We start from the raw sequence: 72,089 nt of genomic DNA on the forward strand, positions 1-72,089 counted from the left end.
AGGGGGGGTTGAATTTATACGGAGTTCGCGGGCGGTAGCCCCTGTTCTTTTTTTTTGGATATTTTGTATATTTTTAGTCATTTTTTATTAAAAGACAAGCATAATAGTAATAATAACGAATAATATTTTCATAAATTAATAGTTTCAATACACAACAAATTTTTTGGGTGGCATTCCGTACATTTTAGGCATTTCTTATTAAAAGAAAAACATAATAGTAATTTAATTAAATGGGATTTTATTAAAAAAGAGAAGAAAAGAAAACAGACCTAAAACCCTTGAGAACACAGAGGAGTTAACTAAGGGCCGAGCCTCATTAAAACCCTTTTAAGGCAAACCCAAACGGGAAAATCCTTAAAAGGGAAAAAGAGTGCTCGTCTAAAAAAGACTGCGAGGGAGCGGAGAAGAGACAGCTTCAGAAGTTCCGGCCTTGTAACACCCGGGCTTTTAATGACGTGTTTAATTGCTTAAGTTTGAGTAATTAGGGTATAGATCCCTTGTTTGATTTACTTTGTAAAGAGATGAGGAATTATATGAAGTTTTCTTGTTATTTTTTTTAAGATGTTGAGATGTTCTTTCGATGATGTGAGAATGATGTGAGATTTTATATCCGTATTTGAGTTTGAGTATTTGAATAATTCGAGATAATTATTTGAATGAGAATGATGAACTCGGAAGTGAGATCTGAGTCCGTTAAGACGTTTTTGAAAATTTTGACTTTTTGACGATGAATAGTAAAGTACGGCTATTTCGTCTTTTTGTCGACTTTCAAAATCTTACGTGCACGTCGTCGAGAAATATTCTTAGTTTTTCGATACGAGTCCAATAATGAAAGTTTTTATTTTTGGACGACGAGTGAATAGTAAATCGGGATTTCTCGATAAACGTGTAAATCTCGTTTATCAGAATTTCGAGAACGAGCTTGTATTTTCTATATTTATATAGAATTACGAGTGTAATAAAAGTGAGTAGGAGTTGAGAGGGCGAGTAACGAAGAGTATGGGTAGTTAGTCGTTAAAACGAGACGAGACGAAACGAGATATTTAACGACTAACGGGTTAATATCCTAAATATCTAACCTACCCTACCCCTAACCACCCCCCCAACCGCCCAAACTCACTCACTCACACATATTACACGTTTGTTTCAGCCAAACACTTTTAACTCACACACACAACACCTAAAACACACACTAAACTCACGCATAACACCATTGTTGAGGAGTTGGAGCTTTTGACCTCCGATTTGAGCACCGAGACGAGCGCCGATCATCTTTTCGATCACGTATCTAAGTAGGTAAGATCTCTACCTACGTTTTGATGGTTTTCTTTTCGATTTTCGTCGACGTCGAAAAACGTCGATTCTCGACTTTATTTTGGAACGACGTCGGATCGTCGTGAAATTTTAGTATGTTGTTCTTGGGTAGATGTTGAGCATGTTTAATGAAGGGAGTAAGAACGGAACGAACCGTAGCTATGAAACCCATGAGGGCAGCCCCGTTTTTCACATATTAGCTTGTCTTTCGATTTTTGTTTGATCGTTTTGACTTGATATTTGTGCTTAGGGGTATGCTAGAATCGATATATATTAAATTCGTATTTTTCCAAGCATGAAAATTGTATAAGTTTTTAGAGTATGATTATTTAAATTCGTGAAGTTTGGGACGTTGCATAATGAATATTATTGCGTATATGTGTTCTACGATATCACATGAGCATGCTAATTGATTTACAATTTATGGATGATAATTGTTGAACGAAATTAAAATTGGAATTCTGTCAAAATTTTACAGCAGTTTCAAGCTTATGTTTCAATGAGTTTTCATTGCTTGATGGCTCTGAAATTTTAGTATGTTTATCTATGATATGTGTATTTCGTCGCTGCAAAATTTCATGTCTTTTGGATGAGGTTTGCTATTTTAAAGATATTTTGAAAAATCCTTGACAGAATCTGTCAACTGTTGGTAGACTTCACAAAAACGTTTATATCTATTAATCCATGAAGGATTTTGCATCACCGTTTTTTTTAAACGAAACTAGACTTCAATACTTTTCTAAAAACATAAGATTTCGATTTTTATGACCTCTGAAACAGAGCAGTTTATTATTTCAAAAATGCCCTGTTCTGCTGTCATATTTGTCCAACAGTAAAAGTGTATGAGTTTCATTGTTTATTTGGCAGATCATATGAACGTTTTCTCTTGTGAAATTTTAACCAAATCTTCAAGGATACCTTTAGTTTTGGATGATTAAATTTGATGGAATTTTATTAAGGTTTGCCTTGGTTTCTAATGGCCTAAACAAAATTGGCAGAAACTGTCAATCTTTGACAGCCTGCACTAAAAGAGCAATATCTCCAAAAACCTTTAACCTTTTTGGTTAACTACTATTTTTAGAGTGAACTACACTTCATGAAGTTTTTGAGATCAATTGGTATGAGAGTTTATGATGATTGAGTTGGTTGTTATGAAGTTTTAAAGATGACACAAAAACAGCAAAACTTTCTAGAAAATAACTTGATTATATTTGTTTTGATGGATGATACGATATGACTAAATGGTGTGAGTTGTGAGAGTTATGATTAACGCACATAAATGTTGGTATCTGACACTCGAACAATTGGTGTCGAGTATAAATGATAGTTTACTGATAAAGAGTTTTGATGATTTTGAATTGTTTGGTTTGCGTTGAAAAGAAGTCAAGATGTTAAGTTTTGAGTCGAGAGACGAGTTCACGTAGTGAGATTCACGCGTTGAAATCTCGTGGCTGACATTATATATGAATAGGTCATGTCGAAATTTTTAGTGAAATTAGAATTTGAGCATAGTCAATTCTTGTTGACCTGTGACTCAAATACATACCTAATGGAAAGTTTAACTTTCTAATTGGTTAATTAGACGAGATGAGAGCGAATAGATCTGCTAAGAAAGTGGACTTTTCGATGTGTTAAATATTTCTTTTAATTGAAGCGCTGCTAATTATAACATAAGGATGTTATAATTAATGAGTAATGACGAGAGATAATAATTGTTATATTGATTAACAATCAAGAGAGATGAACATTAGAGATACTAATGTTTCATAAAAGAGATTAGATTATTAATCGAGGTTTCTTTTATAACTTCTCACCAATTCTTCATAACGATGAAGGTCCTTTTGGGAAGTAACGACTTGAGGGAGAGAGTGACGTTACTCATTGATACAGAGACACAACGAGGTGGGCATTACTTTTACTATACGTATATAGAGATCCCCTGCGTGTCGTAGGCCTCTTATACGAATGAATGCATGAGATGATTTAACTGTTAATTTCAGTTTTATATATCTATCAAATGAGTTTAATGTTACATTTGAGCAAGTTATTTCGTTACAAAATCTTTGAGTTAAAGTTATTTCAAGTATTGTCTTGCCATAAAATGTTTAAATTTTAGTATGATATCTATCTGCTTTGGCTTTGCCAATGATGCAATCGAATTCGGGTCCTGAGCAGTTGATAGCTATCCTGCCAGGGCTAGTGTACACCAGTGACCGTGAGTCATCTAGCGGGTTGGCCGGTCAAGTGACCGTGAGAGGTGGCCACCTCTCCGGCACACAGTTTCAGATATGATAGATTACAAAAGAACTTAGTCTGATCAGACGAACTTTAAGAATCACAAATGAACTTAGTAAGCTTGGGCATTTTTAGCGAAAAACTCCCTTGCTGTACTGATTATGATGGCATGACAATTTACAGTTTTGAAGCATGTATTTTTATACCTAGGCATACGTGCCCACTGAGTGCTTTTGTACTCAGCCCTGCATATGTTTTCTAAATGTGCAGGTTGAGCTGATGTGATGATGGTGCTGCAATGAGCGGAGTCTCCAGGGTTGTTAATAAATAGTTAACCTGTCTAGAATATGTCTTCATACATATGTCTAGCTACTTTCCGCTGCAAGATGTTGTTGATGTTATAGTATGTTATGTCATACTTTGAGTCTTAAGAGAATGGTTTCATACGATGTATAACTTGATTAATGATATTAATTAAGTTTTATGCTGTCTTTCATAGACTGTTTTCAATTGAGTATTAATGAATAAAAATGACGAGTTTTATTAAGATGAGTAAGTTTTACGGCTATAAATGACGCCCCTTTTCTTCCCCTTCTTCTTTAACCCCATCCCTAGTCGTGGATCACTCGGCCTAACTATCCATAGTTAGGGCGGGCTGTGACAGAGTGGTATCAGAGCGAAGGTTAAGCTCTGAATTAGAAGTCTTGAGTTTAGTCTAGAATGAGTCACTAGACTAATAGTTATTAACAACCGTGAGCTCAGCGCACCATCACACCAGGCTCAACGAGGTATGTAAAATTTCAAAGTTTATTTGACGTTAAATTTTGAAGAGCATGATGTTGAGGTTATATGATGAGTTATGATGTTACACTTTAAAGGTGCATAGTTTGAGTTTGAGGATGACAACATGATTAATAATGAGTTATTATGTTGTAAGAGCATATGTTGATGTTACATGATGAATCATGAGAGCGTTTATATCATATGATGTTATATGATTGATGATGCATAATTATGAGTTATGATGTGATGTATTTGAGATGTTTTGTGATGAGAATTGTTTGAGCAGTTGTGATAAGTCACGATGATTTAGATGAAGGAATCTAATGTCATTGTTAAGAGAGATTTTTTTTTACTAAGTAGAAGGATGAAATGAGAACTTAGAGCTAAAACTTGAGAGAATTAGCAATTGCTTTAAGTACTTGTTGGTTTGAGTTATGAGTTTGAGTTATGAGCTTGAGTATAATAGCATGATTGATGAGTTATTAGCATGCTGCAATGAGATATTGTACGATATGTTGAGTTATTTTGTGACGCGAGTTTTGCTCACGCAACCTTAATGGTACTTGAGGAGGTATCATGAGCCATAGTCTTTGGAGATGGCTTTGAGAGAGAATTGTTGAGTTGTCTTACTGAGTCACGATGATTTAGATTAAGGGATCTAATATCATTGTTTAGAGAGATTCCCTACTAAGTAAAGACGGGACGAGATGAGAATTTAGATGTTTTGAGCTTGAGTTTTAAGATAACAGTACTACTTAATAGGAGTTTTGCTAAGTTATGTTTTGTTTATTTCTGTTGCTGGAGCCAAGTAGAGTTAGTTCCTAGAGTCACCTTTAAGTTCTCCTTATAGGTTGGCCAGGACTGTTGGCACTGCACGAAAGTGGACTGTTGTGAGATCGAACTCAGGAAAGATCGGATACGAGGACGAGGCGTACAGTATGTGGTACAGAGATACCCTAGCAGATTTTCAAACACATGTTCATAGACTATGAAAGGATGAAAGCCTTATGGTTGTTACTAGACTGGATGACATCGTGCACCTAGTCCCCGTGCTACCAATCGAGTGGTAGGATTGAGCAAGGAAGAAAGCCACTCAATATGATGGGACATGTCGTCTTGAGCATTGGACCCACAGGAGATGGGATTTGTTACAGATACCCAGATTTTCTATGCGGATCTACTGACCGGATGCTTGTTTTCTACCAGGGACTCTAGAAGAGTGTAGTAGATATCGAGTCGATCCTTGAGTATCAGTTACCAAAGATGATAAAATGATAAACGATAATGAGGATGAGAAGTAGCCGAGGAGGGCTAGAGTTGATGAGGATGAGAAAAGAAGTCGATGTAGGCTAGAGCTAAGGATGATCTTGAGAGTATGTGCGGTACACCCTCGTTTTTGATTAGTTGCAATTACATTGCGATGTATATAACTTACTTAGGAGATACTGGTACTTGAGATTTTGACATGATGATAGATAAGCATGCGAATATAGTACCCTACTGATGTTAAATAGATGGATTTTCCTAGTGTGCTAAAGTAGCAACTAGATGAGTTAACTGGTAGCAATTACTGTAAGAGGTCCAGACCGAGACATAGTACTATTAATGGTGTCGGTTTAGAAGGGACATTACGATAGATACTATGGTTTTTGTAGGGTTTAAATAACCCATTTATGTAAGCCCTCTAAAAAGAGGCATTCTACTGATGGATATATTAGGTTGACCAGAGTGGTCTTTTTGTTAGCATTTCGTGAGTGCTTATTGCCTTACAGATGAATGTTAAGGTGACCGTGAGGGTTTCCTTAAAGTTGAGTTAGTAAATTGAACTTGAGTTTTGAGGATGCTTAGAGCGTTGGTCGAGTTGAGTTTTCCTTTTGTGATTTCAAAAATGCCTCAAAGATGTCATCAAGAGTGTGATGTGAAGGATAGGCGGGATAATACTCCGCCACCACCACCGCAACATGAGAGGAGAGTAAAAAAATATTGAACTTTCGAAACAAGAGTCTAGAACATAGGACCCTGAGTTTAAGCTTTTAGCTTGCTGGTGTGAACTTAAGTTTTGTTATGTATAGTATGTTGAGGGTTTAGAAGACACAGAATTTCCAAGTTCGGGATAGTATATCCCGTGTGACTGGGGAGTGATTATGTTGGACCTGGCCAGTCCGCATGATCCAAATCTCAGTAGACGTGTTTTGGGTTTATAAACCCATGTGTTTCAACTTTCGGTTGAAAAGCCAGATGGGTTCTTACTCTAGGTCATTTTGTTCGACCTGGTAGTTACTTCATTCTACCCTCTGGTCATTCATTTGAGTCTCTTGAACAATTTGTTTTGATGTCGTTCTAGTGTTGAACCCTTACAACTTTTGAGTTATCCTAGTAGATTCTTTTGATGTATAAGACTAGTGAGAGGCACGTCAGAAGACTTTAACACCCGAGCAACTGGTAAACTACACCTGAGAACAATTCAAGGCTACTCTTGAGAAATATGTACCAAGGAGTATAGTAAGCAGCAAGAGGCTGACTATCGAAGTTTGATGCAAGGAAAGAAATCGGTTGTAGAGTATAATCGAGAATTCTGTGAGCTAACACGTTCGCTCATCAGAAGATGGATACTGATGAAGAGATGTCTGAGTTTTAAGTGCTGGTTTAAGGCAGGACTTTAAGGTAGTATGGGCAAGTTATTGGATGCACCAATTAGAATCCTGTTTAATACAGGAGCTTCGCATTCTTTAATTGGTTGAAGCATGTTACCTTCAAACTCGAACCAAAACAAGCTAGTCCCAAGTTGAGAGTAATCACTCCTGTAGGAAGAGCTACTACAGTTTCTCACATGATTTCTAAATTAGAGTTTGAGTTAGGATCACTAAAGATGAAAACAAGAACCTTGCACTTAATGCCTATGTGGAACGTAGACATTATTCTAAGGATGGACTGGTTAGAAGAGAACTTTGCCCCGATTGATTGTAAGAAGAGACAGATAACTTTCCAACCACCTGGGAAGGAACAGACATGTTTTCACGACATTGATAGAAAGAAGAGAATTTCAATCATTTCGGCACTTCAGGCATCGAAATTGGTAAAGAAGAAAGGAGCACAAGCTTACCTAGTTTACTTGAATGATGAAGGAGAATCAAGTAAAAACTTTGAGGATGTAGTAGTGGTAAGGGAATATAGAGATGTATTTCCCGAGGTCTTACCAGGATTGCCACCAACAAGACAGTTGGAGTTCACTATCGACCTAGAACCTCGATCAGCACTAGTGTCGAAGACACCCTATAGAATGGCGCCTAAGGAGCTACAAGAGCTGAAGATTCAGCTACAAGAATTGCTCGAGTTAGGTTTTATTAGACGTAGTGTATCCCTGTGGGGAGCACCAGTCCTTTTTGTCAAAAAGAAGGATGGCACGTTGAGAATGTGCATAGATTATCGAGAGCTGAATAAATTGACACTCAAGAACAAATATCCTTTGCCGAGGATAGATGACTTGTTTGATCAATTACGAGGAGCGCATTTTTCTTGAAAGTTGACTTGAGATCATATTACCACCAGTTCAAATTTTGACATAATGATATACCTAAGACAACTTTTCAAATGAGGTATGAGCACTATGAGTTCATAGTTATGCCATTCGGTTTGACGAAGGCACCAGTAGTTTTCATGGATCACATGAATTGAGTTTTCATCAATAACTGGATAAATTTGTCCTAGTTTTCATAGATGATATTCTCATCTATTCGAAGAATGAGCAGGAGCTCCAAAACATTTGAAAACGATGTTGGAAACACTAAGAGTTGAGAAGCTTTTTGCCAAATTCACCAAGTGCGAGTTTTGGTTGAACAAAGTAACTTTACTAGGACATTTTATATCATCTGAAGGAATTAAAGTTGACCCCGTCAAGGTACAAGCTGTACATGAGTGGAGATCACCAACTACGCCTAACAAGATTCTCAACTTTTTAGGCTTAGCAGGATACTATCAGAGGTTTATTGAAGGATTTTCCACGATAGCAAGACCGATGACACAATTACTTAGAAAATAAGCTAAATACAATTGGAAAGAGGAGTGTGAAAAGAGTTTTTAAGAGCTTAAAGGAAATTGACTACAGCACCAGTGCTGATAGTCCTAGAAATGGATAAAGAGTATACCATCTACGCAGATGCGTTAGAGAGTGGGCTAGGATGTGTTTTGATGCAAGAAGAAAGAGTTATAGTCTATGCATCACGATAACTTAGACCCCACGAGATAAATTATCCAACGCATGATTTAGAGCTTGCAGCCGTTGTGCATGCCCTGAAAATTTGGAGACATCATCTCTACGGAGTTAGATGTGAGATTTTCACGAACCACAAAACTTTGAAATACTTTTTCGAGCATAAGGATATTAACATGAGGCAAAGGAGATGGCTCGAATTAGTAAAGGATGTTAACTGCGACATTAATTATCACCCTGGCAAGGCCAATGTAGTAGCCGATGCATTGAGCCGAAAGGTCTCGTCAAAGTTAGGATGTCTTCTCGCGAGAGAGGATGAGCTTATAAAGGACTTTGACAAGATGAGGATAGAGATGATAAAACCACCAGAGACGATAGCGAGTATTGTTGCGACGATGCCTAGTTTGAGGAAAATGGTGATTGAAGCACAAGGAAAGATGAGACAATGAACAAGTTACGAGAAAGGATAAGAGCAGGAGATCTCAAGAGTTACAAAAAAAAACATCAGACAATGCTATCTTATTTGAGGGGAGAATATGCATTCCCCGCGATGATGAACTTAAGAATACGATCATGAGTGAGACTCATGATACGCCTTACACCGCCCACCCAGGAGGCACACAGATGTATCAGGTTGTGGAAAAAAAAAAGAGATTTTTGTGGGACGGAATGAAACGAGACATAGCTTTGTTTGTAGAGCGATGCTTAGCTTGTCAGCAAGTGAAAGCATTACACCAACGACCCTATGGGAAGTTAAAACCGTTGGAGATTCCCGAGTAGAAATGGGATCACATAACGATGGATTTTGTGATAGCTTTACCCAAAAGTCAAAGAGAAAATACAGCAATTTGGGTGATTGTAGATCGACTAACAAAATCTGCACATTTCATACCGATCCTAATCGCGTATGGACCAGATAAGTTAGCACAATTGTACGTTCGTGAGATTATAAGATTGCATTGAGTACCGGTGTAGATCACCTGAGAGAAAAATAATTTTTTTTATTACATCACGTTTTTGGATGAGTTACAAAAAGAGTTGGGTACAAGGATGAATTTTAGCATAGCAGACGATGGAAGATATGATAAGAACTACTATCCTTAATAGAGGAGTACATCAGGAGAATGTGTTGCCACTAATTGAGTTTGCCTATAAGATGTGAGACAAAGTTTCGAGATTGGAGACAAAGTTTTCTTGAAGGTTTCACCCTCAAAAGGGGATGAATAGATTTGGAGTTAAAGGACAGCTTAGACCCAGAGTTATAAGTCCTTACGAGATATTGCAAAAGATAGGTCCAATAGCGTACAGGTTGGCTTTGCCACCTAGCTTTGGAAATGTGCATAACGTGTTTCACGTGTCACAATTGAGAGGATATATATTTTCGACCCAAACCATGTGGTTTACTAAGAAGAAATGATCTTAGAACCAGACTTGAGTTATGAAGAGAGACCTCAGATGATGCTAAATCATAAAATTTGGCAATTGAGTAATAAGTCGATTGCATTGGATAAGGTTCAATGGAGATATGATAGTTAGAAAGAAGTGGAAAGAGAGCTTGAGGATAAGATGTGAGAGAAGTATCCGAAACATTTACAGGAGGTACAAATTTCGGGACGAAATTTATTTTAAGGGGGAGGGTATGTAACACCCGGGCTTTTAATGACGTGTTTAATTGCTTAAGTTTGAGTAATTAGGGTATAGATCCCTTGTTTGATTTACTTTGTAAAGAGATGAGGAATTATATGAAGTTTTCTTGTTATTTTTTTTAAGATGTTGAGATGTTCTTTCGATGATGTGAGAATGATGTGAGATTTTATATCCGTATTTGAGTTTGAGTATTTGAATAATTCGAGATAATTATTTGAATGAGAATGATGAACTCGGAAGTGAGATCTGAGTCCGTTAAGACGTTTTTGAAAATTTTGACTTTTTGACGATGAATAGTAAAGTACGGCTATTTCGTCTTTTTGTCGACTTTCAAAATCTTACGTGCACGTCGTCGAGAAATATTCTTAGTTTTTCGATACGAGTCCAATAATGAAAGTTTTTATTTTTGGACGACGAGTGAATAGTAAATCGGGATTTCTCGATAAACGTATAAATCTCGTTTATCAGAATTTCGAGAACGAGCTTGTATTTTCTATATTTATATAGAATTACGAGTGTAATAAAAGTGAGTAGGAGTTGAGAGGGCGAGTAACGAAGAGTATGGGTAGTTAGTCGTTAAAACGAGACGAGACGAAACGAGATATTTAACGACTAACGGGTTAATATCCTAAATATCTAACCTACCCTACCCCTAACCACCCCCCCAACCGCCCAAACTCACTCACTCACACATATTACACGTTTGTTTCAGCCAAACACTTTTAACTCACACACACAACACCTAAAACACACACTAAACTCACGCATAACACCATTGTTGAGGAGTTGGAGCTTTTGACCTCCGATTTGAGCACCGAGACGAGCGCCGATCATCTTTTCGATCACGTATCTAAGTAGGTAAGATCTCTACCTACGTTTTGATGGTTTTCTTTTCGATTTTCGTCGACGTCGAAAAACGTCGATTCTCGACTTTATTTTGGAACGACGTCGGATCGTCGTGAAATTTTAGTATGTTGTTCTTGGGTAGATGTTGAGCATGTTTAATGAAGGGAGTAAGAACGGAACGAACCGTAGCTATGAAACCCATGAGGGCAGCCCCGTTTTTCACATATTAGCTTGTCTTTCGATTTTTGTTTGATCGTTTTGACTTGATATTTGTGCTTAGGGGTATGCTAGAATCGATATATATTAAATTCGTATTTTTCCAAGCATGAAAATTGTATAAGTTTTTAGAGTATGATTATTTAAATTCGTGAAGTTTGGGACGTTGCATAATGAATATTATTGCGTATATGTGTTCTACGATATCACATGAGCATGCTAATTGATTTACAATTTATGGATGATAATTGTTGAACGAAATTAAAATTGGAATTCTGTCAAAATTTTACAGCAGTTTCAAGCTTATGTTTCGATGAGTTTTCATTGCTTGATGGCTCTGAAATTTTAGTATGTTTATCTATGATATGTGTATTTCGTCGCTGCAAACTTTCATGTCTTTTGGATGAGGTTTGCTATTTTAAAGATATTTTGAAAAATCCTTGACAGAATCTGTCAACTGTTGGTAGACTTCACAAAAACGTTTATATCTATTAATCCATGAAGGATTTTGCATCACCGTTTTTTTTAAACGAAACTAGACTTCAATACTTTTCTAAAAACATAACATTTCGATTTTTATGACCTCTGAAACAGAGCAGTTTATTATTTCAAAAATGCCCTGTTCTGCTGTCATATTTGTCCAACAGTAAAAGTGTATGAGTTTCATTGTTTATTTGGCAGATCATATGAACGTTTTCTCTTGTGAAATTTTAACCAAATCTTCAAGGATACCATTAGTTTTGGATGATTAAATTTGATGGAATTTTATTAAGGTTTGCCTTGGTTTCTAATGGCCTAAACAAAATTGGCAGAAACTGTTAATCTTTGACAGCCTGCACTAAAAGAGCAATATCTCCAAAAACCTTTAACCTTTTTGGTTAACTACTATTTTTAGAGTGAACTACACTTCATGAAGTTTTTGAGATCAATTGGTATGAGAGTTTATGATGATTGAGTTGGTTGTTATGAAGTTTTAAAGATGACACAAAAACAGCAAAACTTTCTAGAAAATAACTTGATTATATTTGTTTTGATGGATGATACGATATGACTAAATGGTGTGAGTTGTGAGAGTTATGATTAACGCACATAAATGTTGGTATCTGACACTCGAACAATTGGTGTCGAGTATAAATGATAGTTTACTGATAAAGAGTTTTGATGATTTTGAATTGTTTGGTTTGCGTTGAAAAGAAGTCAAGATGTTAAGTTTTGAGTCGAGAGACGAGTTCACGTAGTGAGATTCACGCGTTGAAATCTCGTGGCTGACATTATATATGAATAGGTCATGTCGAAATTTTTAGTGAAATTAGAATTTGAGCATAGTCAATTCTTGTTGACCTGTGACTCAAATACATACCTAATGGAAAGTTTAACTTTCTAATTGGTTAATTAGACGAGATGAGAGCGAATAGATCTGCTAAGAAAGTGGACTTTTCGATGTGTTAAATATTTCTTTTAATTGAAGCGCTGCTAATTATAACATAAGGATGTTATAATTAATGAGTAATGACGAGAGATAATAATTGTTATATTGATTAACAATCAAGAGAGATGAACATTAGAGATACTAATGTTTCATAAAAGAGATTAGATTATTAATCGAGGTTTCTTTTATAACTTCTCACCAATTCTTCATAACGATGAAGGTCCTTTTGGGAAGTAACGACTTGAGGGAGAGAGTGACGTTACTCATTGATACAGAGACACAACGAGGTGGGCATTACTTTTACTATACGTATATAGAGATCCCCTGCGTGTCGTAGGCCTCTTATACGAATGAATGCATGAGATGATTTAACTGTTAATTTCAGTTTTATATATCTATCAAATGAGTTTAATGTTACATTTGAGCAAGTTATTTCGTTACAAAATCTTTGAGTTAAAGTTATTTCAAGTATTGTCTTGCCATAAAATGTTTAAATTTTAGTATGATATCTATCTGCTTTGGCTTTGCCAATGATGCAATCGAATTCGGGTCCTGAGCAGTTGATAGCTATCCTGCCAGGGCTAGTGTACACCAGTGACCGTGAGTCATCTAGCGGGTTGGCCGGTCAAGTGACCGTGAGAGGTGGCCACCTCTCCGGCACACAGTTTCAGATATGATAGATTACAAAAGAACTTAGTCTGATCAGACGAACTTTAAGAATCACAAATGAACTTAGTAAGCTTGGGCATTTTTAGCGAAAAACTCCCTTGCTGTACTGATTATGATGGCATGACAATTTACAGTTTTGAAGCATGTATTTTTATACCTAGGCATACGTGCCCACTGAGTGCTTTTGTACTCAGCCCTGCATATGTTTTCTAAATGTGCAGGTTGAGCTGATGTGATGATGGTGCTGCAATGAGCGGAGTCTCCAGGGTTGTTAATAAATAGTTAACCTGTCTAGAATATGTCTTCATACATATGTCTAGCTACTTTCCGCTGCAAGATGTTGTTGATGTTATAGTATGTTATGTCATACTTTGAGTCTTAAGAGAATGGTTTCATACGATGTATAACTTGATTAATGATATTAATTAAGTTTTATGCTGTCTTTCATAGACTGTTTTCAATTGAGTATTAATGAATAAAAATGACGAGTTTTATTAAGATGAGTAAGTTTTACGGCTATAAATGACGCCCCTTTTCTTCCCCTTCTTCTTTAACCCCATCCCTAGTCGTGGATCACTCGGCCTAACTATCCATAGTTAGGGCGGGCTGTGACAGGCCTAACCATCACCCCTAAGCCGCTCGGCTCCCAAACGCAGCGAAAGCAAACAAAAAACCGAAAGAAACAACAAAAAACCCAGCAAAAGAAACAGAAAAAAACCACACCGTTTCTCCAAACGAAAAAACCAACGAAGCTCAAGAGAACCGGCCTGGCGAAACACGAAAACAGAGAGCCACCCAAAACCCAGCAGAACGTTCCAGCCGTTCTTCATGCAACACAAACTCGGACGCAGAGCATGGCGACCCCAGCCGCAAACACATGCTCTCATGCCCATTCTAGAACGCCCCTTGCATCAAGGATGTCCAACGACATACACTGTTAAGAATTTGCTCTAGAAGAAAGAAGGTGATAGAACACCATGACTACCGTTCATCAACGACCCGAACAACGGAGCCATAAAAACTCGACGCCGACGCAACAACAAACAACGCCGCGGAGCTTCCCAGACGAACCAAAATTCACAGCCCCAGTTCCGAGCTCACCCGGAAGCTGAGAAAAGGCCCTGATCTTGGTCCCTAAACAACACCAACGACAATCCAGCAAAAAAACCACACAAAAAAACCAATTTGTAAGAAGAACCCAAAGCACCGACCAGATGTTTGTGAAAAAGCCAAGCTTGTCAAAATAGAAATGATGCGATCCCTCCATACAAAGACGCCATCCAAGGAGGGAATCAGCCTGAATATCAACAGAAAAGGGTGATAGAACACCTGGCTCCCGTTCATCAACGACCCGAACAACAGGACCAAAAACTCAACACCGACGCATCTGCTAGCAACATCGCGGAGCTTCCAAAACGAACCAAAGCTCATAGCCCCAGCTCCGAGCGCACCCGGAAACTGAAAAAAGGCTAAGAGATTAGTCCCTAAACCCCCGCTCCTGTCAAACCAACTCATACCCGCACAGAACCTCCATCTTCTATCAAACACCCAGAACGCATACCAAGTGTTTGTGAAAAAGTCCAGGCAGCCAACAAGCAAGTATAACTCCTGCCACATACAAAGCCCAATCATCCGCGAATGCATATATGACTGTGAGTGGCCATGTCCGTCCTGGCCGCTTTTTTGATGGCCTCGACCTCGTGCGGCCACCACCCCTCCATCATGTTTTGATTGGCCATAATGTCTGTTGGTTTGTTGCCTTCCCGATAGATATGCGTAACCTGAAGATTAAAATTTGGTAACAGACCAAGAGTATACTTCCAAGAAGCAAAAAAACGCCAAGGCACGTTAAAAGATCGAGAATTCAAAACGTGAATCACATAAGCAGAATCAGCTTCAATCCATAAATGGTGCCAACCCCTGCTATGAGCAATTTGAATTGCAATAATGACGGCAAAAAGTTCCGCCTCAAAAGCATATCCAATCCCCGCCCGGTAATGAAAACAGCCTCTGACCCAAGTGAAATGATCTCGAAAGACCCCACCAGCAGTGATATTTCCCGGAGCTCCCATTGCCGAACCGTCCGTATTAACTTTAATCCAGGGTGAAGCCGGCGGCCACCAGTGAACAGAAATGAAAGTCGGAGGAGCAGTCGCTCTAGTCTTAACGCCAATTCTATGAAGGATGAGATAATCAGACCAAGTGTTCTTCATGTAGCCGATCTTCTCGAAAAATTCCATCTCTTTGAAACCAATCTTTACCATTTTGAGAAAATGGATTTTTGAGAAAACAAGATTCTCAAAGATGCAATCATTCCGAAGAGTCCAGATAGCCCAAATAAGAGTAAGAATTCCAGCCTTCCAACAGGAGTTAACTTGGGAACTAAACTTCATATTCCAAGCAATTGACAAGAAGTTATGAATTCCTGGAATATGATCCGACGGACCAAAATTAAACCAATCTAAGAACTCCATCCAAACAGCATTGACAAGATTACAATTCCAAAAAATGTGATCAATAGATTCATCAGCACAAAAACAGAAAGGGCAATGATTCGGCGTGATTAATCCATGTTTAATAAGTCTATCACAAGTCGGCAGACGATTGTGGAGAATACGCCACCCTACAAGAGAGCGTCTCATGGGAATGAAGTTTTCCCAAATCCAAGAGCCCCAACTGACTTGCGGAAAACGATGGCAGTTATGAGCATGAGCAAGCGCAGAAGTAACTTTCCCATGGACGGAATTTTTCCAGAATCTAGTGTCAGAATCCGATCCAATAGGAAGAAGGAGAATATCACAAATGATGTCCGGAAACTTGTTGATAAAGCTTTGAGTAAAATGCCAAATCCCTTCATAGAAATAATCGACCATCGAATAAGTAAGCGACTCGCAAAGAAAGTAAGGAATGCCGCACTTTTCTGCAATTCTATAACCAAGCCAATCATCTCTCCAAAAATTCGTGTTCTCTCCGTTGCCAATGTAGCTATAAGAGTCATGAACCAGATCTGAGACCTCAGGCTGAATTCCGAGCCAAACAGTAGAGCTTACGTTAGTACGAGCTTGACAGAAATCATTCAAGTACCGCTCCTTAAGCAAAGTAAAACCAAACTCCTTTCCATGAATGAGATTCCATGTCAATTTCATAAGAAAACATTTATTGAGCAACGCAAAAGATCGCAAGCCCAACCCACCTTCCTCTTTAAGAGAGCAAACTCTATCCCAGCTAACCGTACAACTGCCACGCTTTCTCGTGTCACCTGACCATAAAAAGTTCCGGCAAAGTTTATCAAGATTATCAATGAGCGATCTTGGCCATCTATATATCATCATGGAATGAGTTGCCGAGCTTTGAATAACCGATTTTATAAGACATAACCTGCCCGCCATCGAAAGTTGAATACCTTTCCATCTAGAGAACTTGGAGACAATACGATCATGAATAGCTCGCAAATAAGAAGCTCTAACTCTGCCAATAAAAATAGGAACTCCCAAATAGGTGAAAGGCATGCTACCAACTGGAAAACCCAAGTGTCGATTAATACATCTTCGTAAACCCGTGCTAACCTTATCCGTGTAAAACACATGCGACTTAGAAGTAGACACCTGCTGCCCCGATATAGATCCATAGTAATTCAAGATTGTTTTTAAAGTTTTAGCATTATGAGTAGTAGCCTTATAGAAGACCAAAATGTCGTCCGTGTAGAATAGATGTGTAGGGAAATTCTGCCTCCGACTGAACTTCATAGGATGAAAATGCCCGGAAGTAACGCAGTTGTGAAACAACGCGCTAAGAACATCTTCTGCAATACCAAATAAAATGGGAGAGAGAGGGTCCCCTTGTCTCACCCCTCTGGAGCAGCCAAAATAACCACAAAGTTGCCCATTGTAGAGGATCGACAGCTTAGCAGAGTGCAAAATAACTTCAATCCAGCGAATGAACTTACTGTCATAGCCTCCAACTTTCAAGACATCCAAGAGAAAATCCCAGCGGAGAGTGTCAAAAGCTTTCGTGACGTCAATCTTACAAGCCATATTCATTCCTCCTCCGGAGCGCTTCATACAATTAACTCCTTCCGAACCCAACATAATACAATCGTGTATAGCTCTACCACTTATAAAACCGAATTGATTTGGCGAGACACAATTTTCAGTCACAACATTCAGTCTCTTGGCTAAGATTTTGGAAATTATTTTGAAGAAAAAATTGGACAAAACAATAGGCCGAAGATCAGTGACCGAGATAACATTCTCTTTCTTTGGAATCAAGATGAGAGTGTTGGAGTTACATCCAATGGGCAAATAAGAATGAATGAAGAAAGCGCGAACACCCTGCCAGATGTCCATCTCGATGATGTTCCAACAAAACTGAAAAAAAAAAAACATAATAGTAATAATAACGAATAACATTTTCATAAATTATATAGTTTTAAATAACATAATTAACATTAAATTAAATATATATGCGGGGATATAACAAGTAAATCAACTTTTATAAGACAAAGTTCTTCATAAAAGATATAAACATATACTTCATCCGTCCCCCAAAATTATGCATGGTTGACTCTGACACTGATTTTAATAAAAACTTGTTTGTAGTAATGATAGTGGAGAAAGAGTCCCACATTGAGGGTATTGTTAAGTAAATTATGAGTAAATAGTGTAAGTTAAAAGGGTAAAATTATAAGAATTATATGTGGAGTAGTGTCCAAAAATAGGGTATGCATAATTTTGGGAAAAGTACAAAAAAGGAAAGGTGTGCATAATTTTGGGGGACGGAGAAAATATATAATTAAAAAATAAAAATAAAAAAAATAGGTGGGGGCGTCAACCACCCCTAGTCCTCATGTGGCTCTGCCACTGCACCCCGTGCCACATTCTCCCCGTAAATCTCCACCGGCAAAAGGTGGGTTTGCCGTAAGAGAATTTGATCATGTGAAGTGACCACATAATTTCCGTACCTCATTTTCGTATAATTTCTTATCATGATTTTCTTAACAATTATGATTAGTTTTATAGTAAATTGAAAGCTTAGATTACTATTTTAGATTAACCATGTGACTCTCGAGATCCCATGAGCTAGATAATGTTAAGGTTTAGAAAATGATTCAAAAAAAAAAAATACTCCTTCCATCCCACCAATTTAGTCCCCTTTCACTTTTCACACATACTAAAAAAATGCATTTAATCTTCTTTTAAAAAAAATACTAATTTTATGTTTTTACTTTTTAAACCCTTATTTATTATTTTCACACATCATTTTCACATCTAAGTGAAACATTAAATAAGGTTAGTTTAGTAAAATAATATTGACTCAACTAGAAACACCTCTAAGTTGACTTGCAATAGAACAAGGACATCCTAACGATGGTAAGTTGACCCAGTGTCATCTCTCAAGGAAGATCTTTAAGGGCAATTAATTATGTCACACGAAAGCAGTAAACTAGGGATTATTAAACTAAAACTTTGAAAATAAATTAACGTGAATTTAAATTTAACTAGAATTTAAACTAAAGAATTAACTAGGCAAATTAAATTATTAAACCCTAGGCAAGATTTAGACGCATAAAAGTAAAGGCAGAATTTAAATACTTAAATTAAAACTTCTAATCTAATCTAACTAGGCCGAAACGAAATTGCATAATTTAAAGAAAAGCATCATAAAAACGTATAAACTAAATTGCATAATTTAAATAGCCGAATTTAAAGAAACGCATGTAAAAGCAAATAAATAAACTTAATTAAAGAAATATCGTAAATCATCTCGAAAAATAATCTGTCACGTAATTACAACTCTAAACGGAAAACTAATCTAAAACATGAATTAAAAGAACTATACTAAACTAACTAAGAACATGAATTCGAAACTAAGACTAAGAAAGCAATAAACCTAAGCTTTGCTGCCTAGCGGAAACTAACGATTAGGGCAAGGGGAATTATATTTTACAATGAAAAGTATGGCCATATTTATAGACTTCAATCTAATCTTGATCACCATCAACTTGCCATGCAAAACTGGACTCTAAAAGGAATAAAATCGTGTAAACATAGGTAAGTCCAACAAAATCGTGCTTTGCAAGTTATCTTCAACTCTGGCGAGAAATTGGCTACTCTGCACGTTCAGCTCTGGAAAGGGAAGTGCAGAGCTGAAAATCAGCTCTGCATTAGCGAGCTCTGAAAAAGTGCAGAGCTGAAAAGTCAGCTCTGCATAAGTTGACTCTGTTGATCTTTAGCTCTGCTCTGTCAAATTTACTTTGGCGATCATGGCAGAGCTGGAAGTCAGCTTTGGCGGTCATGGCAGAGCTGGAAGTCAGCTTTCGCGGTCATGACAGAGCTGAAACTCAGCTCTGGCAGTCATAGCAGAGCTGGAAGTCAGCTCTGGAAATTTAGCTCTGGCGAGAGTAACTCTGCTCTGGAACTTAAGCGGACTCTGGTGCGTCAGCTCTGCTCTGAAGATTTTAGCTATGCATAGGGAAGTTCAGCTCTGGAAATTTCGACTCTGACTCTGCAAGTCAGGTCTGCTCTGGGCGATAGAGCTATCCTCGCAGCTCAGCTCTGGCGACAGAGCTATCCTCGTAGCTCAGCCCTGGCGACAGAGCTATCTTCGCAGCTCAGCTCTGGCGACAGAGCTATCCTCGCAGCTCAGCCCTGGCGACAGAGCTATCCTAAAAACGTCATTCTTAACCCAAAATCTCCAAAATTGCACTTTTCCATCTATAAAACCTAAATCTCCTGCAAAGCATAAAACAAACCATAAAATGCACCAATTTCCAGAAGATTTAACTTAATTATGCATATGCAAACCCCTAAAATTAGAACAATTAAGCATAAATCAAATATTTTTATATAATATTAATTAAACAAGTGGGACATCCCAAAATGAAATAAGGGACTAATTTCATGGAACGGATGGAGTAATTCGCAATTAACTTAAAAGTGATTAATTGAACATTTAATATATATATATATATATATATATATATATATATATATAGGGTTAGCTTCTATAGAAAAACCCTTTAAGAGTAAGAATTGAGAATAAATCACTTTCATTCATTAACTCATTTCAGATTAAGTCAAAAGTCTGATTTATTAATTAGCAGATTATGAAATAATGTGTTTTTCGGTGAGAAGAGGTTAAAACAGTCATTTGGATTTCTGCCAGATTCTTGATTAATATCAAATCCCGTAAATTTCTTCATTTCCATTGAAACAATGATTCAAAAAAAATTCTATGAATTGCATTTAGATATTTTGGCAGCAAACTTTCTTTTTCAGAATTATACAACATTTGAACTTGTTTGAGAAACAAAAATTGGGGCGCCGATCTGAAGAAGGTTTATTTTTCAAAGAACTTTGCTGGTGCATTGATATTGAATTGATGGGCGAACTGTATTCGTAAGTACATTCGATGATTCTTTTTTTTTCTGGATTTTGTCTGGGTTTATGTATAGCTTATGGGTTTCTCTTTGTTTGTTCGGATTTCTTTGGTTATCTAGTTAGCTTGTTCGAATATTATTGGGAGTTTTCTTGTTCTGTTCCTTTTTATTTATTTTAACAGCATTTGAATTTGTATTCATATTTCGAACAACCGATAATTACATTACCACCCAATTAGCCGAACAAAGTATTTTTTGTTGTATTTTTTTTTTTGAATTCGTCCGAACATCTGGGTTTTCGCGGGAGTCTGATTTCCTTTCTCTGGTTTTTGCAACATGACTTTGAAAATGTTTGAAAAACGAATGATTACTGAGTTGTTCAATAGATTAAAACGGAAACAGACTTTTGATTGTGTTCCCAAACAATTGATTAGCTAATTTATCTAATTTTTTAATCATGACTGTTCAACAACATTCTAATACAACTTCATCAATTTGTCGAATAACATACATTTAGGCAAAAGATGTCCAAGATATTTTGGGTGCTGGAATTTGAAAGATAATAGTGTAATACGGACTTATTAAATTGTTATGTATGTTATGTGCATAATATATTATGTGTAAGTTCACTAAAAATATATAATTAGTTTATCAAACTTATTAAATTGTCTAAAAGGGAAAGAATATTTGAAATGATGATGTGAGTGGTGCCACTCTGCCGACACGTGATAATGATGTTACTCTTTCAGATAATACCCATGTATGTAATGCTTAGGAGGTGGATGTGTTCAATATACTTATGATTTTATTTGTAAAAAATTATTTAGCTATTTTTTTTAAATAAAGATTCATTTGGTAAATATATTCAATTATATTCCTTTGGTATATATATAACAATTTTCTTGGCAGGTGGACTCAAATGTGCCGAACGCAGGATCAAAGATCATTTTGAGAAAATCTGATCGAGTATAACTTTTATATATAATTATTGTAATAAGTATATTAGCTTGGAACATATTATTTTAACGGGAGTGTGTCATAGTTTTTTGGATATTTTAATGAAATTTTCAATGTATTTTAATGAACTTATATTTATTTGTGTCGAATTTAGTGTGTGTGGGAGAATGTATAGACGATTGTCAAGTGACAAATTAAATTTACATTAAAAAATTGTTATTAACTAAACAAAAATTAAAACTTTGAAATTTACGAAATTGAAAAAATAAAATTATATTGAAACAATGGAAAACTTTGTTAAATTGAATAATTAAATGTAATGTTATAATGGACTTTATTCAAAAACTCATAAAAATTTGTTTTGAACTTTATGCTGCATATAAGAATATTATACAGTTAGTATAATTTTGCTGAACATGATATTCAAAGAAATATTAAACATATTTCATGTATCTAAATTTATTGAAGTATGAATAATTCATAAAAATGGGTAAAGAATATACATGTAGAAGCCAATGAAGTTTTTGCAAAAAACTTGTATAAATTTACCGTCAACGAATTTTTTTAGTGTAATTAGAACACAAAGTAATAGATTTAGAAGAAGAAACATACTCCCTCCGTCCCAATAATCATGTCCCGTTTCTTTTCGGCACGGGTATTAAGGAGAGTAGTATTAAGAAAAAAGTTGTATGGCCCACATATTTATGGGTTTGTTAATTAAATTTTAAGCATTGTTAACAGTCCTCTTCCATTTGTTGTTGCTGGTGGTGGGCGAGCAGCCGGAATAGTGAATGCCGCCGGTGCGAGTCGTCGGAACAGTGAACAGAGAAGAGAGCTTATGAATATGTCACAGCCCGCCCTAACTAGGGATAGTTAGGCCGAGTGATCCACGACTAGGGATGGGGTTAAAGAAGAAGGGGAAGAAAATGGGCGTTATTTATAGCCGTAAAACTTACTCATCTTAATAAAACTCGTCATTTTTATTCATTAATACTCAATTGAAAACAGTCTATGAAAGACAGCATAAAACTTAATTAATATCATTAATCAAGTTATACATCATATGAAACCATTCTCTTAAGACTCAAAGTATGACATAACATACTATAACATCAACAACATCTTGCAGCGGAAAGTAGCTAGACATATGTATGAAGACATATTCTAGACAGGTTAACTATTTATTAACAACCCTGGAGACTCCGCTCATTGCAGCACCATCATCACATCAGCTCAACCTGCACATTTAGAAAACATATGCAGGGCTGAGTACAAAAGCACTCAGTGGGCACGTATGCCTAGGTATAAAAAATACATGCTTCAAAACTGTAAATTGTCATGCCATCATCATCAGTACAGCAAGGGAGTTTTTCGCTAAAAATGCCCAAGCTTACTAAGTTCATTTGTGATTCTTAAAGTTCGTCTGATCAGACTAAGTTCTTTTGTAATCTATCATATCTGAAACTGTGTGCCGGAGAGGTGGCCACCTCTCACGGTCACTTGACCGGCCAACCCGCTAGATGACTCACGGTCACTGGTGTACACTAGCCCTGGCAGGATAGCTATCAACTGCTCAGGACCCGAATTTGATTGCATCATTGGCAAAGCCAAAGCAGATAGATATCATACTAAAATTGAAACATTTTATGGCAAGACAATACTTGAAATAACTTTAACTCAAAGATTTTATCATGAAATAACTTGCTTGAACGTAACATTTAAACTCATTTGATATATATGAAAGTAATGCCCACCTCGTTGTGTCTCTGTATCAATGAGTAACGTCACTCTCTCCCTCAAGTCGTTACTTCCCAACAGGACCTTCATCGTTATGAAGAATTGGTGAGAAGTTATAAAAGAAACCTCGATTAATAATCTAATTTCTTTTATGAAACATTAGTATCTCTAATGTTCATCTCTCTTGATTGTTAATCAATATAACAATTATTATCTCTCGTCATTACTCATTAATTATAACATCCTTATGTTATAATTAGTAGCGCTTCAATTAAAAGAAATATTTAACACATCGAAAAGTCCACTTTCTTAGCAGATCTATTCGCTCTCATCTCGTCTAATTAACCAATTAGAAAGTTAAACTTTCCATTAGGCATGTATTTGAGTCACGGGTCAACAAGAATCGACTATGCTCAAATTCTAATTTCACTAAAAATTTCGGCATGACCTATTCATATATAATGTCAGCCACGAGATTTCAACGCGTGAATCTCACTACGTGAACTCGTCTCTCGACTCAAAACTTAACATCTTGACATCTTTTCAACGCAACCCAAACAATTCAAAATCATCAAAACTCTTTATCAGTAAACTATCATTTATACTCGACACCAATTGTTCGAGTGTCAGATACCAACATTTATGTGCGTTAATCATAACTCTCACAACTCACACCATTTAGTCATATCGTATCATCCATCAAAACAAATATAATCAAGTTATTTTCTAGAAAGTTTTGCTGTTTTTGTGTCATCTTTAAAACTTCATAACAACCAACTCAATCATCATAAACTCTCATACCAATTGATCTCAAAAACTTCATGAAGTGTAGTTCACTCTAAAAATGGTAGTTAACCAAAAAGGTTAAAGATTTTTGGAGATATTGCTCTTTTAGTGCAGGCTGTCAATGATTGACAGTTTCTGCCAATTTTGTTTAGGCCATTAGAAACCAAGGCGAACCTTAATAAAATTCCATCAAATTTAATCAGCCAAAACTAAAGGTATCCTTGAAGATTTGGTTAAAATTTCACAAGAGAAAACGTTCATATGATCTGCCAAATAAACAATGAAACTCATACACTTTTACTGTTGGACAAATATGACAGCAGAACAGAGCATTTTTGAAATAATAAACTGCTCTGTTTCAGAGATCATAAAAATCGAAATCTTATGTTTTTAGAAAAGTATTGAAGTCTAGTTTCGTTTAAAAAAAACGGTGATGCAAAATCCTTCATGGATTAATAGATATAAACGTTTTTGTGAAGTCTACCAACAGTTAACAGATTCTGTCAAGGATTTTTCAAAATATCTTTAAAATAGCAAACATCATCCAAAAGACATGAAATTTTGCGGCGACGAAATACACATATCATAGATAAACATACTAAAATTTCAGAGCCATCAAGCAATGAAAACTCATCGAAACATAAGCTTGAAACTGCTGTAAAATTTTGACAGAATTCCAGTTTTAATTTCGTTCAACAATTATCATCCATAAATTGTAAATCAATTAGCATGCTCATGTGATATCGTAGAACACATATACACAATAATATTCATTATGCAACGTCCCAAACTTCACGAATTTAAATAATCATACTCTAAAAACTTATACAATTTTCGTGCTTGGAAAAATACGAATTTAATATATATCGATTCTAGCATACCCCTAAGCACAAATATCAAGTCAAAACGATCAAACAAAAATCGAAAGACAAGCTAATATGTGAAAAACGGGGCTGCCCTCATGGGTTTCATAGCTACGGTCCGTTCCGTTCTTACTCCCTTCATTAAACATGCTCAACATCTACCCAAGAACAACATACTAAAATTTCACGACGATCCGACGTCGTTTCAAAATAAAGTCGAGAATCGACGTTTTTCGACGTCGACGAAAATCGAAAAGAAAACCATCAAAACGTAGGTAGAGATCTTACCTACTTAGATACGTGATCGAAAAGATGATCGGCGCTCGTCTCGGTGCTCAAATCGGAAGTCAAAAGCTTGAGCTTAAGCTAAAATGAAAATGGCGTGAAGTGTGTGTGTGTTTTAGGTGTTGTGTGTGTGAATGTGTTTGTTGTTGTGTGAGTTGGCTGATATAGCCGTGTAATAAATGTGAGTGGGTGGGTTTGGTTGGTTGGGGGGTGGTTTGGGGTAGGGTAGGTTTAGATATTTAGGATATTAACCCGTTAGTCGTTAAATATCTCGTTTCGTCTCGTTTTAACGACTAACTACCCATACTCTTCGTTACTCGCCCTCTCAACCTCTACTCACTTTCATTGCACTCGTAATTCTATATAAATAAAGAAAACGCAAGCTCGTTCTCGAAATTCTGATAAACGAGCTCATTTCGTTTATCGAGAAATCCTGATTTACTATTCACTCGTCGTCCAAAAATAAAAACTTTCATTATTGGACTCGTATCGAAAAACTAAGAATATTTCTCGACGACGTGCACATAAGATTTTGAAAGTCGACAAAAAGACGAAATAGCAGTATTTTACTATTCATCGTCAAAAAGTCAAAATTTTGAAAAACGTCTTAACGGACTCAGATCTCACTTCCGAGTTCATCATTCTCATTCAAATAATTATCTCGAATTATTCAAATACTCAAACTCAAATACGGATATAAAATCTCACATCATTCTCACATCATCGAAAGAACATCTCAACATCTTAAAAAAAATAACAAGAAAACTTCATATAACTCCTCATCTCTTTACAAAGTAAATCAAACAAGGGATCTAAACCCTAATTACTCAAACTCAAGAAATTAAACACGTCATCAAAAGCCCGGGTATTACAGAATACCACAACCTAAACACCAAAACACCATAATTTCGATACAGTGAAACAGAGGAGAGAAATCTTTCAATTATAAACACCAAAACACAAATCAAAAAATGGAAATCTTTCAATTTCTGAAATTAAAACAACAAAAATAAAAAACTAACAATTATGAACACCAAAACACCACCATCTCTCGGCCGACGGCGAGAGGTGGTGGGTGAGAGCCGGAGGCGGAGGGCAGCAACAGTTGCGGCGGCGCAAGGGTGGAGGCGAGCCCTAATTTCTGGAAAAAAAAGAGTAGGAGAGAGGAGGCAGCCGAGGGCGAGAGGTGGTGGGCGAGAGCCGGAGGCGGAGGACAGCGGCGGCGCAAGGGTGGAGGCGAGGCTAATTTCCGGCGAGCCCTAATTTCTGGAAAAGAAAAAAAAAAGAGTTGGAGAGAGGAGGCGGTGAGGCGAAGTGAGAAGAGGGGTGATGGGCGCTCTACGCCGCCGCTGCAACGAGCTCGCGAGGGTGGCAGGGGCGGCGCAAGGGTGGAGGCGAGAGGGCGGCAAATGCAGCGGTGGGCGCTCTTCAGATGCAAATGCAGAGGGCGGCGCAAGGGTGGAGGGGAGAGGACGCAAGGGTGGAAGTGGGAGGGCGGCGAGGTGGCGCGATGGTGGAGGTGGGTGGGCGGTGGAGGTGGGAGGTGGGAGATGACGATTTGAGAGAGAAGAGAGAAGTGAGGAGAGAGAGAGAGAGGGGGGGAGGGGGGCAGGTGGGTTGGTATGTGAGAGGAGAGAGAGATAATTAAATCTATTAATTGTATGCTAATTAATGCTAAAAAAGGAAAGGGGACTTGAATATTGGGACGGCCCAAAAAGGAATACGGGACTTGAATATTGGGACGGATGGAGTATCTTTTATTAAATATTCCAAAAATATTTTGATTTGGTTTAGATTTATTATGGTAACTATCGGTTACTCTTAAAAAGTAATTTACAAGGTTATCCTTTCTATTAAAATGGGCGTATGAAATGTGATTAAATTAGTGCCGTTAGATTGCAAGTAATTAAAGGTTAGGATTGCTTCTCACTTCTCAACATATTTGTGCTTCTCAATTGAACCTTTGCCTATATATATATATATATATATATATATATATATATATATATATATATATATATATATATATATGGGAGAGTTCAATGGAGACCACTCCCCTATATAGAGAATGAAGACCAAATCATGTGCGTTGATTCAAGAACATCATACGGTCCTGATTTGACTGATTTAACTAGCTAATTTTCGGCCATTATAATTCATTAAGGTTAAGATTGTAATTTGATAATATGCATATCCATTTTTAGCTCAAAATAGATCTTATCAAATCTCATATTTATGGTTAATTATTATTAATATACGTTTGTTACAACTCAGAAATGCATTACCAGCATTTCGTCTATCTTTTCCATCATTTCCAATCTTCTCGTCAATTCCAATTCACCATTGAAGAAGATTTTGCAAGTCGCAGAATATTTCATGGAAACGCAAGGTTATTTTATATTTCGTTGTTGATGCATCAGTTCGCAAGGGTGAAGATAGTTGTTGTTGATGCATCAGTTTGAAATCTTTTTAAAATCTATAGTTTTTTAGTGTTTTTTAATACATATTTCATGGGTTTGACGAGAATTTTCTGCTCATTTAGAGATTCCATATGGTTTAAGTTCATAATACAAGTTCAATACATTAGACCATGTTCAATTATTCATAAGCAACGTTCATTGAAACAATGAATATGTTCAATATACATGTTCAATAAACCAAACTATATTCGTCAGATTCATAAGCAACGTTCAATATACTACACCAAGTTCAATGCGCATGTTCAATACACTAGACCATGTTCACTTATTCATAAGCAACGTTCATTGAAACAATGAACATGTTCAATATGCATGTTCAAATGTTCGTCAGATTCCTGGTGAGTATCAATTCATTGAATGTTCAATATACTACACCATGTTCATCAGATGCATAAGAAACGTTCATTGAAACAATGAATATGTTCAATATACATGTTCAATATATTACACCAAGTTCGTCAGATTAATAAGCAACGTTCAATGCGCATGTTCAATATACTACACATGTTCAGAAACATTCATCACTAATTTGTCTTCCAAATCTCTTGACCATAGTGACCATTCATTCTGGACCGTGACTTCAATGGGTACACGAGTGTCAATCCTATGAACATAATAGAGATCAATACAGTCAATATCAAGACTCTTCAAGCTCGCCTCGCATGCAGACCTCACATATTCTGGGTCACCACATATTTCCCTTTGCCCATCCTTGTGTACAATCCCAAACTTAGAAGCCATTTGGACTTTCTCCTTCATTCCCCCTTTCAAAGCCTGCAACAATTCCAACAGACTAGTTCATTCAAAACTTGACTTAATCATTGCAAGAAATTGTAACCAGAATATATGCAACGCCTCCATGAGAACCTCATAAACCAAATTATGTCCATAAGCATCGTTCATTGAAACATTGATTTTAGAATCTATGAACTTACAACTGCCAGATCCAGCCGTGGCGAAATTGCATCTATCTCTCTAGGCCACCGAACAGAACTACTGTGCACAACACCGACCGTTGCGCGAATTAGCCGGCCGCACAAGGCGCGGCCTTCACTTCTAGTATCCAGACTTTTCTCCCGACGCCGAGCAGCACGCTGACCCCTTTGTGGTGAGAGAGGGAAGGTGACGCAGCGGACAGAGGCAGACGCTAGGCCATCCGCTGTCGGAGACGCGAGAGAATGATGAGGAAAGGCGGCGGTGGTGGCGCTCCTTCCTTGGTCGTCCGCTGTCGGAAACGCGAGAGACGGATAAGAGGGAGGCGAGCGGTGGCGGTGGCGTTCCCTAATTGACCGTCTGCCATTGGTTACGCGAGAGAGAGACGACGCCGGAGGTGGTTCTCGGCGATGAAGCATTTTGGCAAAATGGAGATTAAAAACTGAGTGCAGACTTTCATAAATTGATTCAGCGATGAAGATATTTCATGAAACCTAGAATATTGCTCCATTATAACAGATTAGATCACACCATAATCGAATTTGCGTAATTTCTGGGATTGGATCAACATACCAAATTCAGTTAGTTCAAGATTACATAATTGTCCTTCTGCGATTAATAAAGGATAACTAAACAATTTTTAATTACATTAAAAATCATATCAGGAAATAATATGGACCCTTGATTGAGATTAGATGAATGGACTAGATGTGGTCTTTGTTCTTTATCTATAGAAGTGGTTGTCATAGAATGCTACCCTATATATATATATATATATATATATATATATATATATAAGAAAAAGGTTCAATAGAGAAAGGTAAATGTTGAAAGAAGATAGAAACAATCTCATCCATTAATTATGATCCATCAACGGTCAATAATTAAGAATAAATCTCGTATTCAAATTTTGATAAACATATATATGTGTGTGTGTACTTTTTTGGTACATCACTAAAATATTAGCAAAAGTGAGACGAGATTAACTTGCGTATTGTGGGCCAGGGTTCATTTGCCAATAGATAAAGTCATTTACGGAGAGCATGACCAATGAACATAAAGAGCCCGTTATAATTGCATTGGAATTTGCAATGATAGCAAAATTCAAAGGTTTCATTTTTATTAATTAGTCTAAGTTGTTAATTTATTTTTATTACCTAATATGAATTTTCAATCTACTAAGACAATTAACATTTTATTAGAGGATTAACAAAAGTTTCCACTATGAAGAAGAGTTAGAGGGTTTTTTAGGACAATAATATAGGTAGATTTGGAAATTAGGACAAATATTTTTAGGCTTGTAAAAATAAGACACTAATTAATAAGCATTGCACCCGCAGGACATTTCTCGGCGCAATATCGAATTTTCGGGCTTACCCGCATGGACCAAGAACATGACATCCTATCTAGAGCCCTAAAAATGACGTGATTGCCACATAATCAATACCTTCGTGCCGGTTGTCACGTGCTTGGTTCGTGCGGGTAAGCCCAAAAATTGAATTATGGGCTAAGAAATGTCCTGCGGTGCAACACTTATTAGTTAGTATCCTATTTTTATAATTTCAAAAATTTTGTCTTAATTTCCAAATAGACTTAAATCATTATCCTAAAAAATCATCTGACTCCTATAAAGATCGCCATTCGATTTTTTTGTTCTTAGGCGAACGCCACTCGATTTTTTATTCGGCTTGATATTGAGGAAGTGAAAGATTTTATTCAAAGGTCAATAAATATATTTACCATTCATAGTTTGTTTTTCTATCCCACTTAAATAATGTCTTACATTTTCTTTTGATGATTTTGACATATTTAAATGGCCTTAAGGCATTAAGTCGACTACTGATATTTTTAGTTGCATGTACTCAAGATTTGGAAAATGACAAGTTGTCCAATACTTCTTTGACGCGAACCATTAAAGATATCATCAATGAGGTAAAATAATATCAATATACATATTAAATTATTAATGTATATTTCAGAATAGTGTTAGTGTGTTACAAATATTTGTCTTACTATTTCTCTATCAATTTATAGGGTAACACCTACACATGCAAAGAGACGATAATCGATTTTCACCCAATAGAATCATAGAATCATAGTATTATGAAGCATGCAAAAATGAAATATGATATAAAGGGGTTTCAAAGAGAAGTAAAGCTGGAGATCATTGCAAAAACATCGTATTATTAATTTATTTATTTTATTTCAAAATCCTTAAAAACTATTTTACATCTATGATAACTTAGAATATATGATGCTACGAATTTTTTATATTATTTGATTTAACTGATGGGCTTTTACTTTGTCAAAAATGTCATTTTTACATTGATGGTCAAACACATCCACATACGATTATCACTCATTCTTGCAAATTCTAATTGAAAAAAACAAATAAAATATAATAAATTACTTGAAATCTAACAAAATTTCGACAGCATAACCCCACTATCATAACTACCAAGTGCTCGACTTTACCAGCAGCTATAGTGACCATAGTGGTCCTAATTTACTAAGCCTATACTAGGTCTACCCGGCCCCCCAATGTCGAAGCAATAATACAATACAAATAAAAGCAATAAAAATCAGGGTAATTAAAATAAAAACAATCATTTGCTGGGAGAAGATCCTTAAGAAATAATCAATTTCTATCCCAAAGGGAGAAGATCCTTAAGAAATTGATTAAATCTATCCCACAATATATATAATAACATAACATTTCATAAACACATAGCACATAACATTTAATTTAACAAAATTATCCAACATATATAAATTATTCTAACAAAACAACTTAAACTAACAACTTAAACTAATTGATTAAAATTAATATAATTTAAAATTAATCAAGCTTCATAATTTAAAATTAAACTAACAACATATATTAATTGATTAATATAATTTAAAATTATTCATGCTTCATATAATTTAGTTTTAAACAAAGCCAATTATAAATTAATTAACTATATATAACAAATAAATCTATTTAATTAACATATAATTAAATAAATAAATAAGAGAAGCGTACGGTGGTGGTTTCCGGCGGGTGTCGTGACGAAGGCGGCGAAACGAGGTCGTCGAACTACAACAAAGAATATAAGTGAAAATTAAATAATTATATATATAATTAAAATGAGATATATATATATATATATATATATAGATCAACAGAGAGAGAGAGAGATACCTGGGCGGCGGCGGTCGGCGGCGGCGGCAGTCGGCAGGTGGAGACCGGAAGCAGCAGCAGTAGGGGGGGGGGGGTTCTGTGTTTGTGCGGCGCAAAACTGAAAAAAGAAGGAAGACGCGTAACCTATATTTTACACATTACCGATGGCAATTGCCGTCGCTAGCGACGGCGAAATCGCCATCGGTAATTGTGTAAAATTAAAGATTTATTGTAAATTTAAAAATCACCGGCGGCGTCGTCGTCGCTAATTACCAGCGGTGATTTGGCCATCGGTAATTGGCCGGTAATTTCGAAAATGCGGGTCGCCTGAAATGCCGCCGCCGGTAATTACCGACGGCAAAATCGCCGCCGGTAATTTCTGTCGTTATTTACACGTTTTTTTGTAGTGTTACATGTTCACATTTCGTGAAAACAAATAAATTTTATTTTTTAATCTCATTATTTGCTTTATATTTTATGTGATAAGCAACATTGACTTTTATGCATATGTCTACCGGACCCTTAACACTAACATCTAAATTTATTTTATTAAAAATAAGCAAGCACTTCCTTGGATAATTTTTTAGTTGTTTATATGTGAAAAAATATTGCTATTAGATATTTTAGAAAATATGTTGTTCATCTTCTTTTCGTTTCTTGCATAAATAATACACCATCTGTCCCAATTTTTAGTATCCGATTTTTTTTTTTTATCATCTCACATTTTGGTATCCATTTCTATTTTTAGTAAAAGTAAGTGGGACTCTTCCTCCACTTTAATTATTTTAACATTCACATAAAAAGTGGGACCCTTATTCCACTCACAACACACCCAACCACTTTATTAAAACTCATGTCACTCTCAAATGGATACTAAAAGTTGAGATTGAGGGAGTATGTAGAAAAAGCAACGAAAAATTTAGTTTATTATCTACTCTTTTTATTATTATTATAGTTTGAAATGAAATGTGAACTTATTTTTCAATAATTATTTCATTTATCATAGCATTTATTGTAGTAGCCCGCTCTTTTATTTATGATTTAGATCAGTAAATGTTATATTTATGTATTGTATCTTTCTATTTTATTAATCCAATTATTAATATTATGTTAATTCGGCTCAGATTCTGAATTAAATGTTATATTTATGTATTGTATCTTTCTATTTTATTAATCCAATTATTAATATTATGTTAATTCGGCTCAGATTCTGAATTAAATGTTTTCGCGTGAGACGCCGCGATTCAATTAGTGGACAATCGTTGATTGATTTTCCAGTTATTATTTTTATATGAAATGGTTACATATATATGTATATATTTTCATTATTTTTCTTGAAGTCGTGATTTATTTCCGATTTATGGAACGAATTAAATTAGATGTTGTAGAGATTTTTATAACGAGGCATCGCTATATAGCAGACCCCAAGTTAGAATTTACAGATACAGATTTACCAAGTTGGAAGGATTTTATTTATCACATCACACTTTACAACTTTCTACTTCTACAACCCACCTATTACACCATCAGCTAGAAATAAGGAAGAAAAAGAAAGCAATGGAAGAAAGAAACGTGTGCCTATGCACTGGGGCAACTGCTGTCCAGCAGCTCCCATCCCTCTCTGCACTCCATACAGTACCAACCATGCCAATCCCTCTCTGCACTCCATACAGTACCAACCATGCCAAAGGTACACCTAGGAGGTCTTTCAGCCACCCTAGCCCTATCTCTTTAGCCAACCACCACCTCCGATATCCTTTACCATTTCAGCCAGCAAACACCCTTCACTCATTTCCTTTAGCCAGCCAGAAATGAGAGAGAGAGAGAGAAAGAGAGTTGATTTGCTGCTGCCTGCACTTCTTCAAGAGGTAAGCCTTGTCTTAATTCCTCCACTACCATTCTTGTTCACCTGCATTTATTAAGGGAACAACACATGACTCGTTTCAGTAAATATCCACTGGATTAAATCCAACAACAACAACGAGCAACGCTAAACCCTCACAAGGTATATACTAAGCTCTCTTATTTCGAATCCAGTTTGTATATCATCCAACAAGTATGTTATTTTCTAAAGAATTCAGAGTAAGCATAAATGACGTAGTCATTTTACCCATATAGAAACAACAGACTTCACTTACACAAGATTATAGAAAAACAAGAGCTCACTAGACTCATGAACAATAGCTTTAGAAATCTCTTTCCCCTCCACGACAATCATGTAATGCATAAGGTGTGAAGATGATTCATATTGCATAATAACCATAGAGTTTGAATTGACTTAGCATTTTTGGGGAGAGGTACTTTGCTGTACCTGTTTCTGTAAACCGGGAGAGGGGTGACTTCTTGTTCTGTCAAACTGAGGGGAAGCAACGATGGTGAAGCTTTTACTGTCTCGCCCGAAGTCGAGTAAGGCAGTGGCGTTTTGCGATGACAGGTCGACGATGACTCTCGCCGAATCACAGAGCAGCGACGCCTTGTGGAAAGAGAAACTAGGGCTCAATTCTTTTGAGTTTGTGTATTCTGAAATTGCGGAATTGAGAGGAGGAACGATGGTGCGTCGGCCTCACCATCGCTCGGAAGAGCAACGGCGGCGGTTCGCGGTGCCTTCACCTAGCACCGACAGCGACGGAAGGAGCCGACCTCGTCGGACCTCAGAACGGCGACAGAAGCGACCCCGCTCGCCGGTTGCCCGGTGACGACGGCGGAGGCGATTTCTGATTTGGGAAATTAGGGCTCACCTCCTTTCTGCCTCGCATCTGTGAAGTGAGAGGAGGGACGCCGATTTTCAGGAGACGGCAAAGCCGAAGAGCGGCGTCGACTCCGCCGGAATTTCTGAAGCGTGATCGAGCCCAGGCAGTGGCGGCGATGTCGCCTGAGCCGAAGAAACCTAGGGCTCGGTTGGGTTGCTTCGTCGAGACTGAGGAAGGTGAATCGTATGAGAGCAGCGGCGCCCTCAATCGGACATGATCTCGTCGGGGTCATTCGCGGCGGAGGCCGCAAGAAGATGATGGCTGCGCGGTCCTGTGTTATGCGTGAGAGAGAGGAGAGTAAGAGTGATTTGAGAAAAAGATAGGCTGATGTTCAGCCGTGTTGAGGAAAATAGGAATGGGAATTGGGCCATCCTTTTATTTTGAAATGGGCTAAGTGTTATGGGCCGACCTTGGGCTGATTGTTTTTTTTAATAGTGGGCTAATTTATTTCCTCAATTGGGCCTAACGGTATTATTTTGTAGATGGACTGCTATATTTATTTATTTTGGGCTTCAGTGTGAGCCCATATTTTCTATTAAATTCTTAATGAGATTGCACTATGTTGGGCTCCTATTAGTAATTGCAGTGTTATTATTTTATTTAGTCCGATTAAGATTATTATGAGATTAATTGGATTTATTTAAAACGAGGTTATGAGATTAGTAAGTTGGTTAGCAAACCCTAAGATGAGTGGATTGATTTAGATTAATAATTTGATCTCATAAGACGAACTTTAATCGTATAGTTGGATTATTATTAACGGAATATGAGTCATGCATAGTTACTTTACGCATTCTCAATATTTGAGGATTTTTACTCGAGCTATATCTTATTTTATGTTCTCGCAATAAAGGTTAAGGCGAGAGTAAGAGCCAGTCAAGAAGTCATTGAGCTATAACAAAGTTTGGTAATCAGGTGGGTTTACTTTCATATATATCAAATGAGTTAAATGTTATGTTTCAACAAGTTATTTCATTTTAAACCTTTGAACTGAAATTATTTTAAGTATTGTCTTGCCATAAATGTTTCAATTTTAGTATGATATCTATCTGCTTTGGCTTTGCCAATGATGCAATCGAATTCGGGTCTTGAGCAGTTGATAGCTATCCTGTCAGGACTAGTGTACACCAATGACCGTGAGTCATCTAGCGGGTTGGCCGGTCAAGTGTCCGTGAGAGGTGGCCACCTCTCACGCACAAAGTTCCAGATATGATAGATTACAAGAGAACTTAGTTTGCAGACGAACTTTAAGAATCACAAATGAATTTAGTAAGCTTGGGCCTTTTAGCTAAAACTCCCTTGTTGTACTGTTTATGATGGCATGACAATTTATATTTTTTACGCAATGATGTGTATATTTAGGCATACGTGCCCACTGAGTACTCCCGTACTCAACCCTACATATATTTCTAAATGTGCAGGTTGAGCAGTAGCTGATGAAGATGAAGTGAAGAGCGGAGCTTTTGTCATAAGTTAAATGAACGAACTCTTGGATGCATGTCTTCATACATGTAATCAGATTATGTTATTCCGCCGCGTACTCTTAGGTATTATGTTCTTTTAGTTAAGTCGGATTCATCCGAACTTACAAGTCTGTTTGAGTCTTTGTGACTAAACATTAGTTATATGGTGAATTTTCCCTTCTTTAGCAATTATTTTAGTTCGATCCTCTAATATTTGATCATTTTCTTTCTATCCCCTCTTCTATCCCCCCTCCTTTAGTCACGATTTCCCGATTTGATTATCTTTAATTAAGTCCGGTCGTGACATTTATACTAATTAAATTCGTTAACATTATCACTTCATAATTATTTAACTTTTTTAAAATATAAATTTTAAAATTATTACACTAAAGGATACCCGTCGAATTCGACAGGTTATCAACTAGTATTATAGTATATAGATATGTTGTTGGGTAGTGTCCATAAATGAAAATAGACTATTTTTTATAAACATATCAAAATAGCAAAAAAATAATTATTTTTGAAGGATGGAGGCAGCACATATTTGTTGGACGCAAGATTTAAACCGTATTATTTGTTGAAACTTATTTTTATACTAACTTATAAGCTGTTTGAAAATTTATTTTGTCAATCACTTAAAAAAAAACTTATAAGCTCTTAATTAAACAGCTTATAAACTATTTTAAATAAACTTTCAAGTTAACGACGTTTTGTCTGGCAAACAACCTTTTACTCACTGTTTGGTAATTTAGTTGGCAAAATCTGGAAGCCCGAGCTTAAAGCCTGGTCCGACCATAATTCACTGTTATACCTTGTAAATGTGAGCGGGAGTTGCCCCTGGTTACCAGGGGCGGATCCAGGAATTTTGTTGGGGGCCGCCCCCGAAAAAATTTTTGGGATATAATATATAGTAATTAATAAATAATTGTTTTTTGTCATTAGATCAACAACAATAATAAAAACCTACAATAGTTTCATTCATTACCATGTCTATTACATTACAAATAATCTATGAATAGACACTTGGCGAACCCGAGCTAGTAATTGTGGAAATAATAAATAATCACCTGGCCCAAAGTTGATCAATGTTGAATTGGGAGAAATTATTTCTCGGATCAAGACACGCCATGCATCTAAGCAAATTAGTGCTAGCTTCGGAAAACCGAGTGTTTAGCTCTTGTATTGTTAGTTCAACAACCTAAAATATTAACAGAGTATTTAGTTTATTATTAGTGCTAGCTTTCAGTCTGTCCCGTTTGTATTTCTTAACAGAGTATTTAGTTTATTACTATTATTTTTAATTTCTATATTAAAAAAAAAAATCAAAATTTGGGGGGGGTGCTCTAGCCCCCCCTAGCCCCCCCATGGATCCGCCACTGCTGGTTACAGTAGCTACTGCTACAATACCTATTTTAAAATTTATTTTTTTGATATTGCCCCGCTACACTGCCTCTATTTTTAGGGTTGTAAACAAACCAAGCCGCTCGCGAATTTTTCGGAGCTCGACTCTAAAAAAGCTCGTTCAAATTCGTTTAGAAAAATTCGATAACTAAACAAACCAAACTTAAGCTTGGTAGTGTTCAACTCGTTAGTTCGTGAACATGTTCGTCAAGTGATTCATCTTGAAAATTATAAATTATTAGTAGATACAACTTATATTTTTCCACTAAAATTAATAATAATTATATTAAATCTTGAATTAACTATGTTTATTATAAGAAAATAATTAATATATTTATTATTTTGAATGAAATAATTTATTTTCAAAAGAAAATAATCATTTTTTTAATAGAACTATAAATTTAGAAAGTTGGTATAAGCTCGTGAGCCTCAAAGTATCCGGTAAATAAAATTCGAGATTCGATTCGATAACAAACAAATCAAACTTGAGCACACCACTATTCAATTCGACTCGATTCGATTACACCCCTATCAATTTTACAATACCGAGGATATAAGCGGAATTTCACCCAATTTTCTATTACGTAGCATTTCATACCAAACAGTGAATTCTCAAATTCATGTTTATCAAACAACTGAATAAGACAGCCACGGCCCATTTCATGTTGTATTTAAATTGGGCTTCTTAATATAGTCAAAACATGACCTTCCAGTCAAACAGGCCCTTAATACTATATTAAGCTCAACTAAATAATCTCTAAATATACTTATTACTGATATAGGCCCAATTTTTTCGTTTGGGCTGCATATTCTTTTTTGAGTCACACATTTGAATGTGATAAGCCCAAGTGATGACCTAAAGAGTTTATTTCATTTGGGCCGTTCATTCAACCGCGACCAACCAAATTTCAATCATCTCCCTTTGGCAGATGCAGGCAAGGATTCAGCTAACCTAGGGTTTAGAGGTATACTTCTCCAGAAGCATTAGATTCGTCTTCTTCCAAATGGATAAATAATGTTTCTTCTTTGTGACAATCAAGGCATGTTCTGTAACACCCCGCTTTTTCCTTGTGTTAAATAATTCATTTTGATGATTTAAAATATGATATTGTTATGCTTTAGTTTATAATCTTGGATTTGAGAGAGTTTGTAGTTGTGCCCCTAATTGAAAGTCAAATAGAAATACATATTGGGTTCTAGAAATTATTTTTGTAGTAAATAGAACTTAATAATTTTCCTTTAATTTGGGCTTTTGGAGAAGCTAGACTAAGAAAAATAAAAATTTGAAAATCTCAATTTGAAATTCACGGTATTTTTTTTATTTAGTGTATCTGTGATAATTAATAAAATTAGCGTTATTTTTATTAAGGTTATTTTTTTGATTTAGTGTATCTGTGATAATTAATAAAATTAGCGTTATTTTTATTAAGCAGAATTAGAGAAGAAGTAGGATTCTGTGAAATAATAAACGTTACCAATACGTTTTTGCACTTCTCTTCTACTGCATTCACAAAATTTCAAATGCTTCCCATTGTTCTCTTCTCACGTCTCCTTCAACTATGGTCTGCATTTTGGAAATTTGGGTTAAACTGACCATTCTTTTCAAGCCATTGTTCTCTTCTCACGTCTCCTTCAACTATGGTCTGCATTTTGGAAATTTAGGTTAAACTAACCATTTTTTTCAAGTAATTTTCTTCGGGTAAGTTACAGCCTTCTGCTAAACACGTTTATTTTTTTCTTTTTCTCCTATTTTGAATCCGGCTATAGCACACGCACACACATGAATACAAATCAAAATCCTTTCCAAGATTTAATTAAAACAAGATCACCGCTTTCGACCCTCTTGGAAATTTAAAGGTGTCATATTTGTGTTTAGTTTTGATTTCAATTTATTATGGATCGGGTATTTTTTTTTTTTTTGTGGTTTGTTTATTAAAAAAAAATAGGGAGAGGACCTACTGCTTGGTCGAGAAGCAATATATCAAATAGTGACTTTTATTAATTATTTCAAAATATGGATTGAGTGATTAACTTTGTAGGAATAGGTTCTCTAAATTTTGTTTCATCCGGCCAAAACTAACAATAATCACTTATTAGTATTTTCTTTAAATAATTAAATTATGTTTAAGCAATATAGTATAGTTTAAACGCAATTACTGATATTCTTTAGAATTGAGGGTTGACTTGAATTAAGAGTATTTCTATGTATTAAATATTTGGAAAGGATTACACATTAATATTTTGGGAAACAGACGAGTTCGATTAAGTGCATAGGTTGGTTAGCTGTTAATTTATATATATATATATGGTGAAGTTGATTTATGATTTATTTATTTTATTAATTATTGTAGTCAGTGGCTATAATGATTCTTTCTCTGAATCACATAAAAAAGAAACGATAGCCAACCTATTCTATTTATGATAACTGATGGATTAAGTTAGTTAAGAGAGATACGAAAATGATTATATTTTTTTTACTCATCTCATAATACTAATTAAACTTTATTTTGTATATTTATAAAAAATTCGGCAGTAAGCTTTATAAGTATAGATATGCATATATTTTTGTGTTGAGATTTGTTGAAGTTCTTATAAAGCTTGTACTTATTAAATTAAATTAGGTTAAATTAGGTGCGAGACAACTAGGGCCCTCGTCTGAGAATTGATTGAGTTTCTTTTGTTGTCTTGGATATTGAGGTGGATGAATTTTCTTCTAACTCAATAAATATGTTTTTAATTGCCACGTGAATTAAAATTGTTTATGAAATATTTTTCTATAAATCCGACGCGTATATTGTGGTTGAGATTCGAGTTTAATTGCATATGGTGAGTATGCGCATTGGTGCTTAAGGCAACGTGACGGTGAGTCACTGATTTCTGGACAACGAGTATGACAGGGTCCTGTGCACAGTTGAGCCAGTCGGTTATCATTATTCCATGCCTGTGTGGATGGATTGCTTGCCTGTGTGACAATGTCGTAAATGATTCCATGTATGTGTGGCTGGATTGTTTGCCTATGTGGCAATGTTGTGGATGGTTCCAAGCTTGTGTGGTTGGATTGTTTGCATGTGTGGCAATGTTGTGAATGGTTTCATGCATGTGTGGCTGGATCGTTTGCCTGTGTGGCAATGTTGAGAATGGTTTCATGCTTGTGTGGCTGGATTATTTGTCTGTGTGGCAATGTTGTGAATGGTTCTATGTCTGTGTGGCTGGATTGTTTGTCTGTGTGGCAATGTTCACTACAAAAAAACGTACGATTACCAACGGCAAAAATAAGGCACGGCCGCCGGTGATAAAGGTTACCGGCGGCGTTACCGGCAAATCGCCGTCGCTAACTGGCTCGTCGGTAACGCCATTACCGGCGGCGATCGGCCGCCGCCGGCATTTCCGCCGTTGAACGGCGGAGAGTTGCCGGAAAATTACCGACAGCAAATGCCGTCGGTAATTAGCGGCGGCGAGATCACCGTCGGTAATTTCCACCGGACGGTGGTGGCGCACACGCCGGAGTTGTTTAAGGTATTACCGAGGGCAAAATGTCGTCGGTAATTACCGACGGCATTACCGACGGCATTTGCCCTAGGTAATATTTTTTAATTTATTTTTTTTATTTTATTTTATTTATTTATTTTATTTTATTTATTTATTTTATTGTATATCCACAATTTATTTCGGTATTTATACAGTATTGCATAATTTAGACGAACTTCCCAGTCGGTCACCCATCTTAGTTGTGCTCTAAGTCAAGCACGCTTAACCTTGAAGTTTTTTTCGAATGGTCACCAGTACAGAACACTCGTATTATTGATATATATAGTATCTATTAATTCATTTAAAGTCTACTTCAATATACAATATCATATATATTCATAACCTTAGAATATGTCGAGATGATATACAAAAAATGTTGTTAATTACGGATTGGGCTCGTTTCCCTTCTTATTTTTATGTCGGAAAAATATTTATTAATTAATTAATTATTAATTTTCGATTTTTTTTTTATATAATCTAGTTTATACACCATTCATAACCTTAGTGTTGATTGATGAGTGAATCACTAATCAAATTAACATTCTTAAGTTATAAATATAAGTTACTTACTAAGAATCTTGAATTCTTAGTAATAATATTATATTAGCGATGATTAATGAGTGAATCACTAATCAAATTAACATTCTTAAGTTATAATTACAATATTTTTACTAAGAATCTTCAATTCTTAGTAATAATATTATATTAGTGATGATTGATGAGTGAATCACTAATCAAATTAACATTATTAAGTTATAATTATAAGTTTCTTAGATTCTTAGTAATAATCTTAGATTAGTGATGAGTGATGAGTAAATTACTAATCAAATTAACATTATTAAGTTATAATTATAAGTTTCTTACTAATAATCTTGAATGCTTAGTAATAATATTAGATTAGTGATGATTGATGAGTGGATCACTAATCAAATTAATTAACATTCTTAAGTTATAATTAAAAGATTTTTACTAAGAATCTTCAATTCTTAGTAATAATATTAGATTAGTGATGATTGATGAGTGAATCACTAATCAAATTAACATTATTAAGTTATAATTATAAGTTTCTTACTAAGAATCTTGAATTCTTAGTAATAATCTTAGATGAGTGATGAGTGATGAGTGATGAGTTATGAGTGATGAGTGATGAGTAAATCACTAATCAAATTAACATTATTAAGTTATAATTATAAGATTCTTCCTAACAATCTTGAATTCTTAGTAATAATATTAGATTAGTGATGATTGATGAGTGAATCACTAATCAAATTAACATTCTTAAGTTATAATTATAAGTTTCTTACTAATAATCTTGAATGCTTATGTAACACCCCGCCTATTTATATTAAGTTTAGAATTTATTTTAAGAGTAGATTAAATGATTTATGCCGGAAGATAAAATGAATTTATTTTAATTCCAAAAAAAATGATTTACAAAAGCACTTATAAATTTAGTTATTAAATTTATATGTATTGCATATTTATTTAATTTAGCATTCAAGCATTTTCACGAGCTTCTACTTAGCAAACCCTGAGGAATTATTACAGTTCCAATAATTCAATCTTGAGGGATTTTAATTATCAATCCTCACTCAACTCACTTACACTCATACCTCCCATCAGCCGCCCTACACCTATTCAAGCAGCCCAAAATTCAGGCTTTATGCCATGCTTGGCAGAGGCAATTAAATGCCCCATTTTCAGCCTCCAATCTCATCCCCAAGTCAAATATTGCAGGCAAATCTCCATCAAATCTCATCCCGTCAAATATTTCAGCCCAGCTGCCCTATTCACAACCCATGCTGCTACACTACTCATCAATCCATTCAACTGTTAACTCATTTTTTTTCTTTAAATGATCTTTCCTCATTCACAATCATCTTTACCCAGCTGCAAGAATTCATACGGTAAAGTTCTCTCTTCAACTCATTTTTTTTTCTCAACTATGTAAACCAACTCACACACACTCAATAATCAGTCATTCATTTCACAAAGAAGATAATCACCGATTACATAGACATAGACATAATTTGATTTGCATATCATACACATATGCATTTTCTGCAAATTGCTAATCAAAGCTTTTTAAAGGGAATAAGCTATCTTTTACATGTATATGTTGAGTGTATGCTTGCTGTGGTGAGAGTCGAGTCAGGGGAGAGAGGGAAGGCGGCGGTCAGCGGTGGCTCCGAGCTGCTGTCTGGCCGGAGCGCGTAGAGAGAGAGAGAGAATGAAGCCGAGGGTGCGTGTGTTCTGTTGGCTGGGTCGGAGCTCGGCGGCGGCAGCAGCGGCCTGGCAGCTGCTGTCTGTCGAAGCCAGTGAGGGAGAGAGAGATGGGGCGGAGGCGGCGGCGTGTGTGGCGTCGTCGCTGCCGGAAATTTAAGGTAGGGTCGATCTAGAGTTTGGGGATCTAGGGCCCCAGTGGGATTTAGAGAGAGAGGAAGGTTAGGAGGGAAGTGAGGTGATTTAGGGCTTGGGTTTGGGCGAGCGGCGGCGGCGGTGGTTTCAATGCCGCTGCGGCCGCCGGATTTCAGAGGGAGTCGGCGGCCTGAGGTGGTGCGTCGTGTGTGTATTCCGTGGGAGAGGGACGAGAGAGAGAGGTCAGAGGGTGGCGTGGCGTTGACCGGGGTTCCCAGCGGTTGCTGCTGCGCCGGAGGAGGGCCGGCGTTGGCCGGAGATGAGGGAGAAGAGAAGGGGAGCCGGTGGGGGGTGTCTGCATCGGTGTGTATGATTTTGAGTGAGTGCGTGTGTTTGTATGTGTTGAGTTGTGTGCGTGTCTTATTGAGGAAGAAGAAGAAAATGATTTGGGCCTATTTTATTTCTTCATGCTGGGCCGCTTTTAATTAAAATCTGGGCCAGAATTTTAGTTTAAAAGTGGACTGCTATTTACTTTTGTTTGGGCTGCGAATTTTTGAAATAAAAATATGGACTTCCATTTAATTGTTGGACTTGTTTAATTGATTTATTAATTTGACTCTTTATTTAAGTTTAATTAATTATTTTTTTGAAAAAGTTTGCATAATAGTATTTTCTTATTATGTGCATATGTTAAATATATTTATTTAATTATGTGAGTTAAAGCATGAATTAATTTTGCATCAAACATTTTACATAAAATCATTTATGATTAAATTGACTTTATTATTAATTCAATTATTAAAGTAAAAATCGAGCAAGGATATTGTTGGTGTCCTTAACTCAAGAATTTTAGTTTTCAAATATTTATTAATTAAATTTAGAAAATCCGGCTAAGTGAATCATAGAAAGATAAGCACTACACTATGACTTAAGATTAGATTCAGGAGACCTATTAAGATTATAGATTTCTTGTAGGCTTTGTGGATCGTGAGGAGTAGCACTACTATACCAATTCAGAGTTAAGAATAAACAACAGGCATTGCCTAATCAGGTGGGCTTATTTTCCAAATGTATGATTTAGCTATTGAGCTTAAATGTTTCAATGAAATGAAAACTGTTTATCCGATAAAATATTTTTGTGCACTCTGCTCTGTTTAAGGCTCGCAACAATGAATCGATCGAGGTTCTCTCTTGACCTAACACGTTATTTGAGAATTGTGTACACCTATTAGCTGACCTGGTGGGTTGATCTCCATCGGGCACTAATCATGTATGAGGCGTTATAAGGGTGCTCGACGGGATGTGTTCCGGAGCATTGGGTCCCAAATGGGAACTTGACTGGGTTACGCCCTCAGTTCAAGTAAAGCAGGAGTAATGGATCCGTCGGTGGCTAAAAGGTCCGGGATCATAGCGAGTAACGGAAAGGGAGTGTGACAATTGCGCGCAATATAATAAAATGTTTTAACATGCTTAGAAGTTATTTCAATTTAAAACCTTCTAAGTCATGTCAAGTATAATTGGATAAACTGCTCTTATGATTATGAAATGTTTATAAAAATGCTAGCCCACTAAGTACATTAGTACTTAGCCCAAAATTACTTTCAAATGTTTTCAGGTTGATTGGTCGGTGCTGACGGGGCAGAACTGAGGCTAGGGTTCAACTCCGTATTTTGTCTTCCGCTGTTGCACTAGCTCTTATTATCTTTTGTTTCTCTAACTGGAGACTTTTATGTTAAGATTCTAAATTATGTTTCTTATCGAGCTTAGACTCTCAACTCTAGCACTATGTTATTTAACGTTGGTTATCAGAAGCATGAAACCAAACTTGTGATCCTGAAGTTTAGAATGTTGTTGATTGATTAGTATCACTTGATTTCTATCCTTCTTCATTCAAAGGGCGTTGCCCAACCTTTTATCCTATTATCTGAATTTCACAAGGTTCTTCCCTTGTTTATTTCTATGATTTTAGTCGCACCTCGATTATAGTTTATTCTTTCAAGAATTGGGGTGTGACAGCTTAGTAATAATATTAGATTAGTAATGATTGATGAGTGGATCACTAATCAAATTAACATTCTTAAGTTATAATTATAAGTTTCTTACGAAGAATCTTCAATTCTTAGTAATAATCTTAGATTAGTGATGAGTGATGAGTGATGAGTGATGAGTGATGAGTGATGAGTAAATCACTAATCAAATTAACATTATTAAGTTATAATTATAAGATTTTTCCTAACAATCTTGAATTCTTAGTAATAACGTTAGATTAGTGATGATTGATGAGTGAATCACTAATCAAATTAGCATTCTTAAGTTATAATTATAAGTTTCTTACTAAGAATCTTGAATTCTTAGTAATAATATTAGATTAGTGATGATTGATGAGTGGATCACTAATCAAATTAACATTCTTAAGTTATAATTATAAGATTTTTACCAAGAATCTTGAATTCTTGGTAATAATATTAGATTAGTGTTGATTGATGAGTGAATCACTAATCAAATTAACATTATTAAGTTATAATTATAAGTTTATTACTAATAATCTTGAATGCTTAGTAATAATATTAGATTAGTGATGATTGATGAGTGAATCACTAATCAAATTAACATTCTTAAGTTATAATTATAAGTTTCTTACGAAGAATCTTGAATTCTTAGTAATAATCTTAGATTAGTGATGAGTGATGAGTGATGAGTAAATCACTAATCAAATTAACATTCTAAAGTTATAATTACAAGATTTTTACTAAGAATCTTCAATTCTTAGTAATAATATTAGATTAGTGATGATTGATGAGTGAATCACTAATCAAATTAACATTATTAAGTTATAATTATAAGTTTCTTACTAAGAATCTTGAATTCTTAGTAATAATCTTAGATTAGTGATGAGTGATGAGTAAATCACTAATCAAATTAACATTATTAAGTTACAATTATAAGTTTCTTAGATTCTTAGTAATAATCTTAGATAAGTGATGAGTGATGAGTAAATCACTAATCAAATTAACATTATTAAGTTATAATTATAAGTTTCTCACTAACAATTTTGAATGCTTAGCAATAATATTAGAGTAGTGATGATTGATGAATGAATCACTAATCAAATTAACATTCTTAAGTTATAATTATAAGATTCTTACTAAGAATCTTGAATTCTTAAGTAATATCTTACATTAGTGATGAGTGATGTGTGAATCACTATTCAAATTAACATTATTAAGTTATAATTATAAGTTTCTTACTAATAATCTTGAATGCTTAGTAATAATATTAGATTAGTGATGATTGATGAGTGGATCACTAATCAAGTGGATCACTAATCAAATTAACATTATTAAGTTATAATTATAAGTTTCTTACTAGGAATCTTGAATTCTTAGTTTTATTATTAAATTGAGGTTTATTATAAAAGAAAAAGAAAAAAATCCCTTGAGAGCACAAAACGCAGACTAAGGGCACGAAACTCGCAAAGAGATCGTTAAGAAAAGAAACCTGAAGACACTAGCAATCCCATAAATCAGGATAGTCGTCCATCTCATCTGACCAACGTCTATGAACTATATTATTCATTGCCCTCATGCTATCACTATTGCTACAATCAACTACAAAGTCCCTCGGCTTGTAGCTCATTTCCCCCGCATTTCTGAGACGACCTTTTATGCTATCTTCCGGAACCGCTTGCATCGGCTCCCTTCCCATGCCCTTTCCCGTGCCCTTTGGGCGGCCACGTCCTCGCTTAGTCGTCTTGTCCGAGAGCATTTTCATCCCCTGACTAACCTGCTCTTCTAACTGACTAATGCGACTAGCAATATTGTCCGGGCCAAGAGCGGACAAATCCTTGTTACCTTCATGCGAAACACCCCCTCTTTTGTCCAAAGTTGGGTCACGTTCTAGAGCAGCAACTGTGTCGTCAATAATCGGGCCGTTCAAACCCGCGCCATCCGGAGCTTCCATCTCCAAAGTTTCCTCCACATCCGAGTCCTCCTCGTTAATGACCAAGTCACTATCTTTAATAATCACATCTTTATCCCCCTGAACCGGAACCAAGATTTTTTCCAAAAAATTCGGCCCTAATAAATGAACCCCGAAAGACGTTCCAGAAATAGGATCAACACCCATATCCAAAACAGTCTCCGCATTATTCTCCAAGTCAAGAGCCTGAAATGCGTTCCGCGTCTCAACAGCCTCTTTCTCAAGAACCGGAACAGCAATCTGTTTTTTTACCGCCTGTTCGGTAACCTTTGACCAAGCCGCAGATCTTGGCGCTGAAGAATTACGGTGCCTAACATCACCGACCCCTCGAGTAAAATCATCATCTATCTCAGGCCCTTCCACCACAATTTCCCCAACCTCATTGTCCTCCAAAACTCGAAGTCTGTTAGCATCATCATCCATGCTAACAACATTATTGTCCCTAGCCTTGGCCTGGCATGACGGCTTTTTCGACACAGAAACTCCAGGATGAGTAGCATCCTTTGATTCCAGCTTCTCAGTCTCATCCCGAGGCTGTTTCTTGACCTTATTACATTTATCAACACTATGCCCAGTGATCCTACAGTGGGTACAATAAAGAGGCAACTTCTCATAAAAAAACTCAACGTGATAGGAAGTATCGTCACCTTGAACGTGCATCGACTCTTGAAGCGGAAGGGATAAATCAACTTCAACGAGCAATCTAACAAAATGCCCAACGTCTGCATGGGCAGACGCCCCATCAATCTTAATAGAAGTGCCTATGACGTTGCCAATGGCCGTGATAACTTCCGGGTGCCAAAACTCCACCGGGAGGCAATAAATTCTAACCCAAATTTGGCTCAGCGAGGACACTTCCTTATAAGGATTAAAACCTTTCACCCAATCTCTTATACGGAGAGAGCCCTTAGATAACTCCCATAAAGATCGTGCTTTCACTAGATTTTTCTCCTCCATTGTTTGAAACTTTAAGATAAAAAAACCTTTGCACATAGGAATCAGCTTCCATGTCGAAGAAAGTTTCCAAAGTGATTGGAGTTCCTGCTTAAGATCAGCTGTCGAACGAGGCTTATCACCTTTCTTCAAAAGCAATCTTCCAATAATCGAGAACTGAAATTCCTCAAATCGTTCCTTGCAAAATTCAGAAGGCAAGGTAAGAGTGAAGCCATGACCAGATTCTTGGGCTTGAAGCGCCGTGAATTTATGAGTGAAAATGTCCGGACGTCGTAAAACTTGAGGGGCAACAACCCCCGCATAAGAGCCACGCTGAACACCATTACTCACAAAAATGTTTTTCGGGAGAAATTCTCCTTTGTCGTCAGAGGCCTGTATATCATTCCCTGAATTTTCCATCGATCCTCCCTTTGCGCTAGAGACAAGTGCCTGCCCAACAGCGTCTGGCCGCTGCCTGTCAGCCGAACCAGCAGCAAGCAAAGACTTACCCGGCGGCAACAAGGACTGCTGCGTGAGGACGCCCGCAGTCGTAGCCGCCTTCCCAGAACTAGAAATACTCGAAGATATGAAATTATTGGAGACCTTCGGCAGATTCAGGCCGGATCTGTCCGTGACCAGCGAGGGAGTGCCGGAACCATTCTGCGGCTCTTTGCGAGAAGCCGAAGAAAGGGCTGCCTCCGAGACCGAGTGAGAATCCGAATCAAGGGCCGCTTTCACGAAAGTCGTCTGTGGATCCATGACCGGCGAGGAGGCTGCCGGCAAAATCTGGACAGATATTACTGTGGACGGAAGCGCTCGAGTGACAGAGTGCCGCTGTTCCTTTGTCCGAGATTTAGGCGGCCGGATCTGAGCTCGGGGAGCCTCTTCGATCCGAAGCTCGTCGCCGCGTTGGAGCCGGAGAGGAGATCGCGAATCGAGGAAGAGATCGACGAAATACCGCCCTCGAAGATGCGGGGATCGATCAAGCGCCAGATCCGCTGACCGAATTCGAGGAGAGGTGCTCGCCGGGAGGGAGCGTCACCGTCGTGCTCTGGATAGGCGGCTGCTGAGCTGTGCTGCTGTCGACGCGGCGATGGCGGCGATGGCGGTGCTGCTGCTGCGATGGCGGTGCTGCTGCTAGCAGTCTGCTGCTGCTGCTGGGCGATGGCGGTGCTGCTGCTGCGATGGCGGTGCTGCTGTTGGGCAGTGCTGCTGGTGGTGGTTGGCGGTGGCTGGCGGAAGTTTCACCGGAGGAGGTGGCGCGCGGTGGCGCTGAATTTTCAAAGCATAGAGAGAGAGAGTCCGAATCTTGAATTCTTAGTAATAATCTTAGATTAGTAATAATCTAAGATTTAAATTTTCACTTGTATTTCAATATATATTTAATTTTAATGTTTTTGTATTATTATCTTTGACCAATTTATTAGATGATAAATGAAAAAAAATAAAAATAATAAAAAAAAATAAAAAAAAATTACCGACGGCGTTTGCCCTCGGTAATTGGAATTTGTCGTCGGTAATTAGCGGCGGAAAACTGCCGTCGATAATTTTGGCCGGACGCGCGGTGGTGCTATCGCCGGATGTCACCGGCGGTGGTGATTAGCGGCGGCCTCTTGCCGCCGGTAAATAGCGACGGCAACGCCGTCGGTAATAAATAATTTGTATTTAAATTAACATATATTTAAATTAGCGACAGCACAACCGCCGCTAATTAGCGGCGGTTGTTTTGCCGTCGGTAATGCGCCGGTATTAGTCAAAAGGCGGGTCGCCGTTTTTGCCGCCGCCGTGCCGTCGGTAATTGCCGGCGGCGGCTTCGCCGTCGCTAATTTTGGCCGCTATTTTTGCATTTTTTTGTAGTGGTTGAGAATGGTTCCATGCCTGTGTGTCTGGATTATTTGCCGGTGAGGCAAGGTGTGTTATTTATGTTGTGATGGTGAGGCAGGTTGCGAATGAGTATCATTTTCCACAATTTAATACACGTTTGGATAAATCATATTCCCTTATTGCTTCCCACCACTGAGTACGTTTTTGTGCTCACCCCATTTCATTAAATTATTTTCAGGTCAGTGGGTTTGGAGCAGCGTGGCGGAAAGGGTATGGTGAAGTGTATTTGTGCTCATTGGTCCCGCTTTGAATGTTTGACTCTATGATTGTTAATTATTTTCTTGAAGTCGTTTAGATTGTCTCTAAAATCTTTTGTAGTTGGTTTGAAATTTATTGGTGAGTATTGAACTTGACGTAGAAGTATTTGGTTATTTTTGGTTTTGGTAGACGTTTTTTTGAAATGGTGAATTTGCTGAAATTGAATTTATTTTTGCTAATTAGGTTTTTGATTGGTTAAAATGAAGTTGTATTTTGGTTCATTTACTTTTTATGTAAATTTGAAGTTTTAAATAAAAATTTTATTTTCTGATTAGTAAATTTTAGGTTGTTACATGTTCTCTCCCGTAATAACTAAAAGTTGAAGTCTTTGTCAGATTCTGAAATTGTAAATTTCATTGATAAAAAATTCATGGTTGTGGAAACACTATAGAACGGAGAGAAAGCGAAATCATGTCGTATCTAGTATATGTAGCCTGCATAGGGGTAAGGGGTGTTAATGGACGAGTTTAACCAGAATAAATTCGGAACTGTTAATTACCGGTTGAGCTACAAACTTTTTAGGACAATAATAATAAGAACGAGGGAGTACCATAAATCCACAAGAGATCAAGATCTATCCAAATGTCTTTTCTCGAAATGTTCAATTTTTTTGACCAATTTTAGTAAATACAAAATATTGGTCTCATCATCAATAATGAAAATACTTTTGAACCTCTAGTGTTTTTTTTGACCAATATATCAATTTTAGTAAACATAAAATATGGTCTCATCATCAATAGTTAAAATACTTATGAACCTCTAGTCTGATAGTTTTTATTCCGCCCACCAACTTAGAAAAATAAATAAATAATACTCCCTCCGTCCCACTCCAATAGGTTCACTTCTTTTAGGCACGGAGATTAAGATAACTTATTTTTTAGTAGGAAAGTGATAGTAAAGTGGTGTGATCCACACCAATTAAGTACAATTTTTTACCTAAAAAGAAATATTGTCACACCCCAATTCTTGAAGGAATAAATATAATCGAGGTGTGAATAATTCATAGAAATAAACAAGGGAAATACCTCGTTAAAACCCAAAATAGGATAGAAAGTCGGGCTATGCCCCTTTGGATCACAAGTTTTGTTTCATGTTTCTGACAACCAACATTCATTAGCATAAAACTAGAATTTCAAATTTAAGCTCGACATGAAGTCATCTTAAGTTGAGAAAACAAAAGATGTATAAGAGTAATTGCTACAGCGGAAGTCTAACATATGAATTTTAACTCTAGCCTCAGCTCCGTCCCGTCAGCACCAGCCAGCCAACCTGAAAACATTTGAAAGTATTTTTGGGCTAAGTACTAATGTACTTAGTGGGCATGCATTTTCATAAACATTTCATATTTTCGTAAGAGCAGTTTATCCAATTATACTTGACATGACTTAGAAGGTTTTAAAATGAAATAACTTCTAAGCATGTTAAAACATTTCTTTCATTTGTGCGCACATGTCACACTCCCTTTCTGTTACTCGCTGTGATCCCGGACCTTTTAGCCACCGACGGATCCATTTCTCCCGCTTGCTTGGACTGAGGGCGTAACCCAGCCAAGTTCTCATTTGGGACCCAATGCTCCGGAACACATCCCGTCGAGCACCCTTATAACGCCTCATACATGATTAGTGCCCGATGGAGATCAACCCACCGAGTCAGCTAATAGGTGTACACAATTCTCAAACAACGTGTTAGGTCATAAGAGAACCTCGATCGATTAACTTATGCGAGCCTTAAACAGAGCAGAGTGCACAAAATATTTTATTGGATAAACAGTTTTCATTACATTAAATAAACAATTTGCATTTCATTGAAAACATTTAGAGCTTAATAACTCAATCATACTTTGTACATTTGGAAAGTAAGCCCACCTGGTTAGGCAAAGCCTGAAGATCATAATCACTTATAAACCTGTCTTGGGAAAGCAGCGTTAATCCCCCTGGTCACAAAGCCTACAAGAAATTCTATTCTTAATAGGTCTCGTGAAGCTAATCTTAATTCATGGTGAAGTGCTTAATATTCTATGATTCACTTAGCCGGGTTTTCAAAATTTAATGAATAAATAATTGAAAACATTTCTCTGGAGTTAAGAACACCAACAATATTCTTACTCATCTTTCTTTAATAATTGGAATTATAAATAAAACCAATTAAATCATAAATACTTTTTATTTCATGATGCAAATGAAATGCCATGTCATGCTTAGCATATGATAAGTAATTACTTAAAATATGCACTTAATAATAATTTAATATTATTATAAAAATTATCCTTTAAATAAATTAATCAAACTAATAATAGTTCAATTAATTAAAAATAAGAAAGCCCAATTTAATTAATTGAAGGCAATCCAAAGTCTTTAAAAATAATTAATCAAACTAATTAATAGTCTAATTAAATAAAATAGGGAAGCCATTTAAATAGATGAAATAGAGCTCATGCTTAAATAAATAATAGCCCATATAAATTTAAAAGATGAGGCCCAACTCAATAAAATATGAATGGCCCAGACTGAATAAAATAAAATAAATCGGGCCCAGCTAAATAAAATTAAAAATCGGCCCAAGCTTTTAAAAATCGCAGCCCAAATCTATTTAAAAATCGAAGCCCATCACTCATAAAAATCGTCCCAAATACTCGGCCCAAATCCCTCAAGCCCAAACCTCTACCCTATTTCCCCTCTCTTCCTTCATTCTCACGCACACAACACATCTCTCTCTCCCTCTCAGCCGCTCACTCTCTCTCGCTCTCTGCCTCTCCCGCCGCCGCCACCGGACGGCAGCACCGTCCCCGGAGGCCGGCGGCTCCGCCTCCTCTCTCCTTCCCTTCGACCTCAAGTCTCCCTCTCACTCTTCCCCCACCTCACAAACCAACACACGCCGCGCCCCTCTCCCGACGCCCCTCCTCTTCTCCCTCTCTCTCGGCGGCAGCAACCGTCGTCACGGTCACCGCCCGACATCAGCGGGCAGAGCCACCGTGCAGCGGCCTCCTCTCTCTCTAACTTCCGCCAACGAGCAGCGGAAGCCGCTCTCTTCCCCGACTCCGACGACGCAACAACAAAAGCTGCCGCCGACCGGTGACTCCCAGGCCGCCACCGTCCTGACCTCAACAAATCCCCAGCCCAGACCAGATGCTACCCCCTTCTATTCCGGTGAGCAGCAGCGAAAACCGCCGCCATCCATCGGCGTCGCGGCCACCACGCCACCACCGACAGCAGCAGCAGATGAGGCGGGCTGCCACCGGCGCCCTCTATCTCCCTCGACTCTCTTCAAACCTCTCGCTTGGCCGGACAGCAGCGGCACCGACGCCGTGTCCAGTCTCCCTCTCCATCTCCCGACTCGAACAGCAGCCCAAAGTTTGAAAATAAACTCATAAAAATTCTTTCTTTAAATCATTCATTCAAACTTGTATAACAGTATAGTATAGTTCCCATTCAACTACATACATATATATACATAAATGATGAGATGATTATGCTTGTATGATATGTCATGAATTTACTGCTTAATAAAGTGTATAAACTCGTGTGGTTTACTGAAATATGATTTGAGAGGTGTTTAAATCATATGCATAATGAAATATATGTAGGTGTTCAAGATGAAACCTTTAGAAAGACTCACACTTGCTGGATTTTCTCTTGAGTTGTTTGCTTGCTTGCTTTTGATGGGAACGATGGCTGATGAGGATTTTTCTTGAATAATGGCAGAAAATGTATGTAGTTTTCCTACTTGTTCTTCTCGTGGAATTAGTGTAGAATGATGAATGATGAAGTGATGTTAGGTGTAGTGGTGTAAAGGGAAGCATAGTGAGAGGAAAGGTGGAGAATGGGTGGAAAGGTGGACGATGGGTGTGGGAGTAGGTGGGAATGGTTGGGTAGTAGGTGGATGTGGGATAAAATAAAATAAAAAAAATCTTCCGGGTTTGCTAATTAAAAGCTCGTGAAAATACTTGAATGCTAAATTAAATAAATATGCAATGCATATAAATTAAATAACTAAATTTACAAATGTTTTTTTTTTTGTAAATCATTTTTGTTGGAATTAAAAATAAATTCTTTTTCTCAATCCGGCGTGAATCATCTTAAATCTAAGTTTAAAATAAATTCTAAATTTAGCTAGGAAAAAGCGGGGTGTTACAAATATGGACCTATTGGAGTGGGACATCCCAAAAAAGAAAATGAGCCTATTGGAGTGTGACGAGGGAAGTAGTAAAAAAGTCCTCCAATTTATATAAATAATTAAACATTTTACATCTAAAATTAGTCGGAAGAAGCAGCCATGAAACGTAGTTTCGAGAAACCCCACAGTTCCTTTAAGCAGAATGAACAAGGACTACGACTACAACTACATCGACGGAGCAAGAAGCGGCGACAGATTGGAGGATTTTCTTGACGCGGCGGAGCGACCAGAATATAATGAGTTCGTGGAGCTACCACCGCGATAGGGAGAGAAATAGGCAAATTTTTCTGTAGATTTACAAGTTGGGCTTTTAGATGTGGGTATTATCTGATCTATGGATATTAATTTATTCGGAACATTTTATTTTGTTACTTAATGGTCCAAATTCGGTCCGAATCTAATAACTAATGGATAGATACTAGATCTGGAATCAAAATAATTTTAATGGTTTGGGGCCGAATAAAACCCGTCCATTAACACCCCTATATGTAGATGCGGTCGCTATCTTTATTGCGAATTGAGTGAACCTTCCTTCTTGGGTAATAAGCTCAAATAATCACAATGATATACTTTCTTAATTCCATAAAAATGAATATTTTTTACCATTTTAATACATATAGTATTTTTTTTTTTGACACTATCCCATCAATGTTCTTATTTTTCTCCCCTACCTCAATTTATTTAGAATATTACCACATTCATAATACATCAGAGTCTATTTTTAATATTTTTATTTCCAATATTACACATAAAAGATAAACTCTTTTTTTCAACTCATTGCACACATTTGAGGGACGAAAGAAGGATAAAATTATACTCATATTTTAGATAGTTTATGCGCGTATTTTATAGTTTACAATTTTGTACGTTGCATGCATAGGAATCAACATTGTTGTATAAATAAAGTATAGTTATTTTGTAAATTAAGTACTGTAGCTTTTAGATTAAAAGTAATTTTTATTTTATCTAACTTATATGTTTACGGTTCAGTCACAGGGGAAGGGTTAAAATAAGAGCATTTCTTAAGATATAAAATAAGAATCATTTTTAGCCCTTAGATCATCAAGATCTACGGTTGATTCGTAATCATATTGGATGTATTTATGGTCCTGAGTTCGAATTCCAAAGGTAGCAAAAATTTATTTTTTACAATTCATACCTTTATACAACGAATTTATACGTGTTCTACATAAAATTCATACATTAAAAATTATTCGTATTTCTTATTTTAAGATGTGCTCTCACGATAGCTAGCCCGCCCCCAGTCACAGTATATCGCCCTTCTTCTTCCAACTTAAAACAAAAAGGGAAATGAACTAATTATCGAAATCACATAATTTTCATTCGAATTCACGCAAGTTTAATCAAAATTCAAAATCCTTTTTGTCTTTGAGGGGCAAAATTCAATGAGCAGCTATTTATACGAGACATAGGCGTCGGAAATAAAAACTCCTAGCTATTGTACCAAAAAATAAAATGAGGTGGTCTCATGTACATTCGGGTATACCGTACATTCAAGTTGTATCCGATCGGGATCCTAATTCAGTTGGACTATCCTGACTAATTTTTTCTTGAAATGACACTAACACTAACACGAAATGACACTAACACTAACACGATCTTGGAATGACACTAACACTATTTTGTTTTATAAATGACACTATTTCGAAAACAACACTAATACTATTTTATTTTACAAATGACACTATTTCAAAAATGACACTAACACTATATCGAAATGATACTAATACTCGACATTCGGGTAGGATAGTCCAGTTGGATTAGATTCGGGTCAGGATCCGGGTCGAGTACAACCCGGGTGTACCGTATACCTGCGTGTACAAGAGATTTTGTGAAATAAAATACTCTCTCCGTCCCATTTCAAATGACCCAAAAAAATTGGGCACGAAAATAAAAAAATGTGTGATAAAGGTGTAAAGTGGTGGTGGAACAAGGATGCACGGATTCGCCGGAAATAACCCCCGTGCAGTATCCGATTCGCGCGGGGGGCGGGTGCGGGCGCGATTCGCGTGGGATTCGCACGGGATTCGCCACCTGGCGAATCCCCCCAAAAATCAAAAAAAAAAAAATCGGATTCGCGAATCGGGTGCGCCAATCTCACGAATCCGGCTGCGAGGGACGGTGGTGCGGTGGCTTCGGCCGCTGTTGTGCTGTTCCGGCTAGATCTGGAAAGGAGGGGAGGCGGCTGGGCGGTGGTAGATCTGGAAAGGAGGGGAGGCGGCTGGGACGGTGGTGCGGTGGCTTCGGCTGCAAAGGGAGGAGACGGATGGGCGGTGCTAGATCTGGAAAGGAGGGGAGGCGGCTGGGCGCGCCTCTGTGGAAGCAGGGGCGGCGATTGTCGCCGGAAAAGGGAGGACGCCGCGACTGGGAGGAAAGGACAGAGAGGATGGTGAGGAGAGATAAGGGGGAAGAGGGAGAAGTCGATGGAGCAAGAGGGAGAGGAGGCGGAGCTGCCGGTCTCCGCCGACGGTGCTGCCGTCCGGTGGCGCGGCGGCCAGAGGCCGAGAGGGAGAGGGCCGAGGGAGGAAGAGAGAAGGAGAGTGAGCAGCGTGAGTTGTGTGTGTGTGTTGTGGTGTGAGTGAGTTTTAAATTAGGGTAAAAAGGAAAATGGGCTTTGGGCTTCACTTAGGTTAATAGGCTTAATTTTATTAAATGATGAACATGGGCTTCTAATTAATTAATTGATTTGGGCCTTTAACAAATTTTAATTCTTTAAATGGTCATATATAATAACAATATATATATATATATATATATATAACACAGACGTATCCTTTACGAATCGCACCCTACCATTTTTGAAAAATCCGTATCCCCGCACTGGAATCGTATCGCTCCCGCACCCGCCCCCCCGCACCTATGCAATCTAGTGGTGGAACCATTCAAAAAATAGTGTTAAATATTTTTAAATTTGAGTTGGATTATTGAAGTTGTCACGACCGGACAGAGTTAAGGATAATTAAGCCGGGGAAACCGTGACTAATGGAGGGATATTAGGAGCGGGGTAGAAAGGGAATAATTAAATAAGGAAGGATCGCATTTCATCATTTAACAAAAGGAATATTTATAATATAACATAAGTTTAGTCGTATAGACTCAAATAACTAGTAAGTTCAGATATCTCTGACTTAGCCAAATAAACATAAAACTTCCGAGTACGCAGCGGAATATGATTCTGATTACATGTATGAAGACATGTAACCCTAGAGTTCATTAATACATAATAAGACAAAAGAATCCTGCTCGTCACTTCATCACCATCGGCAGCTGCTCAACCTGCACATTTAGAAATATATGCAGGGCTTGAGTACAAAAGTACTCAGTGGGCACGTATGCCTAAGTATAAAATACATGCTTCAAAACTGTAAATTGTCATGCCATAATAAACAGTACAGCAAGGGAGTTTTTCGCTAAAAGGCCCAAGCTTACTAAATTCATTTGTGATTCTTAAAGTTCGACTGCAGTCTAAGTTCTCTTGTAATCTATCATATCTGGAACTTTGTGCCGGAGAGGTGGCCACCTCTCACGGTCACTTGACCGGCCAACCCGCTAGATGACTCACGGCCACTGGTGTACACTAGCCCTGGCAGGATAGCTATCAACTGCTCAAGACCCGAATTCGATTACATGATAAAAGCCACATCAGATAGATATCATACTGAAATTGAAACATTTTATGGCAAGACAATATTTGAAATAACTTCAATTAATTTAGTCATGAAATAACTTGCTTGAACGTAACATTTAAACTTATTTGATATATATGAAAGTAATGCCCACCTGATAGCAAAGCTTTGCTACAGATTAGTGACTCCTTGACGAGCTCTTATTCTTGCGCTCGACCTTTAATCCGAGAAAATAACGTAAGACTTTAAATCGAGGGAAAATTCTCAATTAAATGAGAATGCGTAATTTAACTATGCATGAATCTCGTATGCATGAACTATTATTCTGAGATAATAATCAGGGAATTTCTATTGTTAATCCAGGCTATCAGATTTAAACAAAAGCTAAGTCTCGTCTCATGAAGCCGGATAATTAACTAAAATTAATCTATTCTCTTCAGGATGTTATACTCCACTGATTAAATAATCCCGCTCTATGTGGTAGATAGAAAGGAACTAACTCGGCTTATTCATTACATAACCTCGTAGGAATTTATCGGGCTTATCAAATATGAATGGAAATAATAATATAATTTCAAATAATTAAAAGGCTCAACATAAGGCAGCCTAATAATTAATTAAGTAGAAGTGGGCTTGAATAATTAACATGAGAGGCCCAATTGAAATAATTCATCGGCTCAAGTAATTAAATAAATCTTGGCCCAATAAATAAATAATTTGATTAGCTGGGCTCAATTAAATAAATCAAACGAGGCCCAACGAAGATAATATAACAGCCCAATAAAATAGATGGGCTTTAATTTAAATAAATTCGGCCCAAAGAAATAATGTAATAGAGGCCCATCTGAGTAAAATAAATAAGGCTCAACTGAAATAATATAACAAAGGCCCAATGAATTAAACTAAAGCCCAATTAAAATAGAATGCAGTTGGGCTTTCATTAGTAAACTCGGCCCAAAGAGACACAATAAAGGCCTACATGAAAATAAATACAACAAGGCCCAAAGAAAATAAATAGAAGGCCCAATTTTCGGCCCAAATATTAAATAAATCCCATACAAATCAAAACAACAAATAAAGTCAAAGCCCATTAGAAATAATGAGAAGGGCCAATTAAATAAAAGTCTGGCCCATCTGAGTAAAATAAATAAATTCAGAGGCCCAATCAGTAAATAAAATCGGCCCATATAAATAAAATCAGAGGCCCAATCAGTAATTAAAATCGGCCCATATAAATAAATTCAGAGGCCCAATTCATAATTTAAAATCAAGAAAGCCCAATTAAAAATGAATAGGGAGGAGCCCATGGATCCAGTTCACTTAAAAGGAATAAATTCAGCCCATTCTTTAATAAACTCAGCCTAAATATCGGCCCATCAAGAAAATAAGGAGCAGCCCAATTCGAATTATAAGGGAAGCCCAAAACAATTAAATAGATCAAGCCCAAAGTAATTAAATGCAATGGCCCAAACCAAATTAAACAAAGCCCAAGCTCAAAATTCGGCCCAAAAGAAATTAGAGGCCCAATTCTTCTTCTCTCTCTGTTGGAGCCGATACTCTCCCTCTCTTCAAAAAAAATCAGAACACGCCTCTCTCCTCCCTCTCGAATTCTGCCGCCTCCGTCTCCGGCCGGCGTCGGCTATCGCCGAGTTTAGGTCCGGCGCGACCGCACCCGTCTCTCTCTCCGTATCTTCTCTCTTGCTGGCAGTTCATCCGAGGTGAGAGGGCGTTCCCTAGTTCCTTCCTGACATCGCAATCGCCGCTGTCGCCGCTGCAATTCCCGGCGAACGGCGGTCGAACCTCCTCCCTCACGTCCATCTCTGCCTTCTCTCTACTCAAATCAGACTCAAGCATGCCCAATCGAAATTAGAAACCGAGCCCTAATTCCTTCCTTTCTCAAATCGCCGCTGTCGCACCTCCATCTGGAATCCGGCGAAACAATCGGCGCCGGTCGTGGCCGTTTCTATCTTCGTCTCTACCGTGAGCTCCCGGTGCGGCCACCGCTGAGTTCTCCAGTGCCGCCGCGACTCAGAGGTTCCCCTAAAAATTGGCGAGGACAACGCCGTTCGTGCCCCCCTCTTTTAAAACTGAATCTGCGGCCCCGGGTTCGCCGCTGCTCTTGAATCCAGCGAGGTCGAGGCGACCGTAGGCGCCGCTTCTGAAATCCTGGGTCACCGCCCTGGTTCGACGCCGTTGCGTCTGTAAATCCGGCGATTTACAATCGCCGTCCATCTTCCCGATTCAAAGCAGGGTAGTCGGCCACTCCTTTTCCGATGAGTCAGACGTCGTCGGCCACCGGTCTCATCTGCCGTTGTTGCTGTTATACACTGAAACAGAGGAGACAACGAGAGTTCGTCGTCTTCGTTTTCGAACTCCATCACGGCAGCAGAGGTTCGTCGTTGCTTTGGGCTCGTCCGAACAGGCAGCCGGCACTATATCTTAAAGCTAAGTCCTAAATCCTTCTGTTCTAGTTTCTATTTTGTTAAAGGCAGAGGTTCTCAAGCTTTTGTTGTTCTAGAGTGCAGTAGGATGAAAAGCACAAGTCTTTCTATACATAACGTGGACTGTCAGATATATTGGTGGAACATGATTATGCATATGTGATTTACTATATCCCTCTGTAATTCGAAACTGATCATGCTTGATGGTTGATGCGAAATGGATCGAATAAGTTGAGCTTAGTATATACCTTGTAATTGATGTTGGTTGGCTGCTGTGGTGTTAAATGAACTGGAACTTCTTGAAGTTTTGGCAGGGAAATGAACTGATGGTTTATTTTACTTCTTCCATTGTTAACTGGAGTAACAAATGCTTGAAACTGAAAATGGTAGTATTTGTTGTTGCTTAATGAATGCAGGTAAAATCATGGAAGAAGATGGAGAAGTTTAAGCCAAAGCTTACCTTGAAGTTGGCAGGACACTGGATGGAGTTTCTCTTTACTCTTCGGCGCATTTCTTAGTGTAGAATGGAGGTGAATGGAGGAAGGTTACTGCTGAATTGTTAAAGGATTGGAGATAGTGGCTATACTTGAGGGTGGTGGAGAAGTTGTTGTAGTGGGTCGACAAATTGTAATGCTTGACAAAATGTAGTGTTTGACAAGATGTAGTGGAAAGAAAAAGAGAAGAAAAAGAAAGAAAAAAAAATGTAGAGGATAATTATTGATGTATTTTCTCTATCTCCGTGATTCTGTAACTGTAATAAAATACTGGCTTCGATTCTGCTTGATACTGTATTTACATAAATCTCGATTTCGACATGTGATATATCCCTAAAATCGATAAGTTATAAAATGAATCTAAATTAAATCCGTAGATTTAATTTGTTCGTTGTTCTGATATTTAAATTAAATTCGCAGATTTAATTAACTTCTTGAGTCGGAAATAATTCACGACCTGAGTAAAAATAAAATCATATTCCATCTCGCTTAAATAAATAACGTGACTTTGCTAAGTCAGTTATAACTCTGAAATAATATCATTGCCTGCTTTAACAATATAAATTCAGGATCATAAGCTGAATTCATATCAGGATAATAACCGTTTTCATTCACTGATGAACAAAATAAACACTCATTACTGGATTTAAAATATATAAAAGAGCGGGTCACTACATACTACCCCTCTTAACAAAAATTTCGTCCCGAAATTTGCATATTTCTTCTAAAACAGTTCGGGATATTTCTCCTTCATTTTGTCTTCAAGCTCCCACGTGGCTTCCTCTTGTCCGTGGTGTCTCCATAAAACTTTCACTGATGTGATTGCCTTATTCCTTAGTTGCTGTACTTTTCGATCTAGAATGACCTCTGGTCTCTCTTCATAGCTCAAGTCTGGGCAAATGATCATCTCTTCTTGGTGGATTACGTGCTTTGGATCGAAAACGTATTTTCTGAGTTGTGATACGTGGAAAACATTGTGAACGTTTCCAAAACTTGGTGGTAATGCCAACCTATAGGCTACTGGGCCAATTCTCTCCAAAATCTCATAAGGTCCTACAAACCGAGGTTTGAGCTTTCCCTTGACACCAAACCTAATTATCCCCTTGGAGGGAGATACTTTCAGGAATACCTTGTCTCCTAATTCAAACTGTAATTCAGTTCGGCGTGCATCAGCGTAAGATTTCTGTCTATCTTGCGTCTCCTTTATTCGACCTCGGATCTGGCGAACTATCTCAATCATCTCACTGACCGCATCCGGTCCTAAAATTTTCCTTTCACCCACTTCATCCCAATAAAGTGGTGATCTACATTTTCTTCCATACAATGCCTCATATGGTGCCATATCGATAGTCGCCTGGTAACTGTTATTATAGGCAAATTCAATCAACGGCAGCACTGCTTCCCAACTTCCACCCCTGTCTAACACCACTGTTCTCAACATATCTTCAAGGGTCTGAATTGTCCTTTCAGACTGCCCATCTGTCTGCGGGTGGAAGGCGGTGCTGAAATTTAGCCTCGTGCCTAACTCCTTCTGTAAGCTCATCCAAAATCTAGATGTGAACTTCGAGTCTCGATCTGATGTGATTGACACGGGTACACCGTGTAAGCGTACAATCTCTCGAACATACAACTGAGCTAGCTTGTCTGACCCGTGTGTGATCGGTATTGGTATAAAATGAGCACATTTTGTGAGTCGATCCACTATTACCCAAATGGCAGTGTTTCCTCTCTTCGTTTTGGGCAAACTGGTCTCAAAATCCATTGCGATGTGCTCCCACTTCCATTCTGGAATTTCCAACGGTTGTAGTTTTTCATATGGCCTTTGGTGTAAGGCCTTCACCTGTTGGCATGCCAGGCATTTCTCCACAAATGACGCTATGTCTCTCTTCATACCTTCCCACCAAAAGTGTTTCTTTAGGTCCTGATACATCTTAGTACTCCCAGGGTGGGCAGTATAAGGGGTATCGTGAGCCTCACTCATGATTTGATCCTTAAGCTCATCATCGTGGGGGATGCATATTCTTCCCTCAAAGAAGATAGCATTATCTGATGCTTCTTGATAATTCTTGACGCCTCCTTTCCTTACCGCTTCCCGTAGTTTTTCCATCTTTTCGTCTTTTCTTTGTGCTTCTACGATCGTCTTCCTCAAGTTAGGTACCGTTGCCACAACGCTTGCTATCGTCCCTGGTGGTTTAACCACTTCTATGCTCATTTTGCTAAATTTCCTTATGAGCACCGTCTCTCGAGTGATGAGAGCTCCCAATTTAGATTGAGTCTTACGACTCAATGCATCAGCCACTACGTTGGCCTTGCCTGGGTGGTAGTTAATACCACAGTCATAATCTTTCACTAGTTCGAGCCATCTCCTTTGTCTCATATTAAGGTCCTTTTGCTCGAAAAAGTATTTCAGACTTTTGTGGTCTGTGAATATTTCACACCTAACTCCATATAGGTGGTGTCTCCAAATCTTCAGCGCATGCACCACTGCAGCTAACTCCAGATCATGAGTCGGGTAATTCAGTTCATGTGGCCTAAGCTATCGTGACGCATATGCTATCACTCTTCCTTCTTGCATCAGCACGCAACCAAGTCCATTTTTGGACTCGTCTGTGTAGATCACGTATTCCTTATCAGCTGTTGGGACGGCTAACACTGGTGCCGTAGTCAACTTTTCCTTGAGTTCTTGGAAGCTCTTCTCGCACTCCTCTGTCCAAGAAAATTTTATTCCCTTCCTGAGTAGTTGCGTCATTGGCCTTGCAATTTTGGAAAATCCTTCCATAAACCTCCGATAGTAACCTGCCAATCCTAAGAAACTTCTTATCTCATTAGGGTTAGTAGGCGATCTCCATTCACGCACCGCTTGCACTTTTTCAGGGTCCACTTTAATCCCTTCTGATGATACAATATGTCCTAAAAACGTGACTTCGCTGAGCCAAAACTCACACTTGCTGAATTTGGCATAAAGGCGCTCCGTCCTCAACGTTTCTAGGACAATTCTCAGATGTTCCTCATGGTCTTTCTCGTTCTTCGAGTAGATCAGGATGTCATCTATAAACACCAAGACAAATTTGTCTAAGTACGGATGAAACACTCGATTCATGAGGTCCATGAACACAGCTGGCGCATTGGTTAGCCCGAATGGCACAACTACAAATTCGTAGTGGCCATACCTAGTTCGAAATGCCGTCTTAGGTACGTCTTCTGGTCGAATCTTCAGCTGGTGATAACCAGATCGCAAATCAATCTTCGAGAACACGCTTGCTCCCTTGAGCTGGTCGAAGAGGTCATCTATCCTTGGTAAAGGATAATTGTTCTTCAGTGTCACTTTGTTCAGTTCTCTATAGTCTATACACATTCGCAATGTGCCATCCTTTTTCTTCACAAAAAGTACGGGTGCACCCCAAGGTGATACACTTGGCCTAATGAATCCAAGTTCTAAAAGTTCTTGCAGTTGTATCTTGAGTTCTTCCAACTCTTTAGGAGCCATTCGGTATGGTGCCTTCGAAATGGGAGCTGCCCCGGGCTCCAAATCAATGGTAAACTCAATTGGTCTGTCCGGTGGTGGTCCTGGCAGAATCTCTGGAAATACATCTGAAAAGTCCCGTACAATTTCTACATCTTCTATACTCTTTTCAGTACCCAATTCTCCGTGCAAGTATACGAGGTAAGCTGGGTATCCCTTCTTCATCATTTTCGTTGCTTGCAGGGCGGAGATGATCATTTTTCTTCTTCCCATACTAATTCTGTGGAAATGTGACGGCTCCCTTCCTGGGGTCGAAACGATATCCGTCTTTCGTTACAAAGGATGGTGGCATAGTTCTCGACTAGCCAGTCCATTCCTAGGATTATGTCCACATCTCCCATCGGTATAACATAGGAGTTGTTCACTACAATCTTGAGTGACCCTATGTTCAGTTCTAGGTTCAAGCACACATGATCTACTGTCGTCATCCCTCCTATAGGTGATGATATACTCAACTTCTGGTCAGCTCTTTCCATTTTAAATTTTAATGTGTCAACACATGTACTTGAAATGAAAGTATGCGATGCGCCCGTATCAAATAGAAGTACAACAGGAGTATTGAGTAGCATGCCCATACCTGCCAGGTTTCCCTGGTTGTTCTCGGGCTGTTTCTGCCTCATAGCATAGACTCTAGCATGACGAGGCTTTTCATGTTGTTTCTGTTGTCGCTGCTGTTGTTGGCGGGCCTGTTGCTGATACGGTTGTTGAGGTTGTGGTTGGTACTGTAGCTGTTGGTGCTGCTGTGGCTGCTGATACTGTGGTTGCTGCCTTGGGTATGGTTGGGGCAGAGCTTGGATTGCTCGCAGATGCGGAGCCTGGATAGGTGGGTTTGGCCTTAAACTCGTTCCATGTTGCTTATTCGGGCACCGATTTGCATAGTGCCCCTTCTGGTTGCAGATATAGCAACTATCACTGCCGGCCTTACAAATTCCCATATGACTTTTGTTACATTTGGGACAATGTGGGGCTCTTTGTTGGTTATTTCCCATCTGTTTCGGTGCGCCCTGGCTTCCATAACCTTGTGACTGGAAGACCCGTCCCTGCCATGGCCTCTTCTCGCCTTGGTTCGGGTTACTGTTGTCCCATCTCCTCTTTCCTTTGAAATTATGATTATGATTTTGATCATGTGGAGGTGCTGGCGCAGGTATAATTGCAAATCTTTCTCCTGGCATGGCTGCCTCAATGTCTAACGCTCGGCTGAGCGACTCAGTGTAAGACAATCCTCCGTGGCTTGCCAAAGCCATCCTAATCTCGTGCCTCAGACCGGCACAAAACTTTTCAGCCATCTTCTCATCTGTGTCAACTTGTTCCGGCGCATATCTAGACATATCGCAGAACATCCTGTCGTATTGAGTTACCGACATCTTTCCTTGTTTCAGATTGTAAAATTCAGCCTCTTTTTTTTTCTTGCGGTAGCTCTTGGGTATATACTTATCATATATACCGGCTTTGAATTGTTCCCAAGTCAGGTTTTCTAACTGCTCTGCTGTCATCGTTTTCATCCTTGCTTCCCACCAGAAATCAGCTGACCCAGTCAACTGAAAGGACATACAAGTCAGACGTTCTTGGTCGGTGCAACGCAGGAAGTTGAAAATGCGTTCAATAGCGCGAACCCAAGTTTCAGCTTCTGCCGGGTCTCCTGTCCCGTTGAAGGTAGGTGGGTTCTGTCGCAAGAATAATTCTTCAATCTATCGTTTTGGCTGAACAGGTGGTTGAACTATTTCGGTTTCTGGTTCTGGCCCTGTTTCTGGGTCTCTTCTTTCATTACGGGGAATCCTTCCCCCTCCTCTCGGACGCCCTCGTCTTGGTGGCATTCTAATGAGTAAAAACACAAGTTATCAGCGCATTAAAATGCAATAAGGACATACTATCGTTTCTATAGTTACTCCTTAACTCATCGAGTTCTGCTCCTGCTAAAACTTAAGCGAACATATAAATAAAACATAGCGGTTCGACTTGCCGCGAAAGACTGATAGGGTCGCTACATAAACATGGGAAATTAGTATCAATGAGGACTATTTCATCAACATTTGAATCTAAATATGGTGATCTATTCAAGCATTATACATGATGAACTAGCTATCTTGCAAATTCATCATGAAAGATCTCAGTTCCATAATGCCCTATTAACCAGCGTTTCCGTACTAATACTAGTCAAAATAACTAAGCCAACATAGGGGCATACAAAAGCATCGAAATGATCATCGTTTTTGAAATACACAAATAAGGTCCTACTAAATGCACAAGAGATTGTCTGTATGCATTACGTGCTTGACCCTTGGGTTGAAGCATATGTGTTTGACTGATTTAATCAGATAAGTATCTGTTTGTCCTTGGGTCACAGAGAATCTACCAACAACTAGTAGATCGCAATGATTCAAATAACAAATGGCAATTAGGCAAAGTGTTTCAATAATTTGCCAAACAATTGAAAATGAATAACCATAGGGTAGAAATGAATTGACTGAAAGGTCGAAACGAAATGACCTAATAGTCTGAACCCGTTTGGCTTTTCAGATGAAGGTTTAAAATATATAGGTTTAAAGACCCATATATGACGACTACTGAGATTTTGGCCATGTGGACTGGCCAGGTCCGACACAACTACTTCTCAGTCATTCGGAAATACTTTTCCGAACTTGGCAATTTCTTGTTCCTTGGCTGCAAAAGGTATATTTGGTCTAAAATCACCACTTTCTTCTTAATATCTTGAACATGTCCTTGAGAATATTCTAGAGCTTCTCAAACTTGGAGTCTGCCTCCTAGTTTAATGCAATCCTTAAACATTTTCTATAGGCGAAATAAGGTAGGCTCGACCTTACTCAATAATGTTCCTCTATATGATCTTAATGTAGTACTTCTAGTACTTAGTGTTCCTTCACATAGCGCTTGAAATGCAACCATATAATTTGAAGCACTCTTCCGTGTTATTGCAAAAGATCTTCTGAATCATCACGCATTCAATAAGGAAATAGCTTTTGCTCATCTGAGCACCTTATAGGGTATGTGTCTCCATGTGTAATACTAAGTCATGGAATGACCTTAGTCAATGCTCTCATTACGGCTACCAGACTAAATGCATAATCCATGACGTTCTAACTGAGACGATGTCCTCGATAGGTTAAGGTATATATACTTATCTGGAGTATATCCTTAGGGTCTCATTAGAATCTTAATTCATTTGTTCCAGCATTGATCCACTGTCGGCGCTTCTAGCTATTATTAAACTCTAAACCATCTTCGAGAACTTCTCTCGTCTTATACACTTGCGTAAACTTTTATGATCAATCATAATGGTTGATAACTGCTAGTACCCATATCACATCTCGTCTTTCCAATTCGTAGTAGGTGATCGTAATCAATAGGGATTCTCAGTCATGTCCTTATCTATTGCGATAGGTACTGTAAGTAGAATGGTTCCGAATATCTGAAACTATAAGCTGATAGCTTTAATCGTAATATTATAACATCATATACAAAGCATTTTGACCCCTCGTAAGTCTAACTCTGAAGTTCATACATGAATCATGAAGGTTATCCTCAAGCCATAGCTAGTGATAATCGAGGCTAGAAGCGAGTCTCAGCTTATTAGGGATTAGCTAACTGATTACATCAGTCGCACTCATCACTTATAAGCAATATTGTACTTAAACTATCATCGAAGGCAATAGTCGATTAGGTGCTCCGTCTTGCGTGAACAACCTGAATGAAGAACTATGCCTGCTTCAGTGATTCGTGCGTGGCACTCTGCTTGCACTGCTTTCATTGGATTCTCTTCCTCTTTCTTAGCTCTTCACCATGGCTATAGTGAAATATGACTGAGTTCCTAGCTTCTATTGTTCTTTTCGTAACAGTGATCATGCATTCTTAACGCATCTAAGTTCATTGAGATATCTAATCAATCAATAATGCATAAACTTGAATGTAAGCATCAGTACATTCATATAAAACGTGAACTTCTCAATGTTTTAAAATCATTACCACCTTCTTTCTTGCTGAGCATGACGATGTGATGAAGTGATGAGCTTTGGCTGACTGACTCATATATACTAGTGATCATACTAGAAAAATGGGCTAACTCTAGGGTTCAGAGCAAATGAACTGCTCTGATACCACTCTGTCACGACCGGACAGAGTTAAGGATAATTAAGCTGGGGAAACCGTGACTAATGGAGGGATATTAGGAGCGGGGTAGAAAGGGAATAATTAAATAAGGAAGGATCGCATTTCATCATTTAACAAAAGGAATATTTATAATATAACATAAGTTTAGTCGTATAGACTCAAATAACTAGTAAGTTCAGATATCTCTGACTTAGCCAAACAAACATAAAACTTCTGAGTACGCAGCGGAATATGATTCTGATTACATGTATGAAGACATGTAACCCTAGAGTTCATTAATACATAATAAGACAAAAGAATCCTGCTCGTCACTTCATCACCATCGGCAGCTGCTCAACCTGCACATTTAGAAATATATGCAGGGCTTGAGTACAAAAGTACTCAGTGGGCACGTATGCCTAAGTATAAAATACATGCTTCAAAACTGTAAATTGTCATGCCATAATAAACAGTACAGCAAGGGAGTTTTTCGCTAAAAGGCCCAAGCTTACTAAATTCATTTGTGATTCTTAAAGTTCGACTGCAGTCTAAGTTCTCTTGTAATCTATCATATCTGGAACTTTGTGCCGGAGAGGTGGCCACCTCTCACGGTCACTTGACCGGCCAACCCGCTAGATGACTCACGGCCACTGGTGTACACTAGCCCTGGCAGGATAGCTATCAACTGCTCAAGACCCGAATTCGATTACATGATAAAAGCCACATCAGATAGATATCATACTGAAATTGAAACATTTTATGGCAAGACAATATTTGAAATAACTTCAATTAATTTAGTCATGAAATAACTTGCTTGAACGTAACATTTAAACTTATTTGATATATATGAAAGTAATGCCCACCTGATAGCAAAGCTTTGCTACAGATTAGTGACTCCTTGACGAGCTCTTATTCTTGCGCTCGACCTTTAATCCGAGAAAATAACGTAAGACTTTAAATCGAGGGAAAATTCTCAATTAAATGAGAATGCGTAATTTAACTATGCATGAATCTCGTATGCATGAACTATTATTCTGAGATAATAATCAGGGAATTTCTATTGTTAATCCAGGCTATCAGATTTAAACAAAAGCTAAGTCTCGTCTCATGAAGCCGGATAATTAACTAAAATTAATCTATTCTCTTCAGGATGTTATACTCCACTGATTAAATAATCCCGCTCTATGTGGTAGATAGAAAGGAACTAACTCGGCTTATTCATTACATAACCTCATAGGAATTTATCGGGCTTATCAAATATGAATGGAAATAATAATATAATTTCAAATAATTAAAAGGCTCAACATAAGGCAGCCTAATAATTAATTAAGTAGAAGTGGGCTTGAATAATTAACATGAGAGGCCCAATTGAAATAATTCATCGGCTCAAGTAATTAAATAAATCTTGGCCCAATAAATAAATAATTTGATTAGCTGGGCTCAATTAAATAAATCAAACGAGGCCCAACGAAGATAATATAACAGCCCAATAAAATAGATGGGCTTTAATTTAAATAAATTCGGCCCAAAGAAATAATGTAATAGAGGCCCATCTGAGTAAAATAAATAAGGCTCAACTGAAATAATATAACAAAGGCCCAATGAATTAAACTAAAGCCCAATTAAAATAGAATGCAGTTGGGCTTTCATTAGTAAACTCGGCCCAAAGAGACACAATAAAGGCCTACATGAAAATAAATACAACAAGGCCCAAAGAAAATAAATAGAAGGCCCAATTTTCGGCCCAAATATTAAATAAATCCCATACAAATCAAAACAACAAATAAAGTCAAAGCCCATTAGAAATAATGAGAAGGGCCAATTAAATAAAAGTCTGGCCCATCTGAGTAAAATAAATAAATTCAGAGGCCCAATCAGTAAATAAAATCGGCCCATATAAATAAAATCAGAGGCCCAATCAGTAATTAAAATCGGCCCATATAAATAAATTCAGAGGCCCAATTCATAATTTAAAATCAAGAAAGCCCAATTAAAAATGAATAGGGAGGAGCCCATGGATCCAGTTCACTTAAAAGGAATAAATTCAGCCCATTCTTTAATAAACTCAGCCTAAATATCGGCCCATCAAGAAAATAAGGAGCAGCCCAATTCGAATTATAAGGGAAGCCCAAAACAATTAAATAGATCAAGCCCAAAGTAATTAAATGCAATGGCCCAAACCAAATTAAACAAAGCCCAAGCTCAAAATTCGGCCCAAAAGAAATTAGAGGCCCAATTCTTCTTCTCTCTCTGTTGGAGCCGATACTCTCCCTCTCTTCAAAAAAAATCAGAACACGCCTCTCTCCTCCCTCTCGAATTCTGCTGCCTCCGTCTCCGGCCGGCGTCGGCTATCGCCGAGTTTAGGTCCGGCGCGACCGCACCCGTCTCTCTCTCCGTATCTTCTCTCTTGCTGGCAGTTCATCCGAGGTGAGAGGGCGTTCCCTAGTTCCTTCCTGACATCGCAATCGCCGCTGTCGCCGCTGCAATTCCCGGCGAACGGCGGTCCAACCTCCTCCCTCACGTCCATCTCTGCCTTCTCTCTACTCAAATCAGACTCAAGCATGCCCAATCGAAATTAGAAACCGAGCCCTAATTCCTTCCTTTCTCAAATCGCCGCTGTCGCACCTCCATCTGGAATCCGGCGAAACAATCGGCGCCGGTCGTGGCCGTTTCTATCTTCGTCTCTACCGTGAGCTCCCGGTGCGGCCACCGCTGAGTTCTCCAGTGCCGCCGCGACTCAGAGGTTCCCCTAAAAATTGGCGAGGACAACGCCGTTCGTGCCCCCCTCTTTTAAAACTGAATCTGCGGCCCCGGGTTCGCCGCTGCTCTTGAATCCAGCGAGGTCGAGGCGACCGTAGGCGCCGCTTCTGAAATCCCGGGTCACCGCCCTGGTTCGACGCCGTTGCGTCTGTAAATCCGGCGATTTACAATCGCCGTCCATCTTCCCGATTCAAAGCAGGGTAGTCGGCCACTCCTTTTCCGATGAGTCAGACGTCGTCGGCCACCGGTCTCATCTGCCGTTGTTGCTGTTATACACTGAAACAGAGGAGACAACGAGAGTTCGTCGTCTTCGTTTTCGAACTCCATCACGGCAGCAGAGGTTCGTCGTTGCTTTGGGCTCGTCCGAACAGGCAGCCGGCACTATATCTTAAAGCTAAGTCCTAAATCCTTCTGTTCTAGTTTCTATTTTGTTAAAGGCAGAGGTTCTCAAGCTTTTGTTGTT

General features: G+C 37.8%; 1 protein-coding gene and 5 long non-coding RNA genes across 6 annotated transcripts; 2 read left to right on the forward strand and 4 right to left on the reverse strand.

Moving 5' to 3' along the window:
* The first annotated feature begins 763 nt into the window (after window positions 1-763).
* On the forward strand, window positions 764-4,092 carry LOC130987120 (uncharacterized). The gene is made up of 2 exons (XR_009089575.1): window positions 764-1,296; window positions 3,820-4,092. It is a non-coding gene; the product is annotated as an uncharacterized LOC130987120 (long non-coding RNA).
* Window positions 4,093-10,653: 6,561 nt separating this feature from the next.
* Window positions 10,654-13,796, forward strand: LOC130987121 (uncharacterized). The gene is made up of 2 exons (XR_009089576.1): window positions 10,654-11,047; window positions 13,571-13,796. It is a non-coding gene; the product is annotated as an uncharacterized LOC130987121 (long non-coding RNA).
* A 630-nt stretch (window positions 13,797-14,426) lies between these two features.
* Window positions 14,427-17,383, reverse strand: LOC131026062 (uncharacterized). Its single transcript, XM_057955839.1, has 8 exons — window positions 16,916-17,383; window positions 16,753-16,866; window positions 16,543-16,608; window positions 16,031-16,462; window positions 15,221-15,604; window positions 15,047-15,130; window positions 14,679-14,957; window positions 14,427-14,483 (listed from the first exon to the last, which is right to left on the reverse strand). Exons 1-8 carry the CDS (start codon window positions 17,381-17,383, stop codon window positions 14,427-14,429), a joined length of 1,884 nt encoding a protein of 627 aa, XP_057811822.1.
* Window positions 17,384-22,647: 5,264 nt separating this feature from the next.
* Window positions 22,648-26,221, reverse strand: LOC130987122 (uncharacterized). The gene is made up of 3 exons (XR_009089577.1): window positions 25,359-26,221; window positions 23,439-23,505; window positions 22,648-22,922 (listed from the first exon to the last, which is right to left on the reverse strand). It is a non-coding gene; the product is annotated as an uncharacterized LOC130987122 (long non-coding RNA).
* Window positions 26,222-33,380: 7,159 nt separating this feature from the next.
* LOC130987125 (uncharacterized) lies at window positions 33,381-35,233 on the reverse strand. Its single transcript, XR_009089578.1, has 2 exons — window positions 34,243-35,233; window positions 33,381-33,840 (listed from the first exon to the last, which is right to left on the reverse strand). It is a non-coding gene; the product is annotated as an uncharacterized LOC130987125 (long non-coding RNA).
* Window positions 35,234-51,506: 16,273 nt separating this feature from the next.
* LOC130987126 (uncharacterized) lies at window positions 51,507-52,470 on the reverse strand. The gene is made up of 2 exons (XR_009089579.1): window positions 52,350-52,470; window positions 51,507-51,753 (listed from the first exon to the last, which is right to left on the reverse strand). It is a non-coding gene; the product is annotated as an uncharacterized LOC130987126 (long non-coding RNA).
* Between the last annotated feature and the right edge of the window lie 19,619 nt (window positions 52,471-72,089).

The sequence above is a fragment of the Salvia miltiorrhiza genome, chromosome 5 (assembly GCF_028751815.1).
Source record: "Salvia miltiorrhiza cultivar Shanhuang (shh) chromosome 5, IMPLAD_Smil_shh, whole genome shotgun sequence".
NCBI classification, from domain to species: domain Eukaryota; kingdom Viridiplantae; phylum Streptophyta; class Magnoliopsida; order Lamiales; family Lamiaceae; genus Salvia; species Salvia miltiorrhiza.

Coding starts and splice junctions, on each gene's coding strand:
- LOC131026062 (XM_057955839.1), bottom strand. CDS start 17,383: ATGGCTTGTAAGATTGACGTCACGAAAGCTTTTGACACTCTCCGCTGG. Junction 16,609..16,752: donor CAAGTTCTCTAGATGGAAAG/GTATTCAACTTT, acceptor TTTTATGGTCAG/GTGACACGAGAAAGCGTGGC. Junction 14,958..15,046: donor AGGGGTGGTGGCCGCACGAG/GTCGAGGCCATC, acceptor TGTATGTGGCAG/GAGTTATACTTGCTTGTTGG.